This window comes from Natrix helvetica, assembly GCF_964273705.1.
Source record: "Natrix helvetica genome assembly, chromosome: 3".
NCBI lineage: Eukaryota > Metazoa > Chordata > Lepidosauria > Squamata > Natricidae > Natrix > Natrix helvetica.
Genome location: NC_138549.1, coordinates 177,609,712 through 177,680,764, shown reverse-complemented (window position 1 = coordinate 177,680,764; position 71,053 = coordinate 177,609,712). Strand labels below are relative to the sequence as shown.

General features: G+C 45.9%; 2 protein-coding genes across 3 annotated transcripts; both read left to right on the top strand.

Annotated features, from left to right (window-relative positions):
• The first annotated feature begins 16,697 nt into the window (after positions 1–16,697).
• Positions 16,698–49,690, top strand: LOC309389581 (kunitz/BPTI-like toxin). 2 transcript variants are annotated; one of them, XM_081948133.1, is made up of 4 exons: positions 16,698–16,868; positions 17,314–17,475; positions 18,348–18,491; positions 49,609–49,690. In XM_081948133.1, exons 1-4 carry the CDS (start codon positions 16,784–16,786, stop codon positions 49,656–49,658), a joined length of 441 nt encoding a protein of 146 aa, XP_081804259.1. In that variant the 5' UTR covers positions 16,698–16,783; the 3' UTR covers positions 49,659–49,690. The 2 variants fall into 2 exon arrangements, with proteins under 2 accessions (XP_081804259.1, XP_081804258.1); XM_081948132.1 differs by lacking the exon at positions 49,609–49,690 and adding an exon at positions 20,431–20,583.
• Positions 49,691–59,599: 9,909 nt separating this feature from the next.
• On the top strand, positions 59,600–64,336 carry LOC309389949 (carwaprin-a-like). Its single transcript, XM_081948912.1, has 3 exons — positions 59,600–59,755; positions 61,946–62,089; positions 64,180–64,336. The coding sequence occupies exons 1-3, from the start codon at positions 59,668–59,670 to the stop codon at positions 64,227–64,229; spliced, it is 282 nt and encodes a 93-aa protein (XP_081805038.1). The 5' UTR covers positions 59,600–59,667; the 3' UTR covers positions 64,230–64,336.
• Positions 64,337–71,053: the final 6,717 nt, after the last annotated feature.

Genomic DNA, 71,053 nt, shown 5'->3' with positions numbered 1-71,053 from the left:
AAGGGAGTCAGAAGACAATGCCTTTTCTTTTCCTTTTTACATTTTTCCCTTTTTCCCTCTCCCAATCTTTCCTATCACTTTCTTTTGTATTTTATAATATAAACTTTCCTATTTTTCAGACTATGAGATGCACTGGAGTATAAGACGCACCATGATTTTGAAGAGGAATTTTTTTTAAAAAAGTTTTTCACTCTGCAGGCCTCCCAAACCCTCTGCACGCCTCGTTTTTTGCAAAAAGGGGAGGGGGATGCAGAACTTTGGAAGGCTTGTAGAGTGCTCCTGGAGGTGGGGGGGGGCAAAAATGAGCAAAACCCAGCCCATTTCTTTGCTCATTTTTGCCCTTTCTAGCCCCCAGGAGCACTTTGCAAGCCTCCCAAACCCTCTGCACGTCCATTTTTGCAAAGGGTGCAGGGTTTCAGGAGGCAAAAAATGCTGTATTCAGTGTATAAGACGCACCCAGATTTTCAGCCTCTTTTTTGAGGGAAAAGGCTGCATCTTATACTCTGAAAAATACGGTAATAAAAATTGAAAACAAAGATTATTTCTACTTTTCTACTTGCAGTAGGTTTTTTTGTGTAGGTTTGGCTATACTTTCTTTTTGTGTGAAGAAGACCGATGCAAAGAATGAGTTAAGCAGCTCTGCTTCCTCTCTGTTCCCTGTTACTTCCTTGCCATCTTCTCTCTTTAGTGGACTGGCTGTTTCCTTGATTTTTTTTTCCTTGTTGTTTATATGTTGGAAGAAACTTTTTTTATTATCTATGATTTTGTTGCAAGTCTTTGTTCATTCTGAGTCTTTGCTTTCCTGACTTCATCTTTGCAAATTCAGGCTATCTGCTAGTATTCTGCCTCAATTATGTTTAACAGATTAACAGAGTTGGAAGGGATCTTGAGGTCATCTAGTCCAACTACCCACCCAAGCAGGAGACCATACAACATTTCTGACAAATGGCAGTCCAGTGTGTTCTTGAAAGTCTCCAGCGGTGAACCTCTTTCCATTTTTTGTACCTGTCCTTTTTGTCTTTCAGTTTATCAGAAAACTCTTTGCTAAAAGCACCTGAAGGCAGGAAAAGAAGAAGGAACAGATAGAAACTAATCAAAGAGAGAAACAACCTGGAACTCAGGAGAAATTTCCTAACACTGAGAACAATTAATCAGGGTAACGACTTGCCTCCAGAAGTTGTGGTGCTCCATCACTGGAGGCGTTTAACAAGATAATGGACAGTCACTTGTCTGTCTGCCTTGGTCAAAGGGTTGCACTAGAACAGGCATGTCCAAAATCCGGCCCGGGGGCCAATTGCAGCCCGTTTTCACATTTTGAGTGGCCTGCAGCCCCTTCTCCCTGCCAGAGTTATTTGTTCAGTCTTTCATAAAATAATTCATTTGCATTTAATGTTAATGGTTCAAAGAATGTCAGGCTGAATGGTCGACCCCACACATTTTCACCTCACCAAATCTCGTCCTCCTTGCAAAAAGTTTGGACATCCCTGCACTAGAAGATCTCTTGAGATGTTCCATTGATTGTTCTCACCGTCAGGAAATTCCTCCTTGGTTCTTCGATCTCTCTTTAATGATCTTCCACCCATTTCTTCTTGTAATGAGGCAATTGTGGGTTTTATTTCTTCCTTCCAGAGGATTCCCTGTCCCATGCAATCAATTTGCATTTCCTCCCCCTCTTCATCCAAAGATTCAGAGCTTCATCAAAGAGCAGAGGACCCAGGAGAAACCCTCGTGGCCCCACCCTTGGTATCTCCTGGTGGATCCTTGGTGCTCTGAGAACCTGGTTTCCATATTGATCACCTTTCACTGCCATTCTTGCTAATGTCATCAGTGCAGTAAGATCTATGAATAAGAAGGCTTGGTACACAGCAGCTTCTCCTGCCTGCTTGGGGTGTTGCTCGTTCCTTGTTCATTTACCTGTCCTTGTTCCTCCTTAAACCAGGGTTGGTTAACAAGTGGGCAGTGAGGGAGGGGCTCTCTGGGCTGATTATAGTTCTCTGCTGGCAATCAGAAGGACCAATGGAAACTCCTAAATTTCACAACACAGACAGAGCTTCAACTGCAGTGAGAGATGGGTTTGGATTAGGCAAGATCTGAAGGTTCAGGAGAAATCCAAGAAGTTGTGGCATAACAACAAAAGCCTGCTGGGATTTTGCAAGATTGCGAGTGGTGTGGTGGGGCTGCTCAGTTGCAATTCAGATGGGGGAATGGAGGCCAGGTTGGCTCTGTCGGGTAAATCCTGCAAAGGGGGAACAATTCAATCTGCAGAGTCCCTTCCAGGGGTGAAACCCAGCACGTTCTGACCAGTTCTGGAGAACCGGTAGCAGAGATATTGAGTAGTTTGGAGAACCGGCAAATACCTCCTCTGGCTTGCCCCAGAGTAGGGGGGAATGGAGATTTTGAAGTATTCTTCCCCTGCCACGCCCACCAAGCCACACCCACACAACCAGTAGTAAAACAAATTGAATTTCACCACTGGTCCCTTCTAATGGATCCCGTTTCATTCGTATACAAAAGGAATGTCAAAAAGATCACTTTCAGAGAGATGTAAGAAAGATAATGCTTCTCTGAAACACACATTTTTGCAATCTTCTATTCTTACTAAGTAAGTTACTGATAAAAGGGAATATTTGTAGCACAGGGTTGTACCGAGGGGCCCTTGGTGCTCTCTGAACTTGGTTGTTTTCTTGCAGATATTTCATAACCCAACCAAGGAACATCATCAGCACTAGAAGGGAGTGTGGAGTGAGGAGAGGAGGAGGAGGAGGAGGAAGAGCAACATGAGGTTGGAAACAACTGCCCATTATCCCTCTCATCCCTACACTCCAGCTGTGTCTTCTGTTTCCTTGATGCCATCCCTGTGCTTCATTTGACTGCATATTTGGACCTTAGTTTTGCTTGTTGGATTCTGAACTTGTACCTTGGCTTGATTACCATGCCTGAACTTCGGAGTGTGCCTGGATTTCAGACTTTGTGTGTGTGGATTTGTGGACTTGTGCCTTCATTCTTAGACTTTGTGATCCTGTCCTTAAACTGAACAGTACCAAACTCAAGAGAACTTCACATTTGGTGGGAGTGGGGACCTGGGGAAGGGGAGGAGACCCAGAAGGAGGAGGAGGAGACCCTGCACAGCCTTCATGATGTCCAAACAGCAGGAAGGCCAGGCTGGGTTGGATGGGTAGACCTTTGAGTCCTGCTTTGAGGAAGTGAGAAGATCCATTGCAGACTCTTTTTCTACACAACGAACAGTTGGCCTTTCCTATGTCATGTTTGTATGTTGGCATCACATATTGTACTGTGACTGAAAGGATTGGAAGGCACATTCTGCAAGAGTCACGCTCCCCTGGCACGGTCCCAGCTGCGACTCACCAAGATCCACCTGTGTCATGCAGCAGCACTAAAGGGCATTTGGGGGGCTCTGGAAGAGGGATCCAGTAGAAGTTCCCATTGGGTGGGGATTTGGGAAGAATGCTTGGGGCTCGGAGTGCCTCACTAAAATCCTTAAACTGTATTGTACAGCTTGTCAGGGTTCAAGTAGCAAACCCAATCAAATCAAAACTTTGAGGCTTGAAGTTTCCTCAACGTAAAATTTCATCAGGAATCCCATCTTGGCACAGCTGATGAAAACCCAACTCTGAAGGACCTGAGGTTTTCCCCACGCAAACCAAAACCCAAAGTTCTCAGTCATTCATCCGTCACATGGTCCAATTGCCAGCCCTGTAGCCCTCTTTCCTTTTGGGTCTTTGGCCTGCCACCCTTTCTATTATTCTGCTATGCATTCTCTATGGTGGGAAAATGGGAAGGGGGATTGTACGGAGTTAAATGACATGCAGCCATAACAACATTCCTTTCTAGAAAGCCAAGGTCATCCTTTGTCTCTGCACCTGACCGGAACTGGATGGGTGGAAGCTGCCAACATGGCAGTGGGAGATTGGACCCTGGGATGGACTTGTGGGGGTGGGGGCAAGAGCCTGAACTTTCAACTGGGGGTGGGAAAACCGGGAAGCTTTCAGATTCAGGTTTTCCCAGATGTGCCAACATGGCTCTCTTTATAAATTGGGAACTTTGAGAAATACTTTGCCTCGGACTCTGATTTCCTTTTGGATGCTGATTGGGACCCTGAGACCAATCAGATCACAGTCCTCCTTTGGCTGTCTTTGGTCAACGCCTTCCAGCACTTGATGGGGACGTCCTTGGCTCCCACGGGAAGGAATGTTATTTTGGCTACAATTCCCCACCTCCAGTTCTCTCTATCTCCCCCCTCACGTCCCCACAGCTGCAAACGGCCTTCGTTTGGCACCCCTGAAGGTGTCCAAACTAGTTTCAGGGCTAACACAGCTAAGCACTAGAAAGGAGAGGAGATGGCGACTGTTGAGGAATGGATTTCAAAATTGACAGAATTGGCAGAGGGGGCAAAACGAACTGCCTTGATTAGACATAATGGATGACATCGCTTTACAAGAGACTAGAAACCGTTTGTGGGCTTTCTTCCTGTCAACCACAATAGCAGACATTGAACAGAGGGATTTGAAGACTAGTGTAATGTTTGAGTTAAGTTGTTGACTATGTCAGCATTCCAAATATCATGCAGAATTAAATCAGAGTCCAAGGCAGAGCTATCCTTAAAGCTCCAATTTAATAAGACAGACATGTTGGCACATCTGTGGAAATCCCAAATCTAAAGCTTCCTGGGATTCCACCTGGTTGAAAGTTCATGATCTTATCCCCACACCCATAAATCCATCACATGGTCCAATCTTCTTCGGCCACGCTGGCATCTCCACCCAGCTGGTTCCGGTCAGGTGCAGAGGTGCGGAGACAAAAAATGACCTAGGGCTTCTAGAAAAGAATGACAACAACACATTCCACAATTCTACTCCTTACTATTCCCCCCTCCCAACTACTACACTAATGAAACAACATAGGAAAATAATAGAGTCATGCTGCAGGCCAAAGATCCTAAAAAGGAATATGACTGCAGTCATATGAATGAGCACTGTATGCTCATTCCACAAGTTCAGAGATGCCTGCCAGGCCTGCAGTGGTAATACAATACAATACAATACAATAGTAGAGTTGGAAGGGACCTTGGAGGTCTTCTAGTCCAACCCCCTGCCTAGGCAGGAAACCCTATACCGTTTTAGACAAATGGCTATCCAACATCTTCTTAAAGACTTCCAGTGTTGGGGCATTCACAACTTCTGGAGGGAACTTCTGTTCCACTGATTAATTGTTCTAACTATCAGGAAGTTTCTCCTCAGTTCTAAGTTGCTTCTCTCCTTGATTAGTTTCTACCCTTGCTTCTTGTTCTGCCCTCAGGTGCTTTGGAGAATAGTTTGACTCCCTCTTCTTTGTGGCAACCCCTGAGATATTGGAAGACTGCTATCATGTCTCCCCTAGTCCTTCTTTCTCTTAAGCTAAACATACCCAGTTCCTGCAACCGTTCTTCATATGTTTTAGTCTCCAGTCCCCTAATCATCTTTGTTGCTCTTCTCTGCACTCTTTCCAGAGTCTCCACATCTTTTTTACATCGTGGCGACCAGAACTGAATGCAAATATTCCAAGTGTGGCCTTACCAAGGCCTTATAAAGTGGTATTAACCCTTCACGTGATCTTGATTCTATCCCTCTGTTGATGCAGCCTAGAACTGTGTTGGTTGTTTTGACAGCTGCTGCACACGGCTGGCTCCTACTTAAATGGTTGTCCATTAGGACTCCAAGATCCCTTTCACAGTTACTACTGTTGAGCAAGGTATCATCTATACTGTACCTGTGCATTCCATTTTTGTTGCCTAAATGTAGAATCTTACTCTTTTCACCATTGAATTTCATTTTATTAGATAGTGCCCAATGTTCAAGTTTGTCAAGATCCTTCTGTATCTTAAGCCTATCTTCTGGAGTGTTTGCTATTCCTGCCAGCTTGGTGTCATCTGCAAATTTGATGAGTTCCCCATTGGAAGACACAGAGTGGGAGTATATGCAAGAGAGGGATAATGCACAGTTGTTTCCAACATCATGTTGGTCTTCCTCCTCCTCTCTGCAATCTCCTCCCTTCTAGCACTGATGATGTTCCTGCTTAGGGTTCAGGAAACAGCTGTTAAGAAAACCACCAAGCTCAGAGAGCACAGGGGACTCCACAGTCGTCCTCCTCCTCCTCCTCCTCCTCCTCCTCCTCCTCCTCCTCCTCCTCCTCCTCCTCCTCCTCCTCCTCCTCCTCCTCCTCCTCCTCCTCCTCCTCCTCCTCCTCTTCACAAACCCAACTACCTTCTAGCACTGATGATCCCAGCTAGTTGCGTAATGAAATGTGTGCAAGGAAACCACCAGGCTCAGAGAGCCCCAAGGTCCCAACTCTACAACACTGAGCTACCTATTTTCTCCTCCCGCTTTGCAGGATTTCCCCAGCAGGGCCAACCCGGCCTCCAGCCCCACGTCTGAACGGAGCAGCCGCACCACTTGCAAAATCCTGCAAGATCCCAGAAGTTGTTATTATTTGGATGCTGCTTTTAATGTTTGGTATCGATGAGTCTTATTGCTTTGCAACAGCTTCTAGGAATTCTCCTGCATTCTCAGTCCTTGCCTAATCCAAATCCACCTCTCCCTGCAGCTGCAGTTCTCTCTGGGTTGTGAAATGTAGAAGTTTCCGTTGGTTCTTCTGACTGCCAGTTGGCAATGCTAATCAACAGAGAACCCTGATCAGCCCAGAGAGCCCCTCCCTCAACGCCCACCTGTTAACCAACCCTGGTTAAGGAGGAACAAGACAGATAAATGAAGGAGGAACAGGTAATACCCCAAGCAGGTAGGAGAAGCTTCCTATTCATAGATCTTATTGCACTGATGTCATTACCAAGAATGGCAGTGAAAGGTGATCAATATGCAAACCAGATTCTCAGAGCACCAAGGATCCACCAGGATATATCAAGGGTGGGGCCATGAGGGGTTCTCCTGGGTCCTTTACTCCTCAATGAAGCTCTAAATCTTTGGGTGAGGAGGGGGAGTATTTAATCCTTTGGAAGAAATAAATAAAATCCCAAATTGCCTCGTTACAAGAATAAATGTGTGGGAGATCATTAAAGAGAGATGGAAGAACTAAGGAGGAATTTCCTGACAGTGAGAACAATTGATCAGTGGAACAGAGGTTGCCTCCAGAAGTTGTGAATGCTCCAACACCAGAAGTTTTTAAGAAGAGGTTGAATAACCATTTGTCTGAAGTGGTGTAGGGTTTCCTGCCTGAGCAGGTGGTTGGTCTAGAAGACCTCCAAGGTCCTGTAGAAAGTTATCACCCAGCCCTCTCCCAAAAAAATGAAATATCCTAAGAAATATTGAAAAGGCAGAATATTTCCATGGATGTGAAAAGGAAGAAACATGTTTAAAGAGAGAATAGCTTCCTGCAGCTTCCTGCCTCCACTCACTTTGTCAATGGGCCATTAAGAAGGCCAAGCCAGTCCCTTGACATAATAAAGAGTTCTCCCCTTCAGCTCCAGGGGGATGGGATTAAGGCATGATAATATTGGCCCTTTACCCAACTCCCCACTTGGCATCTGAGAACTCAACAAACCTGGATTCAAAATGCAGCCTAGAGAGTTGTCCCTGCATGGCCCCATGGGAGTCTGACAACCAATTAGAAGACAAGCTCAGTTGTCAGTTTAGCATTACCAAATTGGGATTTATATGCATCGGAAGTATCAATAACATGGGTGAAGGATTGGATAGAGCTAAAGAATAAAAGAATTTTGACTCTGGAAGGCCATGATTTGCAAACAGGCTGGCACACATTCCTATGGGATGATAAAAATAAAACGCATAAATACTTTCAAAAACATTTAATTAGAAGAGCGTTATTGCAAAAATGGCTCAAAATAAAAAAAAACCACTATGTGAAAATTCCGAATTGGCTATCACCGACAGAAAGGACGACTCATCCAAATTTTATAGATTGGAACAAAATGCTAAGATATAGAGACTTAATTGATAGACAGGGAAACTTAAAAACAATTGAAGAATTGGCAGAACAGAACATGAAAGTGGACTGGTTAACTTACCTTCAAATCCAAACTAAATAAAATAAAGATACCAAATTATATGACATTGAAACAGAACCACACGAATTGGATAAAATCATTCAAAGCCCAGATAGAAAAATGATAGGGAGAATATATAAATTTCTCCTGAAGTATAAAATGGAAGAGGAAATTGTGAAAGAACAAATGATAAAATGGGCGCAGAACTTTGGGTATAATATTGAATTAGACAAATGGGAAAAATTATGGGGAACAAACTTAAAAATCACACTCTCAGTTGCATACAAGGAAAACCAGTATAAAATGTTTTATAGATGGCACCTGGCACCAACAAGGTTAGCCGTTCAGACGTGGGGCTGGAGGCCGGGTTGGCCCTGTTGGGGAAATCCTGCAAAGCGGGAGGAGAAAATTGGTAGCTCAGTGTTGTAGAGTTGGGTCCTTGGGGCTCTCTTAGGTTTAGGTTTAGGTTTATTTGGATTTATATGCCGCCCTTCTCCAAAGGACTCATGGGTTTGTCAAAAGCAGATCATGCCAGACTAATCTCATTGCATTCTTTGACAAAGTGACAAAATTAGTGGACCAGAGGAATGCCGTCGATATAGTTTACTTGGACTTCAGTAAGGCATTTGATAAGGTAGACCATAATCTACTACTAGATAAAGGAGAAGAATGTGGGTTGGACAGCATCACCACCAGATGGATTCGTAACTGGCTGACCAACTGCACTCAACGTGTAGTCCTCAATGGAACTGCATCTACATGGAGGGAAGTATGCAGTGGAGTACCCCAAGGCTCTGTTTTAGGCCCAGGACTCTTCAACATCTTCATCAATGATTTGGATGAGGGAATAAATGGGGAACTCATCAAATTTGCAGATGACACCAAGCTGGCAGGAATAGCCAACACTCCAGAAGATAGGCTTAAGATAAAGAAGGATCTTGACAAACTTGAACATTGGGCACTATCTAATAAAATGAAATTCAATGGTGAAAAGAGTAAGGTTCTACATTTAGGCAAGAAAAATGAAATGCACAGGTACAGTATAGGTGGTACCTTGCTCAACAGTAGTAACTGTGAAAGGGATTTTGGACAACCATTTAAATAGGAGCCAGCCATGTGCAGCAGCTGCCAAAAAAGCCAACACAGTTCCAGGCTGCATAAATAGAGGGATAGAATCAAGATCACGTGAAGTGTTAATACCACTTTATAATGCCTTGGTAAGGCCACACTTGGAATACTGCATTCAGTTCTGGTTGCCACGATGTAGAAAAGATGTGGAGACTCTAGAAAGAGTGTGTCAGGCCTGTAATTATATTCTTTTTAGGATCTTTGGCCTGCCACACTTTTTAATAATTCTCTATGCTGTTTCAATAGTGTAGTAGTTGGGAGGGGGGAATAGAAAGGAGTAGGATTGTAGAATGGATTGTTGACATTCTTTTGTAGAAGCCAAGGTCATCTTTTGTCTCAGCACCTCGACACCTGGCCGGAAGAAGATGGGTGTACATGCCAGCGTGGAAGATGATGATTGGAACATGTGATGGATTTGTGGGTGTGGGGAGAGATCATGAACTTTATACTGGGTGAACTTACAGGATGTAATTCAGAGTTGAAAGTTCCATAGCTGTACTAACATGCCTGTGGAATAAATTGCACCATTAAGGATGTTTTGCCTTGGACAATGATTTATTTCTGCATGGTATTTAGAACCCTAACATTATTTCAACTCTCTACTTTAAAAATATTTCACTAGCTCCCTCCCCCTATCAAGGGGGAAGGGCTGGTGATGGAAGATCTGGTGATGTGGGTCTCGGCATTCCCAATGCTGACCGGGACAGCGTAAATATCAGCAAAGAATAAATGAGAAGCTTTTGGTGATAAGAAGCTGAGCGCGGAACTTCAAAGGCAATGGAATGCTGCTTCCAGTTTAATTGCATCAGGAGGAATGCAGGAGGAGACACGACAAGACGAAGGAAGGTGGCAGAAATATTTCTTCAGCAAATTGTGAGTGCATGCTCCCCCTCCTTCCCCCCCAGCTTGGAAACAAGTCTTGGGGGGAAAAAAACCCTAGAACAGAGGTTTGGGCTCCTTCCAGACGGCAATAAATGAAATGGCTTTACACCCCGCAAATAGCTGGGAGAAAGATTCCCTTTCAAAATGGGAATTTCAAAGGAGGCAGGAAGAAGGGATTTTTCCAGCATCTGTCACTTGCAAGCCACCACAAATGGGGCTGCAACCAGTAAATGAAGCAAATTGGGCAGTAAATTGGGCTTTCCTCCCAGGACTTGGATGGAAGAGATGCTACTTACAAACTCCTTTGCCATCAGCATGGGGAAATGCTCCAAGCCAGCAGAGGGCACCTACTTGGCCCATAACTCCTCCAAGCCAGCAGGAGGGTCCTTGGCACGTAAAACCCCTTAGCCAGCCATCATTGGTTGAGCTGCAACCTGTGAAGCAGGCAACCCCGGGATGGGTCTTAACCCCAGGTCATGGATGGGAGGGATGCCAGTGGGCACCTGCCCTCCCTCAGCAGATGGCACCATGGCAGAAAGCTGGGCAGTGGCCAACCGAGGGATTGACCTCCCCACCGGTTCCAGTCTCCCCTGCAAGGCCCAAAAAGGTTCTTACCAGACCTTCCTACAGAGAAGAAATCTCCATGGAAGAAGGGATTACCAAACAGAGGCCTGCATTGTGGATGGCGGGAAAATGTGCGCCTGCAAGGCCCCAAGTGGTTCTTACCCCACCTTCCTACAGAGTAGCAATCACCAACATGGAAGAAGGGATTACCAAAGCCAGGCCTGCAAGATGGGAAGCGGGACAAGGTGCATCTGCAATGCCCCAAAAGGTTCTTACTCCACCTTCCTACAGAGAAGCAATCTCCACCATGGAAGAAGGGTTTACCAAGGGGGCAGCTGCAAGTTGGAGAGCAAGCCAATGTGATGAAACGGTTCCTAAGTTTAGAGATGTAACTAGGTTCCATTCCTCGTGGGGGCCAATAAAATGCCACCATTGTTGTCAACTTGGCCACAGAGCGTCAGAGTGCTTGGCTCCAGCCCCAATGCCACAAACGTGCACACCAACCACCACGGCGGTAAAGAGAGGGTCCCAGATGCCACCACAGAAGAGTCATCTGGGCCAACAACCTCTGGAAGAGGATCCCCAACTTAAGGTGAGGAAGTGTCCTACCAAGGGGGAGGCCACGGAAGAGGAAAAGGGCAGACATTCTCCGGAGGAGGATCCCCAACTTAAGGTGACAAAGAGTCCAACTAAGGGGGAGGCCTCGGAGGGGGAAAAGCCTAAACGACCTCTGGAAGAGGATCCCCAACTTATGGTGACGAAGAGTCCTACCAAGGGGGAGGCCTCGGAGGAGGGAATTGCCGAAGAACAAACGTGTGTACCAATTGCCACGGTGGTTAAGAGAGGGCCCCAGATGCCCGCACAGAAAAGTCATCTAGGCCAACAGCCTCTGGAAGAGGATCCCCAACTTAAAGTGATGAAGTGTCCTACCAAGGGGGAGGCCTTGGAAGAGGAAAAGGGCAAACAATCTCCGGAGGAGGATCCCCAACTGAAGGTGACAAAGAGTCCAACTAAGGGGGAGGCCTCGGAGTGGGAAATGCCCAACCGATCTCTGGAAGAGGACCCTCAACTTCAGGTGACGAAGAATCCTACCAAGGGGGAGGCCTCGGAGGAGGAACAAGGCCAGCCGTGGATGATAGGATCCAAGAGCCCAGAACCTACAGCACCTGCAGCAGAGAGCCCGAAACGGCCATGGGAAGAGGTTGCAATGGACTTCATCATGGAACTCCCAGACAGCATTGGGCATAAAGTAATTTGGACTGTTATTGATTTGTTTTCTAAGCAGGCACACTTCATTGCTTGCTCAGGATTGCCATCCGCGAACGAATTAGCGAAAATGTTTGTGAAACACATTTATCGCCTGCACGGAGTACCCAAGAGGATCATTTCAGACTGCGGAGTCCAGTTCACGACCAAGTTCTGGAGAGAGGTCCTGAGATCCATTGGGTCCACACAAGAACTGAGCTCAGAGGTTCATCCCAGCATGAACGGCGCAGCAGAGGGAGCCAAGGCGGTGGTGGAACAATACATCAGGTGTTTTGTGGACTATCAGCACGACAACTGGTCGGACTTGCTACCCTTCGCCGAAGTGGCGTACAACGATGCGGTCCACAGCAGCAGAGGATTAGCGGGTTTCCAGATTACCAGTGGCATGGAAGTTGTTGCCATGCCTGAGTTGCCTAGAGAACCTCCTTCTTTCATGTCTTTGAGTGAATGGATGGACATGCTAAAGAAAGGATGGGAGAATACGAAGAAGGCTCTAGCAGTTGCGGCAGAAGCCTACCAGAAGCAAGATGATCAACGTCGCTCACTCCTAAACCCCTACCGTATGGGGGACAATGTTTTTGTATCTACCAAATACATAAGATTAGAAATGCTTAGCAAGGAATTGGGTCCAAAATTTCTAGGTCCATTCCCAATAGTGAAGAGAGTTAACTCAGTTACAGTTCAACTCAGTCTACCCAGAAGTCTAGGGGAAATTGACCCAGAATTTCATTGTAGCTTGTTGAAACCAGTAATTGGGTCTAACAGAAGAGCATCCACCCAAGCTCAATCTCCTCCTTTAGTGATGGAAGGGGAAACACAATCTGAGGTGGAAAAAATTGTAGATTTCAGGCTGAATAGGGGTTGCTTACAGTACTTAGTGCATTGGAAGGGTTACCCTTGGTCTGAAGCTAATTGGGTGAACAGTGGGAACCTAAAAGTGGAGAAGTTAGTAAAGCAATTCAATGGGAAATTTCCCGAGAAGTCAAGGGGTTCCCCTGGGTGGAGAAGAGGTGGTTAATTTTGTTATATTAACTTTTATGTTATTCTCTTTGCAGGAAACATTTTTCTTTTGAGGAGAGGCCGCCTGTCAGGCCTGTAATTATATTCTTTTTAGGATCTTTGGCCTGCCACACTTTTTAATAATTTTCTATGCTGTTTCAATAGTGTAGTAGTTGGGAGGGGGGAATAGAAAGGAGTAGGATTGTAGAATGTATTGTTGACATTCTTTTGTAGAAGCCAAGGTCATCTTTTGTCTCAGCACCTCGACACCTGGCCGGAAGAAGATGGGTGTACATGCCAGCGTGGAAGATGATGATTGGAACATGTGATGGATTTGTGGGTGTGGGGAGAGATCATGAACTTTCAACTGGTTGAACTTACAGGATGTACTTCCAGAGTTGAAAGTTCCATAGAGGTGCTAACATGCCTGTGGAATAAATTGGACTTTTAAAGATGTTTTTGCCTTGGACAATGATTTAATTCTGCATGGTATTTAGAACCCTAACAGAGTGCAGAGAAGAGCAACAAAGAGGATTAGGGGACTGGAGATTAAAACATATGAAGAACGGTTGCAGGAACTGGGTATGTCTAGTTCCATAGAAAGAAGGACTAGGGGAGACAAGATAGCAGTCTTCCAATATCTCAGGGGTTGCCACAAAGAAGAGGGAGTCAAGCTATTCTCCAAGGCACCTGAGGGTAGAACAAGAAGCAATGGGTGGAAACTAATCAAGAAGAGAAGCAACCTAGAACTGAGGAGAAACTTCCTGACCGTGAGAACAATTAATCAGTGGAACAGAAGTTGCCTCCAGAGGTTGTGAATGCCCCAACACTGGAAGTCTTGAAGAAGATGTTGGATAGCCATCTGTCTGAAACAGTATACGGTTTCCTGCCTAGGCAGGGGGTTGGACTAGATCACCTCCAAGGTCCCTTCCAACTCTACTATTGTATTGTATTGTATTGTATTGTATTGTATTGTATTGTATTGTAATACTAGACAGCACAGTATCAACAGTAGAGACCTTCAAATTTCTAGGTTATATCATATCTCAAGAGCTAAAATGGATACCTAACATTAAGAACGTCATCAAAAAAGCACAACAAAGAATGTTCTTTCTGTGCCAACTCAGGAAGCTCAAACTGCCCAAGGAGCTGCTGATTCTGTTCTACAGAGGAATCGTTGAGTCTGTCTTCTGCACCTCCATGACTGTCTGGTTTGGCTCTGCAACCCAACAAAACAGACGGAGACTTCAATGGATAATCAGAACTGCAGAAAAAACAATGGCTGCCAACCTGCCTTCCATTGAGGACTTTGTACACTGCACAAGTCAAAAAGACCCCTCGCATCCTGGACATAAATTGTTTCAACTCCTACCCTCAAAACGAGGCTATAGACAGAACACTGCACACCAGAACAACTAGACACAAGGAGAGTTTTTCCTGAACGCCGTCACTCTGCTAAGCAAAGAATTCCCTCCCCACTGTCAGACCCATTCTTCACTAAGGCTGCATTGCTATTCCTATTCGTCTTCTCATCCTTCCTATCACCCATCTGCTCCCACCTACGACTGCAGGACTCTAACTCTGTTGCTTGCATCCTTACGATTTATATTGATATTGTTTCCCGGTTGCTTATTTGTACCCTATGATTATCATTAAGTTTCGTACCTTAAGATTCTTGATGAATGTATCCTGTCTTTTTATGTCCACTGAGAGCATCTCCGCCAAAGGCAAATTCCTTGTGTGTCCAATCACGCTTGGCCAATAAGGAATTCCATTCTATTCTGATGCCGTTCCTGTGCTTCGTTTGACTGCATATTTGGACCTTGTTGTTGCTTGTTGGGTTCTGGACCTTGGCTTGTTACCATATATGAACTTTGGACTGTGCCTGGATTTCAGCTTTTGTGTGTGTGGATTTGTGGACTTGTGCCTTCATTCTTGGTCTTGTGACCCTGTGCCTAAATTGAACAGTACCAGATTCAAGAGAACTTCACATTTGATGGGAGTAGGGGCCTGGGGAGGGGGAGGAGACCCAGAAGGAAGAGGAGGCCATGCACAGCCTTCATGATGTCCAAACAGCAGGAAGGCCAGGCTTGGTTGGATGGATAGACCTTTGAGTCCTGCTTGGAGGAAGTGAGAAGATCCCTGGCAGGAACAAGAGGAAATGGAAGGATGTCGAGATCTCTTTCTCAACACAACGAACCGTTGGCTTTGCCCATGTCAGGAAGGGCCAACAGATGAGGTAACACCTGTCATCTGTATCAAGGGAGGACTCTTGTGCTTGAACTGGTGAGCCCTGAGGCTGCTGCTCCTTCCTGGATCCTGGCTTACACAACAGCATCTTGGGTAACAAAGCCTGTTTGCATGTTGACATCACAAAGTGCACCATGGCAAAAGGGATTAGAAGGGCCATCCTGAGGGGGACATGCTCCCCACGCAGGGTTCCAGTTGCCAATTCTGAGGGTCCTTCTGCCTCCTGCAGCCTGAAGGGCATTCAGTGGACTCTGGAAGAGGGGTTTCTTTTCACTTCTGCTGTGGAAATTGATGGTCAGAGGGTGGAAATGGAGCAGTGGTGAAATTCAAATGTTTTTACTACCGGTTCTGTGGGTGTGGCTTGCTGGGTGTGGCAGGGGAAGATTACTGCAAAATCCCCATTTCCTCCCAATCAGCTGGGACTCGGGAGGCAGAGAATAGATGGGGCGGGACCAGCCAGATGTGCCATTTCCAGTTCTCCAAATTTCCACTGCCAGTTCTCCAGAACCTGCCAGAACCTGCTGAATTTCACCTTGAAATGGAGGCTTTTTGATCTGCTGAGAAATTAATTCCTTCCCATTGTGGATGTTATTGGATAATTGTGAACAGAAGGCTTGCAAAGGAGATATTTCATGGACAATTATAATAACATATGGGTAAAACATATACATTCTACATGCATAAGACGTTCTCGTGTATCTAATCATTTTTTTCTGCCATTCCATTTTCTTGTTCTCTGAGCTTGGCTGTTTTCTTGCAGATGTTTCATCACCCATCTAGGGAACAACATCAGTGCTAGAAGGGAGGGGATGGTCAACTCGCAAAGCTTTCCTGACTTGCTCCTGAATTGCCAAAGGCAGGTGGATGGGAAACCATGCCTCCCAGACGCAGCGAGGAATTCACACAGCAATCAAAACAAAACACATTCTAGCCACCAAACTCAAGGCCATCTCCATGGAGACCCACAATGATTGGAGAGAGAGACTTCCATGAACCGGGAAATTGCTTTGTAGGGGAATGTGACTGGAGACACACCTTGGGGGGAGGGGGGAATAGGGTCAGAGGCAAGATGCGAAGTGGGTGGAGTCAGAGTTGGCTTCACTTGGTCCGTGCCAACATGGTGCTCCTAATAAACAACTGGATTTGTTGTTCTTGCTAAATGGCTTGGGACTCCAAAGGTTCCAACCGGGAAGGGTCTCAGTCAGAACCTTGGGAGGAGGAGAGGATGGAGGAGGAGGAGGAGGAGGAGGAGGAGGAGGAGGAGGAGGAGGAGGAGGAAGACTCATAGCTTGGCTTGGTTATCATGCCTGGACTTCAGACTTTGTGGACGTTTGCCTCCCCTCTTGGACTTTGGGGCCCTGGGCCTAAACTGAACATTACCAGACTCAAGAGAACTTCCCATTTGGTGGGAGTGGGGGCCTGGGGAATAGGACAGGGGTCTTGGGGTGCTCGTGTGTGAAGGGAGGGACTGGAACACATCAACAGGGGCCTGCCTGGCTTTCCCCAAACTGGCCATTCAATGCAACTCTGAATGTTGTCACCTCTTGTTCAACCAACTTATGAAAGAGAAAAGAATTCAAATTATCTTTGCATTAAGTCATCCTGCTTCCTGGATGTGAAATTCCCAGTGGGGAGACTATTTAATGCACGGAGCCCAAGTGTGGGGCAGACGGCTTCACCATGTCTTCCAGAGGCCTTCTTCTCCTGCTGGGACTCCTCACCCTCTGGGCAGAGCTGACCCCCGTCTCCAGCCAGGACCGTCCAAGTGAGTTTTCAGAAAGATCTCGGGACCCTTGGCAGGGAGGGGCTGAAGTGGTCAGAGTTCTCCCCCATGAAATTGAAACCAAAGACCCCGCAGTCTAGAACCCCTGGCTTGGTGGGGCTTCTTCTGGGGAGGTTCTGGAGAGGGTGGATGGGGGTCAGCTGAACAGGAGACAGAAATGGGAGGGGCCCCCCAGAAAGAGAGATGCAGTTTTAGGGGAAGGCCGAGCTCTCTTTACTCAAGGCAGCTGCAGAATCAGGATTTTCAGCCACAGGAACAATCCTCTCAGCCAATCCTCAGAGCAGGAAACCAAATTAAAACGTCCCAAATGGCTCTTGGCTGCTTCCAATCTGAGCGTGCTGGGAGGGCCCCAGGTAGGGGAAGAGCCTTAAAGACCCTTGTGCTGTCTAATCAGATAACATCCCCCTCCCCTTTCCATTTGTCACAGAATTGTGTTATCTTCCTGCTGACGGAGGACCATGCTTAGCCCTTACGTACGCTTACTTCTACAACTCAACTGCAAATGAATGCCAACAGTTTGCCTACGGTGGATGCCATGGCAATGCCAACAATTTTGCGACCAAAGATGAATGCCACAACACCTGTGTTGGTAAGTAGGGAAGGAGTTGCAGACTGGCCTCTTCACTGAAAAAGACCTGCTGTCTCTTACCATTAAGCATAAGATGGGTTAATGAAGCATCCTGGTTCTCACAACGGGCTATGATGGACTCAATAGAAAGAAATCTGTCACTCAAGTTGAATTCTCCAATTTCTGATGCTCTCTGAGCTGCGTGGTTTTCTTGCTGACAGTTTTATTACCCAACTAGGGAGTATCATCAGTACTAGAAGGTGGTGGAATTCGCAGAGAGGAGGATGGGGAGAGGGGGAGGAGGAGGATGGTTATTTTGTTGCAGACGTTTCATGACCCAACTAGGGAACATCACCAGTGCAGCTGAGCCTGGGGTTTGCTCCCTGTTTAGATACTTCAGCTTCCCCTGCAAGTCTTGGTGGGAGTGTGGTCTTTTTGAGTAGGGAATTATTCTTGAGTAGAGAAGACCTCCCTGGTTGTCCAAACTCTGCTTGAGGGAGGGTCCTCTCTTATCCCCTCTGTATTTGGGGAGGGGTGTGTGGGGATGTGCAGAACCAGCACAGAAAGTCCCTGCCTCCCATTCCCTGGAATTCCTCCTTCCTCTTTGGTGGAAACTGGGGTTGTGCCTGTCCACCCCCAGGATCCCAACCCAGAGGGGGGGGGAGTTATAGTGTCCCTCCCCCTGCAGGGTCCTGAGCGTTGACCCCAGAGGGAAATGGCTCTGCTTTGTGGGAAAAGAGGCGGGGAGGTGGGATCCAGCTCCAGTTGGCAACGTACCTTCCTGGATGTATGGAGATGTTTTGGGTCCTGAAAGACCTAGAGATGGGATCTTGCTTGATCTGGGACTCCAATTCCAGGGGAATCTCTCAGCCTTGGGGTCTTCTCCTTTGCAGAAAAACCAGGGATGTGTCCCCGGGGCCCTCCGCAACGTCCTTGTCTCCAGAAGTGTCGACATGACTGGAGCTGTCCCGGGGCACAGAAGTGTTGTCGTTACGGTTGCCTGACCGAGTGCAAGAATGTTCTCTATGAGACGCATGGTAAGTGCCGTACGCTCTTCCTTGTGCCGTTTGCTTAGACCAGTGGTGGGCTACCTTTTTTTTCAACTGAGCCAAATCTCGCCAAAACCACGATTGAAATTTATTTTGAGAGCCACATTTTTAAAACCGAAAATACATAGGATGGTACACTGTTTTTAGTTTCAATAAACTCTGGCATTTGAAGCACGCAAGTCTTAAAGCTGTCAAGTTACAAGATCCTTGCATCCCTAACCCTTTAGGAAAAAAACCCCAAGGGGTCTTCAAACCTGACAGCTTTAAGACTTGTGGACTTCAACTCCCAGAATTCCTCCTCCAGTCCTGTTGGCTCAGGAACTCTGGCACTGAAGCATGCAAGTCTTAAAGCTGTCAAGTTGCAAGACCCTTGCACCCCTAACCCTTTAGGAAAAAAAACCCAGGGTCTTCAAACCTGACAGCTTGAAGACTTGTGGACTTCAACTCCCAGAATTCTACGAGTTGAAGTCCACCAAGGGCATCAATCATATTAGCCCAGGCAGGGATCTGCCAAATTGGCTCTTAAGACTGGTGGACTTCAACTCCCAGAATTCTGAGAATTGAAGTCCACCAGTCTTAAAACAGCCACCTTTGCAGACCTCTGTGTTACCCAAAGCCTGGCGCTGGGCGGGCCTTGCTCCCCCATTGGTGGAGCCCCAAGAAGCGAGGAGGGAGAAAAAGAGACGGAGGCAAGGAGCTTCTCCCCCCCCCCCCCCGCAAAAATCTTATCAGGGAGCCGGCGGGCAGTAGCAAATTAGCTGATCACGCGGCGTGATCGGATAATTTGCTACTGCCCGCCCAGCTCCCCGGTTAGATTTTTGCTGGGAGGAGGCGGGGGGGGGAAGCTCCTTTCTTTTTCTGCCTCCTCGCTTCTCGTCCCTGCCCGACTTCAGGATCCTCCCTAATCATTGTGGGTTGAAAAGAAAAAAGGGAAAGGGGCGCTTGTTTTGAAGTGCCCGAGAGGAGGGAGGGGAGCGGGCGCCCGGCACACAGAAGAGCCGCATTAAAGTGTGTAAAGAGCCGCATGTGGCTCGCGAGCCGTGGCTTGCCGACCACTGGCTTAGACCAAAGGAAGGGCTGTGTGGGGTGAGACATGGTCTGGGCACATGAAGGTCCCTCTGGGGTCTTCCAGGCTCTCCTGGTGTCCATCAAAGGTGGAGCTGATGTAAAAACAGGAAGGTGCCCTGATGCTGAAGCAGAACTAGCTGTGGTGGGGCCCTTCTTCCTGATAGGCACCCACCCCACCCCCACTCTGTGGGGGCCCTCGATCTGACCCTCCACATCCCCCTCCCACTGTCTCTTGACTTGTCCTCCTCCTGAAGCTCCATTGGAAGAACGCTTCCCAGTTCAGCTGCTGCTGCTGGGCACTGTGTTGGAGAAGATGTTTCTCCTGCCAGCCTTGCCAAGGCTCCAGGCAGTGAAGACTTCCAGGAGAAGGAGAGGCCAGGATGGAAACACCTTTGCCCACTTTGGTCCAGCTCATCCTCTGGGCAGACCAGAATTGGTCCAAGCTCAGGGGACAGGAAGGTCCAGAGCTTCATCTGGGCAGCCAAAGATAAGCTCCGATTTCTGACTGTAAGAAATTCCCCCTGTCCAAGTCAGAAAGCTCAAGTGAGCGTGCCCCTGTCTGTGCTCCAAACACTGGCCTTGTGGCCTCCTAGAGGATGGGTGGGGGAAGCTGGAGGTCATCTAGTCCACCCTCCTTCCAGTGCAGAAATCCTCAGAGCATCCTGGAGAGATTCTATCCCACCTGTGCTTGAAACCCCCAGTGATGAGGCCCCATAACTCCACAGGGGGAGGCTCCCCCATCGCTTCCCTTCTCTCCTCCTGAATTTGAGTTTGGGTCTCCATGGTTGTAAGATGAGGCAGGGGAAGCACCGGAGGCCTTCTGGGCAGAAATCTCACATCTGAATGTTTCTTTTTACAGGGTCAGCAACGGGGAGACCCACCAGAATTGGATCTACTGTTCGACCTTGACCTGAAGATCCTTCTTCTGCCCTGGACCACACTGGAGACCCTCCCCCCAAACCCCACCCTGGGCTCATTCCTTCAGTTCTGCAATAAAGCTTTGGTCCTTCCATCCCTCTCTGTCCCAGGTGTCTTTTTCTGCCCCTTTGGGGGTTTCCCCTCCTCACCTTGACCCGTGTCCCCCCTCATGCCAGAGGAAGAGGGGCTGAGAGGAAGCGCATCATTCCCCAATGTGGCTTTCCAGAGAGAATGGGGAAGCACCTCTTGGAGCCAGAAATCCCTGACACTCAGTCCCTACAAAGGGTTTACTACAGAGTAAGCCTAGGATAGACACAGAGACTCTGCTGACCTGTTATGGTTCCAGCAGAAAAAAAAAACCAGGAAAAGAAAACAGAATGGGAGGGAAGATATATGAGGGATTCTCATGCTTGTAGATATTTGTCCATTATAAACATATGTCATTATAACTGTCCATGCAAAATTTCCTTTGCCTGCCACCTGTTGATAAGTCACCAGTAACCTCATCTCCTGAACATGGAGAGAGGGAGGGAGGGAGGGGGGGGAGGGAGGAGACCGAAAGCAGGATCAGGGGTTTTGTGAAGGAAGGCGCAATGGTGAGGCTGGGACCTCTCCGCTAATCAAAACAGAGCTGGAAGTGACTTTGGAGGTCTTCTAACACCCCCCACCCTCGGAGGTTTTCTAGTCCATCCCTATATCATCCAGGACAAATGGATGTCCGGTCTCTTTTTAAAAACTTCCAGTGATGAAGCACCCACAACGTCTGAATGCGATCTCTTCCACGGGTGAATTGTTCTCACTGTTAAGAAGCTTCTCCTTAATTCTACCTCGCTTCCGGGGTCCTTTGGAGAATAAGTTGACCTCCCTCTACTTTGTGGCAGCCCCTTAAATACTGGAACACTGTTATCACATCACCCCTAGTCTTTCTTTTCTCTAGACTAGCTACACACAATTCCTGCAAACTTGTTGCTCTTCTTTGCACCTTTTCCAAAGTCTCAACGTTTTTTATAATATGGTGGCCCAAACTGGATGCCGTATTCCAGGTGTGGCCTTACTGAGGCTTTATGAAGCCATACTAATACATCATGTGATTGTGATTCTATGCCTCTGTTTGTGCAGCCAAGGATCGTCCACTAGGACCCCAAGGTCTCCCTCACAGTTACTGTTTTTGAGCCAGGTTTCACCCAATTTTTACTTGTACCTTTGGTTTTTCCTTCCTAAAAAGCGCGAGCAGCTTTTCCACTCCCCGCTCGCGCAGCTCACAGGCTGACGATGCCCTTGGCTAACTCTACAGTACCTGCAGAGCCAGGGCATCTCCGCTGCTGGCGCTGCCCGCCGCTTTTTTTTTTTTTTTGCAGCTTTCAAAGCACGGAGGACGGATGCCGCTCTGGAAGTACACTCTATGGTAGCGTACATGCAGAGCGTACTATCAGAGCGGTATCTGGGAAAACACGAATCTGAAAGCTTCCTGGTTTTCCCCACCCCCAGTTGAAAGCTCAAGATCTTCCACACACCCACCAGTCCATCTCACGGTCCAATCTCTCACTGCCATGCTGGCAGTTTCCACCCATCCAGTTCTGATCAGGTGCAGAGACAAAGGATGACCTTGGCTTTCCAGAAAGAATTTTGTTATGGCTACATATCATCTAACTCCGTACAATCCCTCCTCCCATTTTCCCACAATAGAAAATGCATAGCAGAAGAATAGAAAGGGTGTCAGGCCAAAGATCCACAATAAAATGAAATCACTTCCGGTTCCTGCTGGCGACAGACGTGTTGTCCGCCGTTTGTCTCCTCGGTTGGCTCCGTAGGGAGCACAGGGGGCATTGGAGGGGTCTCCTGCCGAAGGGCGGCTTGCTGAAGCCCCCAGACTCAGCGGCAGCCAATGGGGGTGTTTTCAGCCTCGCCTAGGAGCTGAGGAGTGGAGGGGGGGCATGGTACAGCTTCGGACTGTCCGCCCTTTCGCTGAATGGATTCCGGGAGGAAGGAGTTAATCTAGGAGCAGCTGAATGCTGGTGGAGGGGGACCCATTCTGATGTCCTTAATAGTCCTTAAAGGATAAGCAGCAGACTACTGTAAGTTCGTGTTCAACTTATTTGAAACCGAAGATTAGAGGTGGGTGGGTTTTTTTTCACCCCTCCCTCAGACATCTCCGTGCCTTGGAACAGTGAAGGAGAACTAACCTCTCACTTTCGGTTTTGCCTGCCACCTTGGATCGACCCAGCTGCGCGCTCCGCTGACGCCATTTTCTTTGTAAAAGACTTATCATCTCTGAATTCAGACAAATGGGACCTAAAAAGCCACCAACGGGCAAGTCATTTTTGGCTCCTGCCTCTACAACCTCCAGTCCAAGCATGCAGCAGACCAAAATTACTTCATTGTTACAAAAAGAAGAGACTGGAGAGAGCTCAAAAGAATTATCTGTCAACCAAATGCTTCAGGAAATTATGAGGAGTCAAAACGAGCTGAAGAAGGAGGTGGCAGATCTCAAAGATGAATTCAGATGGGTACAACATCATATTACAGAAAATAAACAGAGAATTGTGGTGTTGGAGGAGGGGACAGCTGGGCTGGAAAAGGAGGTTAAGGCAGTCCGGAAGGGAAATTTAGAATTGGATAACTTTATGGCAAAAATAGAACTTGAAAGAATGTCCTTTTTTCTCAGATTCCAGAACCTACCAGAAACAGAGAATGAAAATCTTAAAGATATTATGAGTACAATTTTAGCAGAATATATCAAGACAAATAAAGAACAGTTGTGGTGGGACATGGATCTGGTCTCTAGGATTAATTCAGCATATGCTAGAACCCATAATGTTCCAAGGGAGGTACATGTTAAATTTCTTAGGAGGACCGTGATGGATGAGGTGCTAGGGGCCCAAAGGGAGGGGCCATTAAAATATCAAGATAAAGAAATTACCATTCTTAAGCAAATTCCGAAAAAAATTAGAGAATGCAGGAGGAAGTATTCCTCCTTATCAAAGAAACTATACAATAAAGGAGTTTGGTTTAGATGGTTATTGCCAGAGGGAATGCTGATTTTCTGGGAGGGAAACAGAATTAGAATTAACACAGTGGAAGAGGCTGAAGCCTTCACTAAAAAACATTTTTCTCTCCTAGAGGATGAAAATAAGGGAGGTGGTGAAAAATGCAGCAATGTACAAGATATGGGGGAGGGGTGGGGCGTGGCTCCATCTGGGGACAGGGAGGAGGGAGCAATATCAAAAAGGCTCAGATCACAAAAATAAATGCATTTGAAATATTATTGTAATTGTTGATATACTAGAAAGTGACAAAGAATGAGATGATTGAACACATGATTGATATAATGTAAGAATTCTGTTTATGCTTATCTTTTAAATGTTGTTTTCAAAATTGAAAAAATTGTGAGATTTGGAGGGATTTCTACCAGTAGCACGGGAGCTGCCAAAAATTTTTTTGCATCTTTGTACCCTTTCTCCATAAATGTTTTAAAAGAACCAATAAAATATTTTTTTAAAAAAGGATCCACAATAAAATATGGCTGCAGGCCTGACAACACCATTCTAGACAAATGGCTGTCCAATCTTCTCTGAAAAACTTCCACCAATGGAGCACCCACCACTTCTGAAGTCGTTCCACTGATTAATTGTTCTCACTGTCACCAAACTTCTCCTTAGTTCTAATTTGTATCTCTCTTTAATGATCCTCCACCCATTTCTTCTTGTAATGAGGTGTTGGAAGAAATCTCCATCTGGTTCAGTTCCAAGCTGGGAGAAAGGCACTGGAGACAAAATGGAGGCTGGAGGCAGATTGGAGAGAGGGTCCGTTTATTGATGAAGCAGAAGCACCGAGCACATGTGATCCTGGGTAACTGACCCCATGGAGTTGAGAGGGTGTGGCTTTTTAAACTTCTCTTGGGCTTTGCACTGGAACTTCCTGTCCCTGTGCAAGAACATGTATTCCATTGGCTGTTCTCAGACTCCCATGGGGCCATGTGTGGTCATGTTTGTCTGAGATAGGTTTGGCTGACGTTTGGAGGGGATGCAATGTCCTTAGGGGATTCCAATGTAGGGGGCTCTGTGTCTTCTGCGAAATGGTCCTATGATGTCCCGACGGGCCATGTCTTTTTTTTTTATATTATTGTTTTTTTGAATAAACACAAACAAATTGTAGAAAGTGTGTCAATTGGTTACAAAGAACTTTTGTGCATCCCTTCCACAGTTATCACCTATGATTCATATCCAGTTATCTACTTTACATCTCTCTCTCTCTCTCTCTCTCTCTCTCTCTCTCTCTCTCACACACACACACACACACACACACACACACACACACACACATCATACCTCATCCTTCATATGACTATAATTGTTTTTACGTCCCTTTATATAAAATATTCCAAACTTTAAAGCAAAACCACATAATGGCATTCTGTTATCTATTTTCAATATCATCCAGCAACATTACATCTTTATAACACTTTCTAAATAAAAATTAATTATGTTTAATAACAAAGTTTCTAAACCTCCTTTCTTAATCATTGTTTACAATTTTTATACAATTTCCCTTTTATCCTGTCAATACAAATTATTACATTATCATTATCAGTCATTTACTTAGCGATAGTTTGACTGTTTAACTTACTTTTCCCCCTTTTTTCACCATTTAAAATTTTTACCAAAAAATTTTCCTCTTTTCAAACCAATACATATGTATACATTGTTATCATTATCAATTATTTACCTTACTTTATCATTATTACTACATTTTTAACATAATGCTCTAATTTTAACTAAATTTAACTAGTGATTTATTATTAATTTTCATATCTCAACCTGTGTGTTTCAAATAATGGTGTAGTCCTATTTCTTTTGCCATTTGTGGAATTAGTCTTCTGATTATTTCCTTAATCAAATTTGTTTGGCCTTCTCTTCGCAGCTTATTGCTTGTTACATATCTTGTAAAATCCCAAAACCCTCCATCAGCTTCTTTAATCAACTTATCTTTGGTTATCAGTAGTGTTTTTGTCAAAGTTTCCCACCTTAAGTCCATCCATTCTTCTCTTTTTTCTTCTTCTATACCTTGAAATCTGTAGAAAAGCACCTTTCCATCTATCTTCCCTTTCCTTGTTCCACTCTTTCCATCTCCAACCACACTCAGTTCACTGTCAATATCCACGGTTATCTTGCCTCTTTGGTCATCTTTCCCTTGGGTTTTTAGGACTCTAGCCTCCACTTTCTCCATTTGTTGAATATCTTCCATTTTTCCATCAGGTTTTACCACATTAAAGTTTATATTTTCAATATTTTCCCATCTCTTCTCAATTCTCTGTTGTTTCTAATAATTTTTGAATTCCAAACATAATCTGTTGTAATGTTATGGTTTCTTTTTGAAGTCGTGCCATCCTTCCAATTAGTAAAAACTGCCACTCTAGTTTAAAAACAAATCTTTGTTTTCACTTCTTTCCAGCTACCAACAAGCATCCAGAGAGCACCTGTGTAAACAACCCATGCTCTTCTCTATAAACAAGCTGAAGCCTTTGAAGTGCAAGGTCAAAATGATCAAAGGGGAAAAAGAAAAAGCAATGTTTCCAGGTCTCAACCTCCAACCTCCAAGTGGCAGTGTATTTTCTGTCTAAAGTTACTATCCTCTTTATATACCTTTTGAATCTTCTTTATGTTTCAGGCTTAGAGGAAATAAAGTTCTTAAATGAAACAAAATAAAAAGAAAGAATCCATCCCAACCAGTCTTGTAGAAATAAAGGAAAAGATTTAATCCATAGGTAAAAAAAAAAGAAATAGAAGAAGAAAATCTGATACTTTCACTTTAAAAAGCAAAAAATGTTCACAAAACTTCCATCGATAGAAGAAAATAAAAATAAAAAGATAACACACTGTCCAATAATGTTTAATTTCACCGCTTATTTCCTTTTCTTTACCAGTTTAATTTAACTTCAATCTTTTGGGGGCAGTCTTTTATAAAAATAAAATTTCCTCACCAGATGGATATACTTTCTCTTTCCACTTTCCTCCCATTGCGAAGCTGTCCCGACTTCAGCAGCTTGAGGGTGTGCTTTTTGTCACTGGCAAGAAGAGATTCTCTTGGATCAATCAGGGACGTTGAGATGTCCCTGAGATCAACAAGACGTACTCCTCCCTGTCACCGTCACTTCGGGAGGGTTTAGGTACAAATGGACCGTCCAGCAGCAAAAGTGTCGACTGCGATCTTGGAACTCTGAGGTCACACGTCGTACCGTCGCGACATCAGCTCCTTCACTCCCGACGGGCCATGTCTTAACCCCATCACCCTGGAACTGAAGGTCTTATGTCTTGTAGATAGGCTGGCCCAGTCCTGCTGGGGCTATTAAGAAAGACTCGGGGGCTGCATTCTGTCTTTAAAAACACGTTTCTCCTTTAGTGAAATGTAATATTCTGCCCTTTGTAATATTTCCCAAAATATTTAATTCTTCCAGGAAAGGGATGGGTGCTAACTTTCTACAGAGGTAATTTGGGATTTTATTTCCTTATTCCAAGAGGCTTGCCCGTCACATGGAAACAATTTGCATTTCCTCCATCCAAGGATTCAGAGCTTCATCAAAGAGCAGAGAACCCAGGAGAAACCTTAGAATAACAGAGATGGAAGGGACCTTGGAGGTCTTCTAGTCCAACCCCCTGCTCAGGCAGGAAACCCTACACCACTTCAGACAAATGGCTATCCAACATCTTCTTAAAGACTTCCAGTGTTGGGGCATTCACAACTTCTAGAGGCAACTTCTGTTCCACTGATCAATTGTTCTCACTGTCAGAAAATTTCTCCTCATTTCTAAGTTGCTTCTCTCCTTGATTAATTTCCACCCATTGCTTCTTGTTCTACCCTCAGGTGCCTTGGAGAATAGTTTGACTCCCTCTTCTTTGTGGCAACCCCTGAGATATTGGAAGACTGCTATCATGTCTCCCCTGGTCCTTCTTTTCACCAAACTAGACATACCCAGTTCCTGCAACCGTTCTTCATATGTTTTAGCCTCCAGCCCCCTAATCCTCTTTGTTGCTCTTCTCTCTTAGTGGCCCCATCCTTGATATATCCTGGTGGATCCTTGGTGCTCTGAGAATCTGGTTTGCATATTGATCACCTTTCACTGCCATTCTTGGTAATGACATCAGTGCAATAAGATCTATGAATAGGAAGCTTCTCCTACCTGCTTGGGGTATTACCTGTTCCTCCTTCATTTATCTGTCTTGTTCCTCCTTAACCAGGGTTGGTTAACAGGTGGGCGTTGAGGGAGGGGCTCTCTGGGCTGATCAGGGTTCTCTGCTAATTAGCATTGCCAACTGGCAGTCAGAAGAACCAACGGAAACTTCTAAATTTTACAACCCAGAGAGAACTGCAGCTGCAGGGAGAGGTGGATTTGGATTAGGCAAGGACTGAGAATGCAGGAGAATTCCTAGAAGCTGTTGCAAAGCAATAAGACTCATCGATACCAAACATTAAAAGCAGCATCCAAATAATAACAACTTCTGGGATCTTGCAGGATTTTGCAAGTGGTGCGGCTGCTCCGTTCAGACGTGGGGCTGGAGGCCGGGTTGGCCCTGCTGGGGAAATCCTGCAAAGCGGGAGGAGAAAATAGGTAGCTCAGTGTTGTAGAGTTGGGACCTTGGGGCTCTCTGAGCCTGGTGGTTTCCTTGCACACATTTCAATATGCAAGTAGTTCATCACTGCTGCAAGAGAGTGGGGTTTCTGGAGAGGAGGAGGAGGAGGAAGAGGGAGAGGAAGAGGAGGAAGAGGAGGAAGAGGAAGACTATGGGGTCATTGATGCTCTCTGAGCTTTCTTGCAAACATTTTATGAATAGAATAGAATAGAATAGAACAGAACAGAATAACAGAGTTGGAAGGGACCTTGGAGGTCTTCTAGTCCAACCCCCTGCCTAGGCAGGAAACCCTACACCACTTCAGACAAATGGCTGTCCAACATCTTCTTAACGACTTCCAGTGTTGGGGCATTCACAATTTCTGGAGGCAAGCTATTCCACTGGTCAATTGTTCTAACTGTCAGGAAGTTTATCCTTGTTTCTAAGTTGCTTCTCTCCTTGATTAGTTTCCACCCATTGCTTCTTGTTCTACCCTCAGGTGCCTTGGAAAATAGTTTGACTCCCTCTTCTTTGTGGCAACCCCTGAGATATTGGAACAATGCTATCCTGTCTCCCCTAGTCCTTCTTTCTCTTAAGCTAGACATACCTAGTTCCTGCAACCGTTCTTCATATGTCTTAGTCTCCAGTCCCCTAATCCTCTTTGTTGCTCTTCTCTGTACTTTTTCCAGAGTCTCCACATCTTTTTTACATCGTGGCGACCAGAACTGAATGCAGTATTCCAAGTGTGGCCTTACCAAGGCCTTATAAAGTGGTATCAACACTTCACATGGTGATCTTGATTCTATCCCTCTGTTGATGCAGCCTAGAACAGTGTCGGCTTTTTTGGCAGCTGCCGCACACGGCTGGCTCCTATTTAAATGGTTGTCCACTAGGACTCCAAGATCCCTCTCACAGTTACTCCGATTGAGCAAGATACCACCTATTCTGTACCTGTGCATTTTGTTTTCCTTGCCTAAATGTAGAACCTTACTCTTTTCACCATTGAATTTCATTTTATTAGATAGTGCCCAATGTTCAAGTTTGTCAAGATCCTTCTGTATCTTAAGCCTATCTTCTGGAGTGTTGGCTATTCCTGCCAGCTTGGTGTCATCTGCAAATTTGATGACTTCCCGTTTATTCCCTCATCCAAATCACTAAGGAACATCATCAGTGCTAGAAGGGAATGGGGTTTGGGAGGAGGAGGAGGAGGAAGAGGGATGTGGATTCCTTGTGTTCTCTGAGCTTGGTGGTTTTCTTGCAGATGTACCTGGACTCAAGTAGGTAACATCATCGGTGCTAAAAGGGAAGGGGATTGCAAAGAGGAGGAGGAAGAAGAGGAGGAAGAATGTGATGTTGGAAACAACTGCCCATTTTTCCTGCTATGCGTGTACCCCTACTTCATGACTTCTGTTTCCTAGAGTCTGGACTTGTGCTTTGTTTGACCACATATTTCTACCTGGGAGTTGCTCGTTGGATTCTGGATTCGTGCCTTGGCTTGGTTACCATGCATGGACTTTGGACTGTGACTGGATTTTGGATTTTGTTTGTGTGACCTTGTGGTGTGGTGCCTTCACTCTTCTGACTCTGTGCCTAGACTGAGCAGTACCAGACTCAAGAGGACTTCTCATCTGCTGCAAATGGGGACTTGGGAAATAACATTGGGCCTTAGAGTACCTCAATAAAGTCCTTACACTTTATACCAGTGATGTGCATCATGAAAAGAAAAAAAATGTAAAAGGAAAATGGTGAGAGCTGAGGTCAGGCTGAACTAGTTGCTGCCTCACCATGGATGACTCTGCTTAACTGTTTAAAAAAGCCTCTAAAAAGTGCCCTCTACTATGAGGCAGGAGAACTGCATGCCTCATCTAGCCTGACTTTAGGGGTTTTATGATCACTCGAGCAGAGTTAAGCAAGGGTTAAAAGCCTAAAAATTCCTGACGTAGGTGAGGCACGCAGTTCTCCTGCCTCATAGTAGAGGGCGTTCGTTTGGGGGGCTTTTTCAGAGGACCCGAGGCAAGAGCAGAGTTGAAATCCTCTCTGAAACAGCTGGAAAAGGTCCGTGTGGGTTGGAGGGAGGGGGAGGAATTCAAACTTCATCTTCCTGGTGCGGGACTTTGGGCAATGGCTGGAGGGAAGGACTCTGGCTAGCTTGTGCTGCTCTCCCTCCCCAAGTGTAGTTTGATTGCAGGCAGAGCCACGTTGCCTTTTCAAACCTGTAATCAGTGAAGCTGGGCTGGATCCTTCCAGGGCTGGGGGAAAGTGTGTGTAGTCCAATCCAACGTGTGTGTGTGTGTGTGAGAGAGAGAGAGAGAGAGAGAGAGAGAGAGAGAGAGAGAGAGAGAGAGAGAGAGAGAGAGAGAGCGGGGAGGGTGGGAGAGAGGGAGGAAGGAGGGGAAGGGAAAAGAAAAAGAAAGAAGGGAAATTCTTTCACAAAGGAGAAAAACAAATGCTGTCACTTTAAATCGGAACTGAGCATGCCTGGCTATGGAATTCTGGGAGTTGAAGTCCACAAGTCTAAAAAAATTGAAACCCACCACTGGGTCAGTGCCCCACCAGCCATAAACCTCACCGCCCGTCACTTCTTTATACACTTATGTGTGCATGAAGGGACTGGAAAAGCACAACAGGGACCTACCTAGCCTTCCCCAAAGTGGCCAGTCAATCCAACTCTCAGATTCCCCACCTTTTCTTTGCACACCTTGTGAAAAAGGAAGGAATTCAGATTCTCACTCATTAAGTCATCCTGATTCCTGGATCTGGAGGTGTGAAATTCCCAGCTAGGAGAATAAATAGAGCCAGCAGCCCAAGTGTGGGACAGACAGCTTCACCATGTCTTCTGGAGGTCTTCTTCTCCTGCTGGGACTCCTCACCCTCTGGGCAGAGCTGACCCCCGTCTCCGGCCAGGACCGTCCAAGTGAGCTTTCAGAAAGATCTCGGGACCCTTGGCAGGGAGGGGCTGAAGTGGTCAGAGTTCTCCCCCAGGGAAGGGAAACCAGAGACCCCCAGGCTAGAACCTCTGGCTTGGTGGGGCTTCTTCTGGGGAGGTTCTGGAGAGGGTGGATGGGGGTCAGCTGAACAGGAGACAGAAATGGGAGGGCCCCCCAAGAAAGAGAGATGCAGTTTTAAGGGAAGGCCAAGCTCTCTTACTCAAGGCAGCTGCAGAATCAGGATTTTAAGCCACAGGAACAATCCAGTCCAGCCATCGGATCCAATCCCCAGAGGAGGAAACCAAATGAAAAGATCTCCGATGGCTCCCGACTGCTTCCAATCTGAGCATGCTAGGAGGGCCCCAGGTTGGGGAAATATGTTGAAGGTGTTTGTGGTACCTAATGAAATAATACTTTCCCTTCCATTTGTCACAGAGTTTTGTTATTTTCGTGCAAACACTGGACCATGCTGTGCTAATGTCCAAGCCTACTACTACGACCCATTTTTAAACAAATGTGAAGAATTTACGTATGGTGGTTGCAAGGGCAATGCTAACAGGTTTGCGACCAGAGATGAATGCCACAACACCTGTGTTGGTGAGTAGGGAAGGAGTTGCGGAGTGGCCTCTTCATTGAACAAGACCTGCTGTCTCTTAACGTTAAGCATAAGTTGGGTTAATGAAGCATCCTGGTTCTCACAACAGGCTACGATGGATTCTGTAGAAGGGAATCTTTGTCACTCTGCTTGGACTGTGGAATTTCAGGTGCTCTCTGAGCTTGGAGGAGGGGGAGGAGAAGGAGAAAGAGAAGAAGGAGAGAGCAGTCCCTGGTGATCTCCGAGTGGGGTTATTTTCCTGCAGACATTTCATGACAAGTAGGCAACATCATCAGTACTAGAAGGCAGTGGAGTTTGCAGAGAGGAGCAGGAGGAGGAGAAGGGGAGAGGGGGGAGGAGGATTATTTTGCTGCAGATGTTTCATTGCCCAACTAGGGAACATCATCAGTGCAGCTGAGTGTGGGGTTTGCTCCCTGTTTAGATACTTCAGCTTCTCCTGCAGGTCTTGGTGGGAGTGCGGTTTTCTTGAGTAGGGAATTATTTGGGGGGGGGGAGTTTTGTCCCTGCTTATGTGGATGTTGGCCTGATGGCTCCATCCTGCCCACTTATGAGGGGGGCCCAGGGGCCTGTGCTGAGGGACCCACTCAGATCTTCAACCTCCCCATGTAGCCTAAGAACCTCAGGTAACTTCCAGGAGGTCCAAGGAAGGAAGGTCTCCCTGGTTGTCCAGGCTCTGCTTGGGGGAGGGTCCTCTCTTAGCTCCTCTGTATTTGGCGAGGGGTGTGTGGGGATGTGCAGAACCAGCACGGAAAGTCCCTGCCTCCCATTCCCTGTAATTCCTCCTTCCTCTTTGGGGGAAACTGGGATCATGCATGTCCACCCCCAGGATCCCAGCCAAGAGAGGGGGGCCCAATTATAGTGTACCTCCCCTCAGGGTCCTGAGAGGTTGACCCCAGAAGTAAATGTCTGTGCCTTGTGGAGAAGGCGGTGAGGAGGTGGGATTCTGGCAATCTACCATCCTGGATATATGGAGATGAACGACCCAGAGGTGGGATCTTGCTTGATCTGGGACTCCAATTCCAGAGGAATCTCTCAGCCTTGGGGTCTTCTCCTTTGCAGAAAAACCTGGAGTGTGTCCCCAGGGTCCACCAGTCCCTCCTTGTGTCAAGAAGTGTGAAAATGACTGGAAGTGTCCTGGGGAGCAGAAGTGTTGCCATTACGGTTGCCTGTCTGTCTGCAAGGATCCTGTCGATGTGACGCAAGGTATGTGCCCTATGTTGTCACTTGTGCAGTTTGATTAGAGCAAAGAAACAGTTGTGTGGGGTCTCCAAGGCTTAGACAAGGTCTGGGCACATGAAGGTTTCTCTGGGGTAGAAGGAGGAGGAGGAGGAGGAGGAGGAGGAGGAGGAGGAGGAGGAGGAGGAGGAGGAGGAGGAGGAGGAGGAGGAGGAGGAGGAGGAGGGAGAAGAAGAAAAGAAAAAAGTATGGATCGTTGACATTGCAATACCTGGTGATGCATGAATTGAAGATAAACAGCAAGAAAAAAATAACAAAATACCGGGACTTGCAAATTGAGGTTGAGAGACTGTGGAAAAAGAGGATTGTCCCAATTGTAATTGGAGCCCTTGGAGCAATACCTAAAGGGCTACCTCGCTATTTGGAAATTCTAAATTTACCTGACTTGAACATTCTGACTCTACAAAAAAACCACCATACTTGGAACAGCTTATATCCTCCGACGTTACCTTAACACTTCCTAGGTCCTTGGTTAGGACTCATGCTGTTAGGCTACCAACCAGCCCCAAAGGCTGTGAATCTCACCAAAGATTAACCACAGAATGATGATGATGATGAAGAAGAAGCAGAAGCAGAACTAGCTGTGGTGGGGCCCTTCTTCCTGGTAGATATACCCCCCTCACTGTGGAAGCCATGAGACGGACCCTCCACATCCCTCCTCCCAGTCTCCCTTGACTTCTTCTCCTGAACCTCCATGGGTAGAACGGTGGCCTCCCAGTTCAGCTGCTGCTGGGCACTGTGTTGAAGAAGATGTTCCTCCTGCCAGCCTGGTCAGGAAGCCAGAAGCCCTGGGCATTGAGGACTTCCAGAAGAAGGAGAGGCTGGGACAGGAAATCTTTGCCAAGTTTGACCCAGCTCATCCTTTGGGCAGGCCAAATCTGGTCCAAGCTCAGGGGACAGGAAGGTCCAGAGCGTCACCAGGGTGACAACCCCACATATCTGGCTGTGAGAAATGCTCCATGGCAGAGTTAGAAAACTCATGTCCTGCTCTGTGCTCCAAGCAATGTCCTTGAGGTCTCCTGGAAGGAGAGGATTGGAGAAAGGCGCTGGAGGTCATCTAGTCCATCCTCCTTCAAGGGCAGAAATCCTCAGTGCATCCTGGAAAGATTCTGTCCGACCTTTGATTGAAACCCCCATAGACAGAGCCCGAAACCTCCATGGAGGGAGGCTGCCCCATTGTTTCCTGGCTCTCTCTCAATGGGGTCATTCCTCCTGAGTTTGTGTTTGGGTCTCCCTGGTTGTAGGATGAGGCAGGGGGATGCACCGGAGGCAGTTCTGGACAGAAATCTCACATCTGAATGTTTGCTTTTACAGGATCACCAACAGGGAGACCGACCACAATTGGGTCTACTGTTCCAACTTGACCCGATGATTCTCCTTCTGTCCTGGACCACCCTGGAGACCCTCCCCCCAAACCCCACCCTGGGCTCATTCCTTCAGTTCTGCAATAAAGCTTTGGTCCTTCCATCCCTCCTTGTCCCAGGTGTCTTTTTCTGCCCCTTTGGGGGTTTCCCCTCCTCACCTTGACCCATGTCGCCCCTCATGCCAGAGGAAGAGGGGCTGAGAGGAAGCGCATCATTCCCCAATGTGGCTTTCCAGAGAGAATGTGCAGGGGAATGCCTCTCTCAGAGCTAGAAATCCCCGACACTTAGTCCCTACAAAGGGTTTACTCAAGAGTTAATTCTGGGATGGACACACTCTGCTGACCTGTGATGGTTCCACATGGATGGTCTGGCTGGAGGCAATCAGGCAACTCACAGAAAGTTTTCTCCCTTTATTTCATGAAACAGAACAAAAGAGAGAGGGGAGTAGTAGAAAAAACCAGGAAAAGAAAACAGAATGGGAGGGAAGATATATGAGGGATTCTCATGCTTGTAGATATTTGTCCATTATAAACATATGTCATTATAACTGTCCATGCAAAATTTCCTTTGCCTGCCACCTGTTGATAAGTCACCAGTAACCTCATCTCCTGAACATGGAGAGAGGGAGGGAGGGAGGGAGGGAGGAGACCGAAAGCAGGATCAGGGGTTTTGTGTGAACAAAGCCAGGCATAATGGTGAGGCCAACGGTTCAGCTGGGACTTCTCAGCTAATCAGAATACAGCTGGAAGGGATCTTGGAGCTCTTCTAGTCCAGCCCCCTGCTCAAGCAGGAGACCATATACCATATCAGACAAATGACTGGCCAGTCTTTTCTTAAAAACTTGCAATGATAAAGCACCCACAATTTCTAGTGGCAAGCTGTTCCGCTGGTGAATTGTTCTCATTGTTAGGAAGTTTCTCCTTAGTTCCAGGTTGCTTCTCTCCTTGATTAGTTTCCATCCACTGCTTCTTGTCCTGCCCTCAGATGCCTTGGAAAATAGCTTGACTTCCTCTTCCTTGTGGCAGCCCCTCAAATACTGGAAGATGCTATCATACCTCCCTTGGTCCTTCTCTTCACTAGACTAGCCATGCCCAGTTCCAGCCACTGTTCTTCATATTCTTAACAGATTAACAGAGTTGGAAGGGATCTTGTAGGTCATTTAGTCCAATCCCCCACTCAAGCAGGAGACCCTACACCATTTCTGGCAGATGGCAGCCCAGTCTCTTCGTGAAAGCCTCCAGGGATGAAGCTCCCACAACCTCTGAAGGCAACTTCTCTTCCATCGCTTGAAGGTTCCCACTGTCAGGGAATTTCTCCTTATTTCCAGGTTGAATCTCTCCTAGGTCAGTTTCCATCCATTATTCCTTCTCTGGCCTTCAGGTGCCTTGGAGAATAGCTTGTCCCCCTCCTCTCTGTGGCAGCCTCTTAAATATTGGAAGATGTTCTCCTGTCTCCCCTGGTCCTTCTCTTCCCTAGACTAGCCAGGCCCAGTTCCTGCAACCGTTCTTCATATGCTTCAGCCTCCAGTCCCCTGATCATCTCTGTTGCTCTCCTCTGCACTTTTTCTAGAGTCTCAAAGTCTTTTTAATAGTGTGGTGACCAAAACTGGATGCAGAATTCTATGTGTGGTCTTACTAAGGCTATATAGGATGGCATTAATATCCCACTTGATCTTGATTGTATCCCTCTGTTAATGCAACTTAGGATTGTGTTGGCTTTCTTGGCTGCTGCTGCACACAGCGGCCTCATGCTGGTTGTCCACTAAGGCCCCAAGAGAACCAAGGGCGTTTCAGCAGGATTTACAGGAGCCCAAAAGACTTTTTCCCACAGCGATATCCAGAGACTGCATTGGACAGCATGAGCTGAGCTAGTTGAGGGGTGGTAGAGTTTGAACTTTATCTATAGGGGCTATCACAGGAAAGATCTAGATCTGGTTTTGCCTTCAAGCATGGCAAAATGATGTACTCAATAAAGTTTTGCATAGAGAGATTGGATCCCCTCGACTGTATTTGTTTTGGGTCTGTCAGTTGGAACTTTGACACATAGAACATCAGAGCTGGAAGAGACCTTGGAGATCTTCTAGTCCAACCCCCCTGATGAATACCTTCCAGACAAATGATTGTCCAATCTCTTCTTAAAAACTTCCAGCAATGGAGCTCCTGCCACTTCTGAAGTCATTCCGCTGATTAATTGTTCTCACAATTAATGTCAGGCAATTTCTCTTTGGTTCTAGGTTATCTCTCTCTTTATGACTTTCAACCCATTTCTTCTTTTTCTAAAAAATTTTTTTTATTGTTTTAAATAAAAAAAACAGAAAAAAAAGAATCCTCCTTCATTACATCCTGTTGAAAGCATGCCGATTGATTACAAATAGTTTTCGTGCATTTCTATCATAATTGTTACATATATTTCCTTCCCATTGAATAGTACATTTTACATCAAAAATCTTCATGTATTTTACTGTCAATACATCACCATTCTCATTTAACTATAATTATTTAAACGTGCTTTTATCTTATATCATTTGCATTCAAAAACACAACCACCCACTCGCATTCATTGGCAATCTCAACAAACCTCTTACAACATATTCTAAAAGAAAAAATCAATTAATAAAATATCTAAGCATTTCCCCCCCTTCCCCCCCCCCATTCACCATTTAAAGCTTTTATACAATTGCTTTTACCAATGCCAACACATATAAATATCATTAAACATTATCCGTTAACATTTCTTTGGTTATTATTGTACTAATTAAGAATTATTTATTATGTATATCACATCTCCTCTCATCCGGCCCAAGAAGAATTACATATTTATATGTAATAAACAAGGATTTGTTAATAAGATTTATAAGTCTTTTTCCCAGGTCCCAATTTGCAATTTATATTACTAGTCAAAATCATTATTTCATTACTATTATCATTATTATTATAGGTAACTAAGGATTATTTACTGTTTATGTCACCTCTCCTCTTGTTAGACCCACGAAAAATTTACTTCTTTATAACAAAATCTAAACAAAAGTTTATTGTTAACATTCATTAAAAAAAATTTCCCCAGGTCCCAATTTGCTATTTATATCCAATTTGTTTTAATTGATTATAGTTATTGTTTCATTGTTATTGTCATAATGTATTACTTTTTAATGAATAAACATTTAAAAACAATCTTTAAAAAAATCTATAAAATATTAAGGTTCCTACCTATTAATCACCAAAAATTAATTAAATTTTTTATCATCAACATTCATTATCAGCCTGTATCTTTCCAGTAAAAAAAGAATCTTGTCTCTTTTGCCAGTTGTTGTATCAATCTTCTTATTAATTCCTTTATAAGGTTTTTATAAACTTCTCTCCGCACTTTTTTGCTTGAAAGATCTCTCAAAAAACCTCGTTGCCCTTGAACTGTTATTAAAATTAGCATGTCTTTGATTAAATGTATTTCTGAAACAGTTTCTCTTCTTAGTCCCATCATCATCACTTTTTCCCCCTCTGTATCTTGAAGAAAGGAATAGAGCTCCTGCATATCAAATTCACTTTTCCATATTCCCTTCTTTCCATTTTCATCTAGGTTTGGTCCATCATTAAATTCATCTGTTATCTTATCCTTATCTTCTTCATCTGCATTCATTTCTTTATTTTTTAGGATTCCAACTCCATCGTCCTTCATTGTAGGAGATAGTAGTCTATCCAACTTCTTATCAAATCTCTCAGATCTTTCCGATAACTTTTGAATTTCAGTCAACAAACCTTGAAGACTCAGTGTTCCCTCATCTGAAGATTGATGCATGTTTCCAAATGAAAAAAGCAAGGAGGAAAAAAAAGAATTTCATTCCCTTGCCAAGAGTGTTTTAAAGAAAGGCACCTGTAAAAACAACCGTACCCTTGGCTTCTTATCAAATTGCACAGATAAGCTGCAAGGCTCCAAAGCTGCAAAGCTCTCTGTTACAGCATCAGTGAAATCAGAGACAGAGATAGCAAATGACACATTGGTTCAAAGAGAAAAAAAACCAAGTTCTAACTTCCGAATGGCAGATTCAATTCTTCTCCTATTTATCTCAAGCTTATGGAAAACAATAATCTTTAAAAGTCTTTAATGAAAATTAATGAGAAGTAGTAAGAAGAATTATTAGAATAAAAAAGAAAAAAGTTTTTAGTTCCAGCCGATAGATAAGGCAACAGAAAATAGGAGGGGGAAAAAAAACAGTTCATTCACTTACGAAGAGAAACAAAAAGCGTTACAGTCACTTCAATCCACAAAACATCATTAATGGGGGGGGGGGGGAATAAAAACTTTCCAAGGCAGTCCAATAAAGATAAATTCCACCACTTTATTCTTTGCTTAAAGGACTAATTTATCTTTTTTTTTAAATCCCTTTGGGCAATCATTCTCAAGGAAAAGAGCCTCACCAGATGGACTCACTTTTAGCTGCCTTCTTTCCAGAGCCGTCTCCGACTTTGTCAGCACGGGGCTGTCTGTTTATCGCCAGCTTGGAGCGCTTCCCTTGGGTCAATCAGGGACTTTGCGATGTCCCTGAAACCAGCAAGGCTTTGTCTCCTTGTTCGCAGTCTCTTCAGGATGGCTTAGGTCCGTTTGGACCATGTGGCGATAAAGGTATCAACGGCGGTCTCGGATAATCAAGACCACACATTGTCACGTCACAATGTTGGCTCTTCACACCCAAGGGCTCCACCCATTTCTTCTTGTAATGAGTTCCAAAGCTGCTTTTCACAAGAGGCAACTGGACTTTCAGGGTTTTCTTTGAAGACATTTCACTTTTCATCCAAGAAGCAAGAAGCTTCTCTTGTGAAAAGCAGCTTTGGGACAACCATGACTTGGATGACGGAGAATCTCCATAGACATTCTTTTTTTTAAAAAAAAAAAAGATTTTTATTCTTAAACAAGCAAAAACAAACTGCATGTAACATAAAACCCTCTTCAATTGCATATAGCATGTCGTTAGGTTACAAGCATTTGTGCATCTCCACTTTCAATTGTGTATAGGCTCACTGATTCTCCATCAAGCATACATAGATACAGGAGGAGGAGGAGCTTCCGGCAATGGCGGTCGCCTCCTGAGCTCCGGAGAACGCCATGGAGCTCCCGACGGGGCAAGGGACTGCTGCCGGGCCTCATGTCATCGGAGGACCGAGAATTTGATAGCACGACCACCCTGGCTTGTTTTGGGCTCGTTTTGGCCCGCCAGGGTGGTCAGGGAAGATTGGAGGGAAAGGAGGAAAGGAAGGCTGCAAGCGGCCGAGGAGAAAGCTGGGAAGCAATGGCAGCAATAGCGGCGCGCAGCGCAGCGCGGCGTGATGTGAGGATTGCGCTGGCGGCGAAAAGACACCGGTAAGAAGAACAAGGCACCGGGGAGGAGATCAAGGCTAAGAGGCTGGGAGGCAGCCGGGAGAGGCAGATGAAGAGGGTCACCGCTGCCAGAGACTCCTCTGTCGTTTTCTATCGTAACCTGGCTGCTCCCATGCCCCTGGGCCCTGCCGGCGCCAGCAGGGGACGCCGAATGCTTATTATGAACCTTTGTGAAGTTAGGAGAATTTTGGAGAACTTTACCCTAAACTTTACCCTAAACCTTGGAGAATTTAGGAGCGCTGGGTGGGGGCCAAGGTGGAGTGTGCCCACCGTGTGTTCTGGATGGGAGCCAGGAGTGAGAGCGAAGGCACAAGACAACGGTTGGGGGTGGCCTGGGACATCTGTGGCCACCGGAGGCCCTGTTTTAGGGTCATGGATAGGCCTGAACGGTCACCTAGGCCAAGAACAACTAGGCCAAGAATGCCCCCCCCCCACCCATTAAGGAACCCACTCTCCTCTGGAACCACCTTGGACAGTCTCCCACCTTTTGGTCATCTCTGCCATTTTGCACCACCTGGAGATATTCGATCATCCCCCCCCCCTCATCCAAGTACTATCTGGACATTAGAGCCTCCTACCTCCTATTAAGACTCTAACCCACCGTCTATCAACTTTCCTCATCAGCACCCTGACCCCACTGGGCTTTTAACAATTTATTCGAGGTTTGACCTGCTCTGCCTGCGGGAGGCCCCTCTCTCGCAGGCATGGCCCTTGGCTCTCTCAAGGGCCTGCCTTGATGACAGGTTTGTGAACCCCGAGAGGTGGAAGAAACGGAAGCTGAGGGGATTTTTATCTAAATGTTTTGTATTGTTGTTAGGGGGTTCCAGGGAGGAGGGGTGGGTCAACCAGGCCGGGAGAGGAGCCAGTGCCAGACGAACAGGTGAGTCCAGGAGGGAAGCGAGCGGGGTGGGGGGGGGAGAAGGAACAAGTTATTCCAACAGAGGGTTGTTTTATTACAACGGTCGCGGGGAGGGGGGGGATGCGAGGACAAGAGAAGATCACAAGGTCGGTTGGGAGACCGTGGCTGCTGGCTACGCCCCGTCGTTTGTACCAACCCCCGCAATCTAGGTGGCCAGGAACTACAGAGCCAGGGCTGCGGCTGATGCTTTGCAATGCAAGGTCCGTGACCAACAAGGCCCCCCTCATTAATGAGTTGATCTCTGAGGGGGAGCTGGACCTTGCAGGGATAACGGAGACCTGGTTGGGCCATGAGGGTGGTTTACCCCTCGTGGAAATGTGCCCACCGGGTTTCCGTGCATTCCATCAGCCTCGGGCCCTGGGTAAGGGTGGTGGGGTGGCGGTAGTTATACGGGAATGTTTAGAGCCGAGGGAGTTCACTGTTCCTCAGATACCCGGGTGTGAGTCCCTTGGTGTGAAATGGGGCCCAGGGAGGCAGTGGGGCCTGCTGATTGTATACTTGGCTCCTCGCTATACATCAGCGGCCCTGCCCGAGCTCCTCGAGCTGATCTCAGAGACGGCGGTTGAGATCCCCAAGCTTTTGGTCATGGGGGATTTCAACCTGCCGTCAATGGGAGCAGCATCTAAGGTGGCTCGGGAGTTCATGGCTTCCATGACAGCCATGGACCTGACCCAATTAATTCAGGGCCCCACACACGAAGGTGGCCACACACTGGACCTTGTTTTTGTATCTGAGCAGTGGACGAGTGATCTGGGAATAGGGGATTTAGTTGTTACTCCCCTGTCATGGTCAGATCACTCATGTCTCCGGCTGGACTTCCCTGGCGCTACCCCCCACCGCGAGGAGGCGGAGCCAGACTGCCCAAGCTGGTACCACCCCAAGCACCTGATGGAACTGGATAGGTTCCAGACGGAGCTTGGGCCATTACCTGTAGCCCTGACGTGCACTCGGTCAGAGGACCTAGTGGCCGCCTGGAATAGGGCGGCGGCTGGGGCCTTAGACCGGGTTGCGCCTTTGCGACCTCTCCTGCGGCAGCGACCCACCCGAGCTCCTTGGTATACCGAGGAGTTGAGGGTGATGAAGCGCCATAGGAGACGTCTAGAGAGCAGGTGGAGGTCCTCACGCTCCGAATCTGATCGAACACAGGTAAGAGCCTATTTACGGACCTACCTTGTGGCATTGAGAGCGGCCAAACATAGACACTGTGCCCCTCTTATTGCGTCCGCTGATAACCGCCCTGCCGCCCTGTTTAGGGTGACCCGCTCCCTCTTATCGCAGAGGACGCGGGGGGCGCCCTTGCAGGGCAGAGCAGAGGAGTTTGGGGAATATCTGCAGGACAAAGTCGCTCAGATCCGGAGCGGATGGGCCCCCTCCAGTGGACCGGACGAGCCGTCAACAGTGAGTCTTGTGGAGACCATTCTGGGAGGAGTTTGATTCTGTTGCCCCCGAGGATTTAGACAGGTTGCGTGGACGGCTGCGACCCACCACATGTTCAATGGACCCGTGTCCCTCCTGGCTGGTACTGGCAACCTGGGAGGTGACACGAGGCTGGCTTCTGGGCCTGGTGAACGCCTCATTGGGTGAGGGATCCTTACCAACTGCCTTGAAAGAGGCGGTGGTGAGGCCCTTACTTAAAAGGCCTTCACTCGACCCAACGGAGCTAGCTAATTATCATCCAGTCTCCAACCTTCCCTTTCTAGCGAAGGTTGTTGAGAATGTGGTGGCGCAGCAATTTCCACGACACCTTGACGAATCCGAATATCTAGACCCACGCCAGTCCGGCTTCCGACCCTGGCACAGCACGGAGACAGCCTTGGTCGCGTTGGTTGATGATCTCTGGAGGGCCAGAGATAGAGGTTGTTCCTCTATCCTGGTCCTATTAGACCTCTCAGCGGCTTTTGATACCATCGACCATGGTATCCTATTGCGCCGGCTGGAGGGGATGGGAGTCAGAGGCACCGTTTTGCGGTGGTTCGGCTCCTACCTCTCCGACCGGACGCAATGTGTGTTGACAGGGGGGCAGAGGTCTACCCTGAGGCCACTCACTTGTGGGGTGCCACAAGGGTCGGTCCTCTCGCCTCTCCTGTTCAACACATATGTGAAGCCACTGGGAGAGATCATCCGTGGTTTTGGGGTTGAGTATCATCTGTACGCTGATGATACCCAGCTGTACATTTCAACCCCAAACCACCCCAACGAGGCTGTCGAAGTGATATCCCGATGTTTGGAAGCCGTCGGGGTCTGGATGGGGGACAACAGACTCAAACTCAACCCCTCCAAGACTGAGTGGCTGTGGCTACCGGCACCTCGGTTCAGCCAGCTGACGCCATCGCTGGCCATAGGGGGCGAACAATTGCCCCCTGTGGAACGGGGCGTCCTCCTAGATGCCCGGCTGTCAATGGATGACCATGTGGCAGCCGTGGCAAGGGGGGCGTTCCACCAGGTTCGCCTGGTGCGCCAATTGCGCCCCCTACTGGACCGGGATGCCCTGCGCACGGTCACTCATGCACTGGTGACGTCTCGCCTGGACTACTGCAATGCTCTCTACATGGGGCTGCCCTTGGGACGCGCCCGAAGACTGCAGCTAGTCCAGAACGCAGCCGCGCGGGCTGTCATGGGGAGTACCAGGTACTCCCACGTAACACCTCTCCTGCACGAGCTGCACTGGCTGCCTGTGGTCTTTCGGGTGCATTTCAAGGTTTTGATTACCATCTTTAAAGCGCTCCATGGCACAGGACCTAGCTACTTGTGGGATCGCATCCTCCCACACACATCCCTGCGGCCAATTCGCTCTCACAGGGAGGGGCTTCTCCTGGTGCCGTCCACTAGGCAATGCCAACGGGCGACGCCAAGGAGTAGGGCCTTCTCTGTGATGGGCCCAACCCTCTGGAATGACCTCCCCCCCGACATTAGAACCACCACTGACTTCCGCTCCTTCCGACAAAAATTGAAGACTCACCTGTTCCGATTAGCAGGCCTGGCATAATTATAACTGTTACCTCCTGGCAGACATATTTTTAACTGGTTATTTTAGGGGAATTGCTTTTAAATTTAATTTATGTGATATTTTTAGGGGTTTTAAAATTATATTTATATATACTTTACTCAGCTGTACAGTTCTTTTTAACTTTCTTTTTAACCTCCTCCATATTTACCTATTTACCTATCTACCTATTTAACCATTTTAATTGTTCAGTTATTTAATTATATTATGATGTATTTCTTGTATGGACTGTACACCGCCCCGAGTCCCTTTTGGGAGAGGGGGCGGTCTAGAAGCGCAGTAAATAAATAAATAAATAAATAAATTATGATCATTGTGCATCATATTGTTCAGTTATAATTGATATTCTTTTGTTTTAAGCAAATATTCTACAAACTAGATTCACATAAATACCAATATTCCATTGCATCCTTATCTGTCTATTTAATAATAATCTGTCTTTATAGAATCACCTATCTCATCATATTATTTTTGCAATATGACAGAATTCTCCAGTAGTTTATGTTTATGCATCACTACTTTCAATTACGTATATATAAAATCACAAATTATCCCTCAAGTATACATAGGTGCATTGTTTTATATTGCAAAATTTTTATTGGTTTTAAAATAAATAGGGAAGGGTAAAAGTATACAGAAATTTTTTTGCAGCTTCCACACTGGTGGCGAAAATCCCCCCAAGAAACTCACAGATTTAACAATCTTAAAAATAAAATATAAAAGAAAGCATCAGAACAAATTTAACCAATATTATCAAACATGTACTCTACTATTTTTTCTCTGTTACTTTTTGTAGTATCAACAATTACAATTATTCCAAATACATTCATTTTTGTGATCTAAGCCTTTTCGATATTGCTTCTTCTTCCCTGCCCCCCGGAGGGGCCTCAGCGCCCCTCCTCCTTATCTTGCGTCTTGCTGTCCTTTTCCCTACTCCCACTAAATTCCTCCTCTCGGGGGAAAAGATTCTTTTTAATAAAGGCTTCCACCTCTTGAATTGTATTAATTCTGATCCTATTTCCCTCCCAGAAGACCATCATCCCCCTCTGGTAACAACCACTTAAACCAGACCGCCATGTTGTATAATTTTTTTGATAAGGAGGAATATTTCCTCCTTCTCTCTCTTATTTTTTTGGGGGGATCTGTTTAAGAATGGTACATTGTTATCATTATACATCATATGTTCAACTATAATTGTTATTTCTTCATTCTAAACAAAATGTTCTAGATATTCAGTTCATGTATATGCCAATATTCCATTACATCATTGTTACTCTATTTAATAATAATATAACTTTATAGTATCACCTATCTTATTTTATTATTCTTACAATATGTAAAACTTCTCCAATGTTTTTAATTTCCATGTATTTTTATCTAGCCATTGATAAAACAAATCATATACCTTATAAAATTGTACATCTTCTTATTGTCTAATTTCAAATGTCAATTTACTCATAGATATTCTTGTAATGAGGTAATCTGGGCTTTTATTTATTTATTTTCTTCCAGAGGAGTAACTATCCCATGTGATCAATATACTCCCCTCCTCACCCAAAGATTCAGAGCTTCATTGAGGAGCAGAGGACCCAGGAGAACCCCTTGATATCTCCTGGTGGATCCTTGGTGCTCTGAGAACCTCGTTTGCATATTGATCACCTTTCACTGCCATTCTTGCTAATGCCATCGGTGCAATGAGGTTGGTTGATGAATAGGAAGGCTTGGCACACAGCAGCTTCTCCTACCTGCTTGGGGTATTGCTTGTTCCTCCTTCGTTTATCTGTCTTGTTCCTCCTTAACCAGGGTTGGTAAACAGGTGGGCGGTGAGGGAAGGGCTCTCTGGGCTGATTAGGGTTCTCTGCTGGCAGTCAGAAGAATGAATGGAAACTTCTAAATTTCACAACACAGAGAGAACTTCAACTGCACAGAGAGATGGATTTGGATTAGGCAAGGCCTGAAGGTTCAAGAGAAATCCAAGAAGCTGTTGCATAGCCACAAGCCTCATCGATACCAAACATTAAAGACAGCATCCAAATAACAACTTCTGGGATTTTGCAGGATTGGGAGTCGTGTGGTGGGGCTGTTCAGATGGGGGAATGGAGGCCAGGTTGGCCCTGTCGGGTAAATCCTGCAAAGGGGGAAGAGAATATTGGTAGCTCTGTGTTGTAGAGTTGGGCCTCTACAAAGTTGCTGCTCTCTGAGCCTGGTGGTTTTCTTGCACACATTTCATTACAAAACTAGCTAGGTGTCAGGTCTGCAGCCCTCTTTTCTTTTGGGTCTTTGGCCTGCCACACTTTCTATTATTCTACTATGCATTTTCTATGGTGGGGAAATGGGAGGGGGGATTGGACGGCGTTAGATGCTATGTAGCCATAACAACATTCCTTTCTAGAAAGCCAAGGTCATCCTTTGTCTTTGCAGCTCTGCACCTGACCGGAAATGGATGGGTGGAACTGCCAGCATGGCAGAGGGAGATTGGACCATGGGATGGGCTTGTGGGTGTGGAGATCTTGAACTTACAAATGGGTGGGGAAAAAAGGCAAGCTTTCAGTTTCGGGTTTCCCCAGATGTGCCAACATGGCTCTCTTCATAAATGGGAACATTGAGCAATACTTTGCCTTGGACTCTGATTTAATTTTGGATGCTATTTGGAGCCCTGACACTAAGATCATCAGTGTTAGAAGGTAGTGGGGTTTGTGAAGAAGAGGAGGAGGAGGACAGCGATTGTGGGGGTCCCCTGTGCTCTCTGAGCTTGGTGGTTTTCTTCCAGCTGTTTCCTGAACCCTAAACGGTAACATCATCAGTGCTAGAAGGGTGGGGATTGCAGAGAGGAGGAGGAAGAGCAACATGATGTTGGAAATAACTGCCCGTTTTCCCTCTTGTGTGTAGACTCCAACTCTGTGTATTCCGTTTCCTTGACTCCATTCCTGTGCTTCGTTTGACCACGTATTTGGACCTTGGTGTTGCTCGTTGGGTCCTGGACTCGTACCTTGGCTTGGTTACCATGCGTGGAGTTTGGACTGTGCCTGGATTTCAGCTTTTGTGTGTGTGGATTTGCAGACTTTTCCTTTCCCTCTTGGACTGTGGGGCCCTGGGCCTAAACTGAACAGTACCAGACTCAGGAGAACTTCCCATTTGGTGGGAGTGGGGGCCTGGGGAATAGGACAGGGGTCTTGGGGTGCTCGTGTGTGAAGGGAGGGACTGGAACACATCAACAGGGGCCTGCCTGGCTTTCCCCAAAGTGGCCATTCAATGCAACTCTGAATGTTGTTCAACCATCTTGTGAAAGAGGAAAGAATCCGGACTGTCACTGCATTAAGTCATCCTGATTCCTGGATCTGGAGGTGTGAAATTCCCAGTGGGGAGAATAAATCGAGCCAGCAGCCCAAGTGTGGGACAGACGGCTTCACCATGCCTTCCAGAGGCCTTCTTCTCCTGCTGGGACTCCTCACCCTCTGGGCAGAGCTGACCCCCGTCTCCAGCCAGGACCGTCCAAGTGAGTTTTCAGAAAGATCTCGGGACCCTTGGCAGGGAGGGGCTGAAGTGGTCAGAGTTCTCCCCCATGAAATTGAAACCAAAGACCCCGCAGTCTAGAACCCCTGGCTTGGTGGGGCTTCTTCTGGGGAGGTTCTGGAGAGGGTGATTGGGGGTCAGCTGAACAGGAGACAGAAATGGGAGGGGCCCCAAGAAAGAGAGATGCAGTTTTAGAGGAAGGCCGAGCTCTCTTTACTCAAGGCAGCTGCAGAATCAGGATTTTCAGCCACGGGAACAATCCTCTCAGCCAATCCTCAGAGCAGGAAACCAAATTGAAACGTCCCAAATGGCTCTTGGCTGCTTCCAATCTGAGCGTGCTGGGAGGGCCCCAGGTAGGGGAAGGGACTTGAAGACCCTTGTGCTGTCTAATCAGATAACATCCCCCTCCCCTTTCCATTTGTCACAGAGTTTTGTCATCTTCCTCCTGAGACTGGGCGATGTAAAGCCAAATTGCGTCGCTTCTACTACAACTGGGCTTCAAACAAATGTCAAGAATTTGCCTACGGTGGATGCCGGGGCAATGCCAACAATTTTAAGACCAAAGATGAATGCCAAAACACCTGTGTAGGTAAGTAGGGAAGGAGCTGCAGAGTGACCCAGTGATAAAATTCCATTTTCTTTTCTGCTACCGGTTCTGTGGGCGTGGCTTGGTGGGCGTGGCAGGGGCCAGCCAGAGGTGGTATTTGCCAGTTCTCCGAACTACTCAAAATTTCTGCTACCGGTTTTCCAGAACCTGCTGAATTTCACCCCTGAACTGGTCTCTTCATTGAACAAGAACTGATGTCTCTTACCATTAAGCATAAGATGGTTTAATGTAACATCCTGGTTCTCACAACAGGCTACAATTGATTCAATAGAAGGGAATCCTTGACACGCTGGTTGAATTCTTGGGTTGAAACGGTGGGGGAGGGGGGGAGGATAAGCACATTTGCACCCCCAGCACCCTGAGTTAAGAGAGAGGAACCCATTTCTAAAGTCCAGCCCAGGGTCCTGAGAGGTCGGCCCCAAAAGGGAATTGCTGTGCTTTGTGGGGAAGGGGAGGAGGTGGGATCCAGCTCCTTCTGGCAGCATCTCATCTGGACAGAGGGAGGTGGTTTCACTCCCGAAAGGTCCAGAGAGGGGATCTTGTGTGATCTGGGATTCCAATTCCAGAGGATTCTCTCAGTCTTGGGATCTCCTGTTTTGCAGAAAACCGTGGAGTGTGTCTATAGGGAGTATGGCAGGTGCCGTACGTGGTCACTTGTGCCGGTTGCTTGGACCAAAGGAACAGCTGTGTGGGGTCAACGTGGTCTAGGCACATTCAGGTTTCCCTGGGGCCTTTCAGGCTGCTTCAGCTCCAGGCTCTCCTCTTGTCCATCAAAGGTGGAGTAGATATAAAAAAAGGATCTAGCTCTGCTGCTCAAGCATGCCTTGGTTTGGCCTAGTGGAGCCCTTCTTCCTAATAGTACCCACCCCCACTCTGTGGAAGCTCTCTGTGGGGCTGACCATCCCCCTCCCACTGTCTCTTGACTTCTTCTCCTCCTGAACAACCATTGGTAGAACGGTGCCACCCGCCAGTTCAGCTGCTGCTGGGCACTGTGTTGTAGAAGATGTTTCTCCTGCCAGCCTGGTCAGGAAGCCAGAAGCCCCAGGCAATGAGGACTTCCAGGAGAAGCAGAGGCTAGGACAAAACACCTTGCTCACCCTGTCCAGTTCATGCCCTGGGGAGCCCATGACTGGTCCATGTGTCAGGGTTCCAAAGAGCATCCAAACGTAAATCAGAGTCGGAGGCAAAGGATTCCTCAAACTTCCAATTGATGAAGAGAGCCATGTTGGCCCATCTGGGAAAACCCGAATTTGAAAGCTTCCTGGTTTTCCCCACCCACTTGGAAGTTCAAGATCTTGCCCCCCCACACAACCACCAGTCCATCCCAGGGTCCAATCTCCCACTGCCATACTGGCAACTTCCACCCATCCAGTTCCGGTCAGGTGCAGAGACAAAGGATGACCTTGGCTTCTAGAAAGGAATGTTGTTAGGGCTGCTTATCATCTAACTCTGTACAATCCCGACCTCCCATTTTCCCACCTTAGAAAATGCCTAGCAGAATAATAGAAAGTGTGGCAGGCCAAAGACCCGAAAGGAAAAATGGCTGCAGGCCTGACACCATGTTCAGGTGACAGGATGGTCCATAGCTTCATCTGAAAGCTTCATAGCAAAGAGAAGCTCGTATTTCTGAGTGTAAGAAATGCTCCCTGGCCACGTTAAAAAGCTCATGTGAACATACCCAAGGAGTGGCCTTGAGGCCTTCTAGAAAGAGAGGATGACAGAAAGACCCTGAAGGCTAGAGGTTCTCTGAGGTCCCTTCCAATTTTGTTAGACTGTATTCTATATTCCACTTGAAACATCCAGTGATGGAGGCCCATAACACCAGGGGAGAGGTGGCCCCCATTGCTTCCTCCTGATTTCAGCTTTGGGTCTCCCTGGCTGTAAGATGAGGCAGGGGAAGCACCGGAGGCTGTTCTCACGGGAAGAAAGCTCACATCTGAATGTTTGTTTTTACAGGATCAGCAACGGGGAGACCCACCAGAATTGGAACTACTGTTCGACCTTGACCTGAAGAGCCTCCTTCTGCCCTGGACCACCCTGGAGACCCTCCCCCCCCAAACCCTTCTTTTGTGTAATAAAGCATTGGTTCCAGCTGTCCTCTTGGTCTCAGGTGTCTTTTTCTGCCTCTTTGGGAGTGTCCCCCCCCCCCCATGTCAAAGGAAGAGGGGCTGAGAGTCAGCACATTGTTCCCCAGCATGGCTTTCCAGAGAGAATGCGTGGGCAAGGCCTCTCTCGGAGTCAGAAATCCCTGGCCGATATCCAGAAACTCAGCCCCTATGGAAGATTTACTCCAGAGTTAGTTAAGTCTGGGGTAGAAATGGAGACTCTGCTACTCTGTGATGCCTCCATGTGCAAGATTTATTTCAGAGGCCAGAAGAGCAGCAGGCCCAGACAGGGTAGCTCCTTCTTGCTTGAAAACCTGTGCTGATGCACTTCCCCCACCCCACCTTCATCCCTGTCTTTCATAAACCACTGGAGGTGTGTGAGGTCCCTCCCAATGCTCTACTCTCACCCTGCTGCCCAAGAAACCCTCCACCAAGGAGCTGAATAACGGCAGGTCGGTTGCTCTGACATCCGTAGTTGGGAAAGCCTTTGGGAGGTTAGTGCTGGAAACCATCACGGATCCTCTCTTGAATCTCCTGCAGTTTGCCTACCACACAAATAGATGGGCATGTGATGTGGTCAATATGGCACTGAACTACACTATGCAACATCTGGAATCTCCAAGAGTCTGTTCTGTAGACTTCTGCTCAGCATTCAGTACCATAATTCCAGAAAGTAGACAAAGGGGGAGATCTCCCCAAAAATAAACCACAAAATAGTAAGGAAAGGAGAACAGGGAAATCCCTGGGGAAAGTTACTAGAATAATAAAAGCAAATGCTCTGAAGAAAAGATACAATAATCACAAGAATGGGGAAAAGAAAAAAAAGTTGTTAGGGGAAAGGGGGAGAAGAAGGAAAAGAATTTAAAATGGGATCTTTGGGAACCCAAGAGAAAACGGTTAAAAGAGGAAGAAAGGGAAAAAGAGTTGCATTAGTAGACTAAGGAGAATAGTAGTAAGATTGTTGTTGTTACATAACTAATTAAGAAATAAAGAAGTGGTGGTATATTGTTAATGGTAGGAAAAATCTGAAAGAAATGCTCTATATGCTTAAATTGAATTAGAGAATGTATGCTGTTTATAGCCAAATATACCAATGGAGAAAATAAGACATGAAAATTTGGTGTAACTTTGAAGGGGCAATTGAAGATATTGTTTATGTATTAAGAAAAAAATCCAGGAGATCACTTCCGGAGCCCGAAGGCGATGGACGTTTGCATCCGCTGTTCGTCTTCTCAGTAGGGTCCCCTTACGTTTAGGGGGAGCACAGGGAGCCTTGGAGGGGCCCCCTGCCGTAGGGAGGCTTGTTGGGACCCCCTGAATCGGCGGCCGCCGCAGGGGGTCACCAGCTTTGCCCCAGGAGCCGGGGAGCCTGGGGGGTGTGCAACAGTGCGCCTTTGCCGAGCGGAGCCTGGAAGGAAACAACTAATTGGATGTTACAGCTGAAATGCGGTGAGGTGGGAAGCTTCCCTCAATCTCCTTTTAAATCTATCTAATTGATGCGCAGCAGCCTTTCTAAATTGTGGATTCAATCCTTTGAAATGTTAAGATTGGAGGGCGGGGATTTTCCACCCCCCCTCGGAAAAGCGGCAATTGGAAAATCCCTCTCTCTCAGAAGAGAGAGAGAGAGTTAAAAGTTACTTTCTCTTCCTTTAAGCAATGGGAGGATGACTTCTTGCTACAATTGCAAAGGAGGTTTGCTGAGTTGATTCTTTTAAACTACTTTATGGAAACTTTGGACGCTGCTTTCTGATCTCCTTTGAAGGTGGAGCCAAGATGGCCAACTTCCTCCTTCTTCTTGCACTTATGAATGAATTTCCCTTTTGAAAGAATTTCTGGCTTTGTACTATATCACACCCTAGAGAACTCCAGGAGCCTCTTCTCGCACGTATCTCCTTTGGATTTGGAACATTGATTTATATTACCTGGCTTGGAGCTGTATAGAGACCTACGCTCTCCTCTGGACTTGCTTGTCTTGTGACTTCTCCTGGTTGTGTCTTTCCACAGACGCCATTTCTTTGTGCAGAATTATAGCTATCTCTGAACCTAATATGGGTCCTAAAGAATTTCCGCCTGGTAAGCCGTCTTCGGCCCCAACATCATCTACGTCCAGCCCGCTTACCCAAAAGACACCATTGGCTTCATTTTTACAACCTAAAGCGACTGAAGAAAGCTCAAAGGAACTATCAGTTGAGCAAATGTTTCAAACTCTCTTAAAGGGACAGGACAAATTGAAAAAACAACTGGCAGACTTAAATGATCAGCTCAGAGAAACACAACAACAACAAACAACACAAAATAAACAGAGAATAGGGGTGCTGGAGGAGGGTGCGACTGGGCTGAGGGAAGAGGTTAAGGTAATCCAGAACGGGAATGTAGAATTTGAAAACCATATGATAAAGGTGGAGTTTGAGAGAATGCCTTTTTTTCTTAGATTCCAAAACTTGCCAGAAACAGAGAATGAAGCCCTCAAGGAGATTATGACCACAATTTTAGCAGAATATATTAAAAGAGACAAACAACAGCTATGGTAGGATATTGATTTGATCTATAGGATTAATTCAGCATACGCTAGAACACACAACATGCCAAGGGAAGTACATGTTAAATTTCTTAGAAAGACCACAAGAAATGAGGTCTTAGGAGCTCAAAGGGTGGGACCACTAAAATATAAAGACAAAGAAATAACCATTCTTAAACAGATTCCAAAGAAAGTAAGAGATAAGAGGAAGAAATACTCCTCTTTAGCAAAGAAATTATATAACAATGGAATCTGGTTTAAATGGTTGTTGCCAGAAGGAATGCTAATTTTCTGGGAGGGCAGTAGAATTAGAATTAACACAGTTGCGGAGGCGGAGGCCTTTATTAAAAAAAATAGTGCCCTCCTAGTTCAAACAGGGAACAGTACACAAGATGTGAAGGAGGGAGGGGCCGCGGCTCTGCTAGCAGACAGGGGGGAGGACGCAACACTTAGAAGACTCAGATCACAAAAATGAGTTGAAACATTTTTGCAATTGTTGTTATAATGTAACTCTCGGAAGTGATACAAAAGATGATTGAATATATTGATGACTGAATGTAAAAACAAAAAGCTGACAATGTTTATTCAAATTTTGATGTTTTTTCTTTTCTTTTTGGTTAAAGTTGTGAGATTCGGGGGGATTTCTACCTCCCGCATGATGTAGCTGTCAAAATTTTTCTACACCTATTTACCTTTTAACCTAAAACATTTGTAAAAAACCAATAAAATTTTACAATAAAAAAAAAGAAAAAATCCTATAAAGATGAAAAAGAATGGAAAAGAATAATTTGGCAGAAAGTGAAAACAGAAACTATGATGTAAAAATGACTATGTAATTGAGAGGATGTAAAGGAAAAGACAACGCTTTCTTCCTATAATACGCATAATTTGTGTTAAACAATTAAAAAAACCTTGAATGGAAAAAATACCATAATTCCAGATATTCTTCTCTCTAAACTGACTCAGCCAGCTGTGCCCGACCACACTTGTAAGTGGATTAGAAGCTTTCTAACCAACAGGAAGCAGCAGGTGAAATCACATCAAACACCTGTTGGAAAAGCACAGTTTTGCCCCACCCCCAGGTTGTGTGCTCTCTCAAAAACTCTTCTCTCTCTACACCAATGACTGCATCTCAAAGGATCCCTCTGGTAAAGTACAGACGTTTGCAGATGATACAACAGTCATTGGTCTCATTTAAGACGGTCCACATACAGACCAGACATAGATCAGGGGTGTCAAACTCAAGGTCCAGGGGCCAGATCCACAGGGTGCTTAGATCTGGCCTTTGGCCCACCCTAGAAACAGCAAATGACTGGCCCACGGTACCTGTCAGTGAAAACTGACTCCGTGAGGGCCATGGCCCCAACACAAGTGAACTGGCCACACGCACCATGACCACGCCCCACCAGGGCCAAACACAACCCTGATGTAGCCCTCAATGAAATCAGGTTTGACACCCCTGACATAGATCAACTGGCTCTCTGGTGCAGCTGGGACAATCTAGGGCTGAACATGCTTAAAACCATAGAGATGAGAGTAGATTTTACTAGGAACCATTCTATCCTCCACACATCATCTGTAATGAAGAGTGCAAACCAGCACCTGCATTTCCTGTGTCGGATGAGGAGAGCACATCTTTCTCCATCTGTCCTGGCCACTTTTTTACGATAGAAGCCTTTTAACAAACTGCATGCCTGTATGGTTTGGTGGCTGAAACGCCTCAGATAGAAAGTCCCTACAGAGAGTGGTGAGGACAGTGGAGAAGATCATAGGAAGCTGACTTCCCTTCATTCAAGATGCTGCTTATAAGCCCTATCTGCTTAGAGCTCAAAGCATTGTTAGAGTCCACCTCATACCCACTTCATAGTCTGTTTCTGTTGCTCCTCTGGGAGGAGGCTTTGAGGTATCTATAGCAGACAACCAGATTCTCTAGCAGCTTTGTTCCCTATGCCATCCGTCTGGTAAACTCACAAGATTCGGTTCTCTCGCCACATTCACATATACATCCAAAGTAGAGTGTGTTGTTTCTCTGTGTCATAGAGTATAGCAATAGCCAGAGCCCTTAGACTTCTCTACCGCTTCACAATGCTTTTACAGCCCTCTCTAAGAGGTCTACAGAGTCAGCCTCTGGCCCCCAACAATTTGGGTCCTCATTTTACCCATTTCGGAAGGACAGAAGGCTGAGTCATCCTGGAGGCTGGTGAGATTCGAACTGCCAAATTGCAGGCAGCCGGCAGTCAGCAGAGGTAGTCTGCAGTACCACACTCTAGCCACTGCACCCCCATGGTCGTATATATGGGCATGTGCATAATTTTGCATTTATTTATTTAGTCATGTTTCTGTAGTGTATATTGGAGGTGGTGACGCTCTGAGAGCTGAATGCAATAAAATTTTATTTTAATGGACGCTGATTAGTGTGCATTCAAAGTGACCATAAAGTCATTCTATTAACCTATTCTATTATCCCACCTCTCACTATATTCAAGAGAAGCGTATCAGCAGTAGAGACCTTCAGGTTTTGGGGTTCAATAATCTCCCAGCATTTGAATTAGACACCTAACATGAAAAACATCATCAAAAAAGCAGAAGAATGTTCTTCTTCCCCCCATGTAGGAAGTTCAGAGAGCCCAGAGATCTGCTCATCCGGTTCTACCGAGGAATCCTTGAGTTTCTCACTGGTTCTTCCGTACAGCAGCCAAACAGGGCAGGTGCAGACTCCAACCGATAGTAGTTGGGACTGCAGAAAGAACCAGCCTGCCTTCCAATGAGGATCTGTATGCTCCATGGGTCAGCTGGGGGGCTGAGGAAGTATCTACAGGCCCCACACATCCTGGACATGAACTGTTTCAACTCCTCCCCAGGGGATGGCGCTACAGGGCCTTGCATGCCAAGCAACTGGACGCAGGGACAGTTCCCCCCCCTTCTGCTAAACGCCTAATTCTCACAGTTGTGTCTTATGTCTAAGCATCTTCATCCACGTTGCATGGCTGGAGCATTATCGTTCTCCTTCTTATCTTCTTTATTACTCCCTCGTATTGGGATCGTTACTATGACGATTACTACTCTGTGGATTTGCATACACACTGAGAACTTCTGCACCAGAGACAAACTCCTTGGGTGTCTATTCATAGTCGGCCAAATAAAACCATCCTGTCCTTTTTTCTGTCTTGTCCTGTCCTGTCCTATTTTTGGTTCTGCCCTGCCCTCTCCTCTCCTCTCCTCTGCTCAGAAGTAGGGGGAGAAGTATCTACAGGCCCCACACATCCTGGACATGTTTCACCCGCTTCCCTTGGGGTGGCGCTACAGGGCCTTGCATGCCAAGCAACTAGATGCAAGGACCATTGAACCCCTAATGCTCACACAGCTTTTATGTCTAAGTATATTTCCCTGGTACCATCATTACCCTTCGATCTTCTTTATTACCCTTATTGATATTATTATTATGACTGCTACTCCTCTGTTGCTTTGCATGTAGATCGAGAGCTTCTGCACCAGAGGCAAATTCCTAGGATGCCTAATAACACTTGGCCAAATGAAGTATTCTGCCCTGCCCTGCCCTGCCCTGTCTTGTCCTGTCCTGTCCTGTCCCATTTTCTGTCCTGTCCTGTCCTGTTTTTGGTTCTGCCCTGCCCTGCTTTATCCTATGCAATCCAATTCTCTTCCCCTCCCCTCTCTTCGGTTCCACCCTGTCCTATCCTGTCCGTTTTGTTGTCCTTCTCCAACTCTTGGATAACCTTCTGGGCAGGGGGTGCCCCACATTTGAGACTCGGCAATCTTTAATTCCACTTCCAAGAATTCCCCCTCTTGGCCCTTCAGACCAAGGGTGGGTTACGGGCAGGACAGCCCGATACAGCCGTACTGGTAGTAGCCAGGAGCAGCGGCCTTCGTTCCATGGCTGTTTATGACGTGAATGGCCAATTACACACGCATGCACAGCTTGTGGCGCTTGCGCGACCTCCGCAGAGCAGGTGGGTGTCACAGGGTGGTGGCGTGTGCAGCGTGCTTGCCCGAGTAGGGCGCCTGGCCCCGTGCACAGCGTATCAGCTGCAATGGGGTGCGGGATCCCCCACTGCTCCAGACCTTCTTCCCATGAAATCCTCTTGTTTTCACTTGGCTAAAATTGGCCTTTTAAGTTTGGGGTTTCATAGAGGAATGGGAAAGCTCACAGAAACAGCAAGTCTCTGAAGGGGAGGAGGAGGAGGAGGCCATGTGCCCCAGCTGCACATGAAGGAGGAAAAGGGCTACAGGTTCTGCTGGAAGCTCAGAGATTTCTCTCACCTGACGAACGGTTGCAAGAATTCGGAATGTCCAGTCCAAAGAATAACAGAATAATTGTTGGAAGAGGCCTTTGAGGCCTTCTAGTCCGACTCCCTGCTCACACAAGTGGCCCAATACCATTTCAGACAAGTGGTTGCCCAATTTCTTTCTTAAAAACCTCCAGTGATGGAGCACCCACAATTTCTGGTGGCAAGCTGTTCCACTGCCTAACTGTTCTCACTGCCAGTAATTTTTTTGCTTAGTTCTAGGTTGCTTCTCTCCTTGATTAGTTTCTACCACTTGCTTCTTGTAATGAATAAATTTGGGGTTTTATTTCTTTCTTCCAGAGGATAAACTGTCCCATGTGATCAATTTGCATTTCTTCTCCTTCTTTCCCCCAAAATTCAGAGCTTCATCAAAGAGCAGAGGACCCAGGAGAAACCCTTGTGGCCCCACCCTTGGTATCTCCCAGTGGATCCTTGGTGCTCTGAGAACCTGGTTTCCATATTGATCACCTTTCACTGCCATTCTTGCTAATGTCATCAGTGCAATAAGATCTATGAATAGGAAGGCTTGGTACACAGCAGCTTCTCCTGCCTGCTTGGGGTGTTGCTTGTTCCTTGTTCATTTACCTGTCCTTGTTCCTCCTTAACCAGGGCTGGTTAACAGGTGGGTGGAGAGGGAGGGGCTCTCTGGGCTGATTAGGGCAGGCAAAAGACCCAAAAGAAATTCCTAAATTTCACAAGACAGAGAGAACTTCAACTGCACGGGGAGATGGAACATGGTTTGGATTAAGCAAGGTCTGAGAATTCATAATTTCCTGAACGTTGTGGTGTAGCAATAACCCTCATCAATACCAAACATTAAAAGCAACAGTCAAATAATAATGGCTTGGATTTTGCAAAATTGCAATTGATGTGGTAGGGCTGCCCAGTTCCATTTAAGATGTGGGGATGGAGGCCAGGATGACCCTATCAAGAAAAGATGGAAAGGAAAATATAAAAGGGAAAAAGAATGACATTGCTGTAGGCACGTACTACAGGCCACCTAACTCTTTACTAATTTATTTACTAGTCTTGACTACTAATTAGGGGTGACATGATAGCAGCATTTCAGTATTAGAGAGGCTTCCTCAAAGAAGAGTGGGGGGTCAACCTATTATCCAAAGCACCAGAGGGCAGGACAAGAAACAATGGATAGAAACTAATCGAAAAGAGAAGCAACCTGGAATTAAGGAGAAACTTCCTAACAGTGAGGACAATTAACCAGTGGAACAGAAGTTGCCTCCAGAAAACACGGGCGCTCCATCGCTTGATGTTTTTACGAGGAGACTGGACAGTCACTTGTCTGAGATGGTATAGGTTCTCCCGTTTGAGCAAGCGGTTGGACTAGAAGACCTCTAAGGTCCCTTCCAACTTTCTGTTCTGTTCTATTCTATTCTATTCTATTAACAATTCCGTTCCATTGTATTCTATTGTATTCTAAATTAATTAACAAATGTATGTTGGAAACATGCCAGAGTAGCAATGGGAGACTTTAACTACCCTGATAGCAACTGGGAGACAAACTTTATAGCAACTGGGAGAGATTCCTAACCAACCTAGCTGACAACTTTGTCACCCAAAAGGCAGGGGAGTGAATTGGAGGAAAAACTATGCTGCACCTAATTCTTACCAATAGAGAAGAAATGATAAGAGGGAGTTGAAGTTGCTGGAACTTCGGTGAGAATGGCCACGTCATATTGGAATTCAATGCAAGCAATAGAACATAATCCAGTCATTATCTTAGACTTTAAAAGAACTGATTTTTAAAAAAAACTCAGAGAAAACCTAGGAAATATTCCATGGATGAAAACCCTATAAGGGGAAAACACTGAAAAATATTATCATAAAAGCCCGGTCTAACTGAAAAAGAAAAACAAGAAATCCAAGAAGAAACCAGCATGGCTGCACAAAGATCTCTCTGATAAACTGAAAGAGAGAAGGAACAAGTACAAAAAATGGAAAGAGGGTCACATAACTAAAGCAGGATATCAGCAGGTAGCCCGAATCTGCAAAGATGAAGTCAGAAAAGCAAAGTCACAGAATGAACAAAGACATTCAACAAAAAGCAAAGATAATAAAAATATATAAATAACCAGAAAGAAGTCAAGATAATAGTCGGTCCACTAAAGAGAAAAGATGGCAATGAAGTAACAGACAGTAGACAGAAAGCATAACGGTTTAACTCATTATTTGCATCAATACAATACAATACAGTAGCAGAGTCGGAAGAGACCTTGGAGGTCTTCTAGTCCAACCCCCTGCCTAGGCAGGAAACCCTACAGACCCTACGTTTCAGACAAATGGCTATCCAACAGTCTGCCTGCAAAATGAAGCTATAGTACAATCTATCAAAAACATAACTGCAAAAGACAGACTAGAAATAAAAATTAAACTAAGCAAGAAAATGGTAAGAGAATACCTGTCTGACCTTGATGAATATAAATGACCAGGACATGACTGATTACAACCCAGAGTTCTGAAGCAGCTGGCAGATATTACCTCAGAATCATTGTATCATTTATTTAAAAAATCTTGGCACACCGGGAAACTACCTGAGGATTGGAAAAGAGCTGCTGTGGGAAAAGGAAAGGGGGGGGGGGGAAACTACACCCAGCAAACTACAGCGAGGACAATTAACCAGTCAAACAGTTTTCCTTCAAATCTTGTGCTTATTCACTGGAGGGCCACTTGCCTGAAATGGTACAAGGTCTCCTGCTTGAGCAGGAGGTTAGACTAGAAGGCCTCCAAGGACCGTTCCAGCTTTATTCTGATTGACTGATTTCCAGGGTCCCTTTCCAATGGATCCCATGTTATTGGTATAGAAAAGGAATGCTAAATGATCACATTCAGGAAGATGTAATAACAGGGAGCATGACAACAGGGCCCTGCCTAGCCTTCTCCAAAGTGGCCACATGCCCACATTCCCAGATTCTCAGATTCCCCATCTCTCGTTCGCCCATCTTGTGAAAGAGGAAATAATTTGGATTCTCACTCATTAAGTCATCCTGATTCCTGGATCTGGAGGTGTGAAATTCCCAGCTAGGAGAATAAATAGAGCCAGCAGCCCGAGTGTGGGACAGACAGCTTCACCATGTCTTCTGGAGGTCTTCTTCTCCTGCTGGGACTCCTCACCCTCTGGGCAGAGCTGACCCCCGTCTCCGGCCAGACAGACCGTCCAAGTGAGCTTTCAGAAAGATCTCGGGGCCCTTGGCAGGGAGGGGCTGAAGTGGCCAGAGTTCTCCCCCAGGGAAGGGAAACCAGTCTAGAACCTCTGGCTTGGTGGGGCTTCTTCTGGGGAGGTTCCGGAGATGGTAGTTGACTGTTTAAAAGGTGCTTTTCAAGAATCATCTGGAGTTTGTTTTCCTTAAAGATGTTTCACGTCTCATCGAAGAAGCTTCTTCGCTTCTTCAGTTCTTGGATGGGAGGTGAAACGTTTTCAAGAAATAAAGGAAGAAAGTCCAGTTGCAAAGCCCCTTTGGAAGAACATGATCTAGATGACTGGGAATCTCCATCAGCCTTCTGAGTAGGCAACCAAATAATCAAATAAAAACACCCCAGGTGGCTTTTGACTGCTTCAGCCTGAGCATGTTAGGAGGGCACAAGGTTGGGGAGTGGCATTAAAGACATGTGCTAGCTAGTCAAATAACATCCCCCCCCCCCCGTATTTCACAGGGATTTGTTATCTTCCTGCTGACCCTGGACCATGTAAAGCTTACCTCGTTCGCTTCTACTACAACTCGACTTTAAATAACTGCCAGGAGTTTATTTATGGTGGATGCCAGGGCAATGCCAACAATTTTAAGACCAGAGATGAATTAATTAATTTAATTTATTAAACTTCTAGACCCCCCCCCCTCTCCCCGAAGGGACTCGGGGCGGTGTACAGGTACAAATTTAAAAACCATACACTCGATAATATACATAACTAAAATTGAATTAAATATCCCCTGTACAAATTTATAAGAATTAAAAACTTAAACCTTAAAACCAAACCATCAAATTTAAAAATACAAACTGAGGAGGGAAAGCTGGAATTAGGCCAGGCCGGCTAGATGAAACAGGTGCATTTTGAGTTTCCGGCAGAAGGAGCGGAGGTCCATAGTCATTCTAATGTCAGGGGGAAGGTCATTCCAGGGGGTCGGGCCCATCACAGAGAAGGCACTTCCCCTGGGCGTCGCCCGCTGGCACAGCCTAGTGGACGGCACCCGGAGGAGTCCCTCTCTATTTGAGTGAATCAGCCGAAGGGATGTGTGGGGCAGGATACGATCCCGCAAATAGCTGCAGAATGCCACAACACCTGTGCTGGTGAGTAGGGAAGGAGTTGCGGAGTGGCCTCTTCATAGAATAAGAACTGCCTTCTCTTACCATTAAGCATAAGATGACTTAATGAAGCATCCTGGTTCTCACAACAGGCTATGATTGGTTCCGTAGAAGGAAATCTTTGTCATTCAGGTTGAACTGTGGGGTCCCTGGTGCTCTCTGAGCCTGGTGGTTTTCTTGCAGATGTTTCATTACCCAACTAGGGAATGACATCAGTGCTAGAAGAGAGTGGGGTTTGCAGAGAAGAGGAGAAAGAAAGAAAGAAAGAAAGAAAGAAAGAAAGAAAGAAAGAAAGAAAGAAGGAAGGAAGGAAGGAAGGAAGGAAGGAAGGAAGGAAGGAAGGAAGGAAGGAAGGAAGGAAGGAAGGAAGAAAGAAAGAAAGAAAGAAAGAAAGAAAGAAAGAAAGAAAGAAAGACAGACAGACTATGTAGTCCCTGGTGCTCTCTGAGCTTAGTTCTTTTCTTTTTGAGTAGGGAATTATTTGGGGGGGGGGGCATTTTGTCCCTGCTTATGTGGATGTTGGCCTGATGGCTCCATCCTGCCCACTTACGAGGGGGGCCCAGGGGCCTGTGCTGAGGGACCCACTCAGATCTTCAACCTCCCCATTTAGCCAAAGAACTTCAGGCATCTTCCAGGAGGTCCAAGGAAGGAAGACCTCCCGGTGGTCCAGCCTCTGCTTGGGGGAGGGTCCTCTCTTAGCCCCTCTGTATTTGGGGAGGGGGTGTGGGGATGTGCAGAACCGGCACAGAAAGTCCCTGCCTCCCATTCCCTGAAATTCCTCCTTCCTCTTTGGGGGAAACTGGGGTTGTGCCTGTCCACCCCCAGCCAAGAGAGGGAGGGCAATTATAGTGTCCCTCCCCCCAAGGTCCTGAGAGGTTGACCCCAGAGGGAAACGCCTGTGCTTTGTGGGGAAGGCGGTGAGGGGGTGGGATTCTGGCAATGTACCATCCTGGATGTGTGGAGATGAACGGTCCAGAGGTGGGATCTTGCTTGATCTGGGACTCCAATTCCGGGGGAATCTCTCAGCCTTGGGGTCTTCTCCTTTGCAGAAAAACCAGGGATGTGTCCCTGGGGCCCTCCGCAACTTCCTTGTCTCCAGAACTGTCGACATGACTGGGACTGTCCCGGGGCAGAGAAGTGTTGTCGTTACGGTTGCCTGACTGAGTGCAAGAATGTTGTCTATGAGACGCATGGTAAGTGTCGTAAGCTCTTCCTTGTGCCGTTTGCTTAGACCAAAGGAAGGGCTGTGTGGGGTGAGACATGGTCTGGGCACATGAAGGTCCCTCGGGGGTCTTTCAGGCTCTCCTGGTGTCCATCAAAGGTGGAGCTGATGTAAAAGAAAAGGAGGAAACCTTGGTGGGTGGAGCCTTCTACCTGATCGATCTCTACAAAAACCAGTGGAAGGCTTGGGTCTCCTATGTGGCCCTCCTGACCTTCTCCTCCTCCTGAATCACCACTGGTGGCCCCCCAGTTCAGCTGTTGCTGGTCACTGCGTTGGAGAAGGTGGAAACTGAACAAAGAAAGAAGCAACCTAGAACTAAGGAGAAACTTTCTGACCGTGAGAACAATTAGCCAGTGGAACAGCTTGCCACCAGAAGTGATGGGTGCTCCATCAGTGAATGCTTTCAAAAAGAGACTGGACAGCAATTGTCTCAAATGGAATAGGGTTTCCTGCTTGAGCAGGGGATTGGACTAGGCCAGTGGTGGGCAACCTTTTTTTTCAACTGAGCCAAATCTCGTCAAAACCACGATTGAAATTTAGTTTGAGAGCCACATTTTTAAAACCGAAAATACATAGGATGGTACACTGTTTTTAGTTTCAATAAACTCTGGCATTTGAAGCACACAAGTCTTAAAGCTGTCAAGTTACAAGATCCTTGCATCCCTAACCCTTTAGGAAAAAAACCCTAAGGGGTCTTCAAACCTGACAGCTTTAAGGCTTGTGGACTTCAACTCCCAGAATTCCTCCTCCAGTCATATTGGCTCAGGAACTCTGGCATTGAAGTGTGCAAGTCTTAAAGCTGTCAAGTTGCAAGACCCTTGCACCCCTAACCCTTTAGAAAAAAACCCCAGGGGTCTTCAAACCTGACAGCTTGAAGACTTGTGGACTTCAACTCCCAGAATTCTGAGAATTGAAGTCCACCAAGGGCATCAATCATATTAGCCCAGGGATCTGCAAAATTGGCTCTTAAGACTGGTGGACTTCAACTCCCAGAATTCTGAGAATTGAAGTCCACCAGTCTTAAAACAGCCAACTTTGCAGACCTCTGTGTTAGCCCAAAGCCTGGTGCTGGGCCTTGCCCTCCCCCCCATTGGTGGAGCCCCAAGAAGCGAGGAGGGAGAAAAAGAGACGGAGGCCAAGGAGCTTCCCCCCCCCAGCAAAAATCTAACCGGGGAGCCGGGCAGTAGCAAATTAGCCAATCATGCGAGGAAAGCGAGGTCTGACCGGGTGGGCAGCGAAACTCCAGGGCTCTCTGTTCTAATTCCCCGTGAAAACTGTTGCCTCTGAAGCGTTTGCTCTACTGTTTGAACCTTTAAGCGCCCCTTTCCCTTTTTTCTTTTCAACCCACAATGATTAGGGAGGATCCTGAAGTCGGGCGGGGACGAGAAGCGAGGAGGCAGAAAAAGAAACGGAGGCTAAGGAGCTTCCCCCCCCCGCCCCCTTCCAGCAAAAATCTAACCGGGGAGCCGGGCGGGCAGTAGCAAATTAACCGATCACGCCGCGTGATCGGTTAATTTGCTACTACCCACGCCGCGTGATCGGTTAATTTGCTACTGCCCGCCCGGCTCCCCGGTTAGATTTTTGCTGGGAGGGGGCGGGGGGGGGGAAGCTCCTTAGCCTCCGTTTCTTTTTCTGCCTCCTCGCTTCTCGTCTCCGCCCGACTTCAGGATCCTCCCTAATCATTGTGGGTCGAAAAGAAAAAAGGGAAAGGGGCGCTTGTTTTGAAGTGCCCGAGAGGAGGGAGGGGAGCGGGCGCCCGGCACACATTAAAATGTGTAAAGAGCCACATGTGGCTCGCGAGCCGCGGTTTGCCGACCACTGGACTAGAAGATCTCTGAGGTCCCTTCCAATTTTGTTAGTCTGCATTCTTCTTGAAACCCCCAGTGATGCGGCCCCATAACTCCAGGGGGGGAGGCTGCCCCATTGCTTCCTGGCTTTCCCAATCGGGCCATTCCTCCTGATTTCAGCTTTGGGTCTCCCTGGCTGTAAGATGAGGCAGGGGAAGCACCGGAGGCTGTTCTCACGGGAAGAAAGCTCACATCTGAATGTTTGTTTTTACAGGGTCAGCAACGGGGAGACCCACCAGAATTGGAACTACTGTTCGACCTTGACCTGAAGAGCCTCCTTCTGCCCTGGACCACCCTGGAGACCCTCCCCACAAACCCCACCCTGGGCTCATTCCTTCAGTTCTGCAATAAAGCTTTGAAAGCAGCTGCAATCTTGGTCTCAGCTGTCTTCTTCTGCCACTTTGGGGGGTTTTCCTCCCCACCATGCCAGAGGAGGCTCTGAGGAAGCACATTGTTCCCCAATGTGGCTTTCCAAAGAGGATGTGCAGGGAATGCCCTTCTCTGAGCCAGAAATCCCTGACACTCAGTCACTACAAAGGGTTTACTACAGAGTTAAGTCTGGGATGGACACAGAGGCCTTGCTACTCCCTGATGGCTTCACATGGATGGTCTAAGCAATGAGGCCATGAGGCAAAGCAGGCAGATTTTCTGTCCTTAGCTGAACAGAACAGAAATAGAAGAGAAGCAGAAAAGAAAACAGAATGGCAGGAAAAACATTATATATATATGAAGGCGACTCATGCATGCAGGCATTTGTCTGTTTTAAACATACGTCATTACAGCGGTCCACGCAAAATCTCCTTTGACTGCCACCTGTTCCTAAGTCACCAGTAACTTCATCTGCTGAGCATGGAGAGGGAAGGCAGAGAAGGAAGGAAGGAAGGAAGGAAGGAAGGAAGGAAGGAAGGAAGGAAGGAAGGAAGGAAGGAAGGAGGGTGGGAGGAAAGGAAGGAAGGAAGGAGGAAGGAGGGAGGGAAGGAAGGAAGGAGGGTGGGAGGAGGGAAGGAAGGAAAAAAGAAAGAAGGAAGGAGGGAGGGAAGGAAGGAAGGAAGGAGGGAGGGAGGGAAGGAAGGAAAAAAGAAAGAAGGAAGGAGGGAGGGAGGGAGGGGGGAGGGAGGAGGGAAGGAGAGAAGGAAGGAGGGAGGGAGGGAGGGAAGGAAGGAAAAAAGAAAGAAGGAAGGAGGGAGGGAGGGAGGAGGGAAGGAGAGAAGGAAGGAGGGAGGGTGGAGGGAAGGAAGGAATAATAATAATAATAATAATAATAAAAATAATAAAATTTTTATTTGTTAGCCGCACCCTCTCCCGAAGGACTCGGGGCGGCGTACAATAAAAACATATAAAATACAAATATGGACAATACAAACACAAAATAGACATATACGTGGAGGAGGTAGACAGATGGATAGAAGTAAGGAAGAAAGAAGGAAGGAGAGAGGAAGGAAGGGAAGAAGAAAGGAAGGAGGGGGAGAGAGAGAGGGAGGGAAGGGGAGAAGGGAGGAAGGGGAGAAGGAGGTCAAGGGTGTTGTGTGAACAGAGGCGGGAGTAATTGGGAGACTAACCTTTGGGCTGGAACCTGGCCAGCCATCTGGACTGACCTCAGACAAGCCTCCTTTCTCAGCCCAGCCTCCCCCACAGGGCTGTTGGGAAGAGAAGAGCTATTCCAGTTCCTGGACTTGGTGATGTAATAAATCTATACAATCCAGATGATATAAATTTTATCTTGACTGGGAAACCCACGTAGTGCCTTCATTCTGCCAGCAGGTGGCACCACCTGCCCAGGTCCTTGGGCTCAGTTTTTCAGGAAGCCCCCCCCCCCCCCAGCCCTTCCCCGCTTGGCCAAGGCAAAGGGTCACCCTTGCTCTGCTCTTAGCCTTCCTCTTCACACAAATCCTCCTGCGAGGCTCTGGTCACACAGCTCCCCCCTAAAGGGCTCTTGCAGATGTGTTGGCAGCTGCAGTAAAAAAGCACCTTTTTTAAACTTTTTATTTTGTAAATTATTTATTTTTCTTTTAAAAAGACAAAACAACACACACAGAACAAGAGCAAGGAGAAGAAAAAAGAAAAAAAAAGAAAAACAATTTCATCAAGCATGTCGTTTGGTTACAGGTTTTTGTGCAGCGGTTTTTACAGTTAAGAATAAAGTCACTGGTTATCCATTAAACATAACTAAATATTTCCTTGAGCATTGTGTGTTCAGATTACCATTGGTATTCTTTCATTTGTGGCAGCCCTTATTTCCTTACATCCATAATTATCTATTAGATAACAGTAAGTCTTTATAAAATTATAATATCACCAATCTCTAAGAAATAAGAATAAGGATTAAATCAAAAAATTCCCATTAATTCATATTACACATTTCTACTTTCAGTTAACCATAAAATTTTCAATCATCCACAACTCCAAATATAATTTTCCATTATTAATTATCAATCCATGTAGTCATTGTTTCAATTTATATATATATCCATTGTTCATTACATCATCATTAATCCATTTTATATTATAAAATAGTCACTACCTAAACATTAAATATAGCTTTCTATTATTACATATAAGATAGGGAAAAAAACAGTTTCATTTCCAGGTTTTTTTATCCAGCCATTGGTAAAACAAATCCCATACTTTATAAAATTGCTCATCCTCTAGTTCTCTAATTTCAAATGTAAGTTTACTCATTTCAGCACAGTCCATTATTTTCCGAATAATTTCTTCCTCTGTTGGTAATTTCTCATTTTTCCAGTTTTTGGCAAATACAATTCTAGCAGCTGTTAACACATTTATAATCAAATATTTCAAGTCCTTGTTGTATATTTCTGGTATTATTCCCAATAAAAAAAGTTCTGGTTTTAAGTCTATATGTTTATGTATCATTTTCTCCAACCACATGTGTATTTTAGTCCAGTATCTTTTAGCTTCAGAACAAGTCCACCACATGTGGTAGAATGTGTCTGGCGTATGTTGACATTTCCAGCCTTTTTCGGATTTATTCTTAGACATTCTTGCTATTCTCGATGGGGATAAGTGCCACTTATAAAACATCTTATACAAATTCTCTTTATATGCAGTTGACATTCATTTTATAGTTTTGAGTCCACAGTTTTTGCCATTTTTCTAAATCAATCCCATGCCCAAAGTTTTTTCCCCAAGCTAACATAGTTCCTTTAACTTGTTCTTCATATAATTTCACCTTTAATAAATAGGCATAAATTTTTTGAATTACTTTTTCGTCGTTACCTGTTAAGATTTTATCTAATTCAGTCATTTTATCATAAAAGCCCTCATTTTTTTCGATCTTCATTGTATCTAGAATGTATTTGCACATATGAATACCAATTTAGTTCAATACCTTCCTGTTTCAATTCTTGTATGGATTTGAGTTCACCCTCTGTATTCAATAATTCAGCATATCTAACTGTTTCTTCCCTTTTATATATTATTGGGTGTGAAAAAGCTTCAATAGTTGATATCCAGACTGGGATTTTCAAGTAGTGCAACCTCTTAACCTTCTCCCAATTTAATAACAGAGCCTCTCTTATATAATGCCTTCTGAAATAACCATGTGCTTTAGTTCCTTTATACCATAAAAATGCATGCCATCCCAACAACAGATCATGACCCTCTAGATTCAAAAGCCTGACATTTCTTTGCATTATCCATTCCTTCATCCACATCAGGCTAGCTGCCTGGTAATATAACTCCCAATCGGATAGGCCCCACCCTACTCTTGATTTAGCATCTTGTAACAATTTACGTTTTATTCTTGCTTTTTTCCCCTGCCATATGAATTTCAACACCATTTTATTTAAATCTTCAAAGTAGTCTTTCCCCAACTTAATTGGAATAGCCTGGAACAAATATAGAATTCTAGGTAGGATATTCATTTTGATTGTTGAGATTCTCCCAATCATTGATCACTTCTAATGTTAAAACAAAAAGTAGTGGTGATAGTGGACAGCCTTGTCTCGTGCCTCTTTTTATTTCAATGGGATCCATCAGTTCTCCATTTATCATTATCTTAGCTGTTTGCTTGTGATATATCGTTTGTATGGCTTGAATAAAGTTCTTACCAAAGTTCATTTGTTCCATTTGTTGTATCATAAATATCCAATTCACATTATCAAAGGCTTTCTGCGCATCCAGGAACATCAAAGCCATTTGCTTCCCAGAGTGGGCCTCATAATATTCCAAGGTATCCAAAATTGTTTTTATATTATCTCTAATTTGCCTCTTTGGTAGAAAGCCATTTTGGTCCGGATGAATAAACCCATTTAAATATTTTTTTCAGTCTCTCCGCCAATATAGAAGCAAATAACTTGTAATCTGAATTCAACAAAGAGATAGGTCTATAATTCTTAATTTGTGTATGGTCTGCCTCCTCTTTGGGTAGCAATGTAATATATGCCTCCAGCCATGAGTTAGGTATTTTGCTTTCAGTCATTACTTCATTCATAACTTCTAGTAGTGGAATGGCCAAGGATTTCTCTAGTGTTCTATAAAATTCCACAGGAAGGCCATCCGGTCCCGGGGCCTTCCCATTGTTTTGTCTTTTAAGGGCTTCAGTTAACTCCATCATTGTTATTTTATCTTCTAATATAGTTCTAGTATCACTTGGTATTTGGGGGAGTTTAGCATTTTGTAAATACTGTTTCACTTCTTCCCCTTTTATATTCTCTTGTTCATACAACTTAGCGTAGTAGTCTTGTATAATTTTCTTCTTTTCCGTATTTCCATAGTGCAATTGTCCTTGTTCATCTCTTAATTGTTGTATTTTCTTGGTCTCTCTTTCTTTTCTCAGTTTATATGCCAACCATCTGCCTGGTTTATTTGCATTTTCAAAGTAGTTCTGTTTAGCGCCTCTGATTTTTCGAGCCAAATCCTCCTTTTCCAGTAGGTCCATTTTGTGTTTTATTGTATCCATTTTTATTTTAATCTCTTTCTTTTGTGGAGATTTCTGTAATTCTTTTTCCAGTGTACTATAGTCTTTTTCTAGGTCCTTGGACACTTGTCTTTTCTTTAAATTTCGCTTTCTTGCATAGTCTATTATCAAACCTCTAGAAAAGGCCTTCATTGTATCCCAGAGATTCTGCAAGGACGTATCTTCTTTTTTATTTTCTTTAAAAAAGAAAGTCAATTCTTTTTCCATTTTCTTTACAAATTCTTTCTCTTTCAATATCATATTATTTAGTGTCCATCTAGATCTCGTTCTTTGTTGTCTCTATCCCCGTGATGGCGAATCTATGGCACGGGTGCCACAAGTGGCACGCGGAGCCATTTGTCAGGGCACTCAAGGCATCAGGGAAGCCTCCGGATGGTCCCTGAAGCCTTCAGAGCACTTAAAATGACCCTCCGAGCAACCCGGAAGTCACTTCCGGTTTGCTCGGAGGGTGGTTTTAAGTGCTCCGAAGGCATCAGGGAAGCCTCCGGAGGGTCCCTGAAGCCTCCGGAGGGCCTCCGGGAGGGTGGGGGAGGCTCTTTTCGCCCTCCCCAGGCTCCTATAAAGCCTCTGGAGCTTGGGGAGGGCGAGAAAAGCATGTAAAAATGGGGGGGCGTTGTGCGCGCATGCGCACTGGGGGATTGCACGTTGCATTATGGGTGCGGCACGCCTGCACACGACCCCCCGCGCTCCCCTCACTTGTGGCACACGAGCCAAAAAAGGTTCGCCATCGCTGCTCCATCCTATTGCCATTGGGTTGTGGTCCGCCCAAGTATTGGACTCAATTTCCACTTCTTGTGCCCTGCTAGATAGGTCCGTTGAAGCCCAAATCGTATCAATTCTAGAGAATGATAAATGTCTGTTTGAGTAGAAGGTGTATTGTTTTTTAGTAGGATTTCTTTCTCTCCAAACATCTTTTAGGTTTATTTCATCCATCATCCTAAAGAAGGACTTCGGGAGTGTTTTTCTATTTGATTTTGTTGTTTTATGGGTTTTATAGTCCATGTTCTGGTTTATAATGCCATTAAAATCTCCCATCATACAAATATCAGCATAGTCTAAGTCAGAAATTTCCTTATGGATTTTTTTATAAAATTCATCTTGTTTTTCATTAGGTGCATAAATTACAATTAAAAGTATTTTCCTAACATTGTCCATTATTTCCACCATTAAAATTCTTCCATCTTCATCTGTGTAAATTTGTTTCGCAGGAATTTTATCTTTAATATAAAAGGTCACTCCTCTTTTCTTACAGTCCGCTAACGAAGTAAAAATTTTTCCAAGTTTTGGTTATACTAATTAGTGGCCATTTCTTTGCTGGATATGTACTTCTTGTAAGCAAATTATGTCTAATTTTAACTTTTCTAATTTATGAAATATTTTCTTTCTTTTATTTGGTGAATTAAGTCCATTTATATTAATTGAAAGTAATTTTATTCCTTCTGTAGGAAGTTATCACCCAGCCCTCTCCCAGAAAAATGAAATATCCTAGGAAATATTGAAAAGGCAGAATATTATATTTTCCTGGATGTGAAAAAGGGAGAAACACATTTTAAACACAAAGTAAATTCCTGCAGCTTCCGGCCCATCCCCACTTTGTCAATGGGCCATTAAGAAGGCCAAGCTAGTCCACTTTACATAATAAAGAGTTCTCCCCTTCAGCTCCAGGGGGATGGGTGTAGAGTTCTGGCAGTGACAATGAAGACATGATAATATAAGCCTTTACTCAACTGACCACATGGCATCTGAACTCAATCAAACCTGTATTCAAAACTCAGCCTGGAGGCTTGCCCTTGCCCGGGCCCATGGGAGTCTGGCAACCAATCAGAATACATTTCTTACACAGGAACAGGAAACAGATAGGTGGTGCAGAACAGATTATAAAAAGCCCTGCAAGCCCTTCACCTTTTTTCTCTGCTCTTCCTTTCCCTTCTCTTCTTCTCCACCAACATTGAAGCATGTGATCACCTTTTCTGTTCAGGACTCAAGCCATGTGGTCCTGTCCACCATTAAAACCATCTTTCCAAGCAGCCTCCATGTCTCCAGTGTCTTTTCCCCCACTTGGAGCCGAACCCAGAAGGACATTTCTCCCAACACTTCCATCCTTATGTTTTACATATAGGATTTATAGCTCTAGTTGATCTTGGTTCCC

Coding starts and splice junctions, on each gene's coding strand:
- LOC309389581 (XM_081948133.1), top strand. CDS start 16,784: ATGTCTTCCAGAGGCCTTCTTCTCCTGCTGGGACTCCTCACCCTCTGG. Junction 16,869..17,313: donor CTCCAGCCAGGACCGTCCAA/GTGAGTTTTCAG, acceptor CATTTGTCACAG/AATTGTGTTATCTTCCTGCT. Junction 17,476..18,347: donor ATGCCACAACACCTGTGTTG/GTAAGTAGGGAA, acceptor TCTCCTTTGCAG/AAAAACCAGGGATGTGTCCC.
- LOC309389949 (XM_081948912.1), top strand. CDS start 59,668: ATGTCTTCTGGAGGTCTTCTTCTCCTGCTGGGACTCCTCACCCTCTGG. Junction 59,756..61,945: donor CGGCCAGACAGACCGTCCAA/GTGAGCTTTCAG, acceptor TCTCCTTTGCAG/AAAAACCAGGGATGTGTCCC. Junction 62,090..64,179: donor TGTTGTCTATGAGACGCATG/GTAAGTGTCGTA, acceptor TTGTTTTTACAG/GGTCAGCAACGGGGAGACCC.